The sequence below is a fragment of the Leguminivora glycinivorella genome, chromosome Z (assembly GCF_023078275.1).
Source record: "Leguminivora glycinivorella isolate SPB_JAAS2020 chromosome Z, LegGlyc_1.1, whole genome shotgun sequence".
Lineage (NCBI taxonomy): Eukaryota > Metazoa > Arthropoda > Insecta > Lepidoptera > Tortricidae > Leguminivora > Leguminivora glycinivorella.
Genome location: NC_062998.1, coordinates 23695176 through 23767264, shown reverse-complemented (window position 1 = coordinate 23767264; position 72089 = coordinate 23695176). Strand labels below are relative to the sequence as shown.

Genomic DNA, 72089 nt, shown 5'->3' with positions numbered 1-72089 from the left:
TGGAGACGTTAATTTGTTACATTCAAAAGAAGAGGTTAATTTGTTACATTCAAAAAATATGTGATCTAGATTACCCTCATCCAATCCACATTCACACACCGACGTATCCTTAATACGTAACACAATTTTTCGTAACACAAAATGGTAGACCAGGGTGAAAAAATACACAGATAGAAAAGATATTTTAATTTAAGACGGAAAACTCTCTCAAACACTGTTATTTAAAAGGAATAATATAATTCTTCATCTAATAACATGGTCTTAACCTAAAGGGATATTCCTTTTTCAAAGAAGAATCAAAATTGTTCAGTCGTAACTTTATATACATTTGGTACAAATAGGACAGATTTGAATCAAAGAAGTATTTATTTGCAACAAAATATTACACCGTTTTAGTATGAATATGCTAGTTCTTAAAAAACGTCTTTGGTTCAAGTAACCTTTATCAAAGCAAAAATAAAAACCTGTTAAAAGAAGATTCACCACAATTTAACTACAAGAATTCTGCGTTTTTAATAGGAAATCATAATTTCTTAATTTAACTTTTACGTTCTACAGTCAAGACATAAAAGTTTAAATAAAAAAAAACCGGCCAAGTGCGAGTCGGACTCGCGCACCGAGGGTTCCGTACAAACCTGCATTTGATATGAATTTCAACTTGATAGCTCTACGCGTTCATGAGGAAAAAAGTAATAAGTTTATATTTATTAAAAAATATATATTTTGTAATGTAACTAAAAATTTAAGGTTTTCGGAATTTTTCCTTTATGTGTGCTATAAAACGTTGCTTCATGCCAAATTTCAAGATTCTAGGTCGACTGGAAGTACCCTTTAGGTTTTGATTCCCTTGCGAGTACTTGCGAGTTTCAAAATATGCAGCTTAAATTGCTGTTTCTTTTGATTGCGTTGACATAGAAGTTTGATTTTGTTACAGCTTAAAGGTATTATAGACCTGAGTATTTGGTATGAATTTCAATTTAATACCTCTACGCGTTTATGAGGAAATGGGTAGTAAGGTTAAAATTATTAAAAAAATATATATTATGTGATGTAACTAAAAATTTATGGTTTTCGTAATTTTTCCTTTATCTATGCTATAAGACGTTGCTTCGTACCAAATTTCAAGATTCTGAGTTCACGGGAAGCATCCTGTAGGTTTTGATTCCCTTGCAAGTGTCGAAAATTTGCGGCATAAACGGCTGTATCTTTTGATTGCGTTGGCTTAGAAGTTTGATTTTTTCACAGCTTCAAGGGACAGTAGACCTGAGTAATTGATATAAATTTCAGCTTCATACCTCTACGCGTTCCTGAGAAAAAGGGTCTTGACAGACGGACGGACGGACGGACAGACGGACAACAAAGTGATCCTATAAGGGTTCCGTTTTTTCCTTTTGAGGTACGGAACCCTAAAAATACACGGTTTTACGTCAAGATTTAGTTCAATCTTGGCTTGATTTTAATAGTTCTTGATTTGATGCTTTGCAACTCCATTCAAAGTTCCAGAATAACTTAAAACAAAAATAAACACAGATTTATGTCAAGATTTATTAAGTTCTTGGCTTTGTGTCACAAATTCTTGATTTAATGTCTACAAGCTCCATTTGAGAATCAACAAGTTCAAATCAAAAAATATCAAGGTTTTACTTCAAGATTTAGAACAATCTTGGCTTGATTATAATAATTCTTGGTTTGATGCTTATAGACTTCATTCATAATTCGAGCAGGTTTTAAATAAAAAATCAACACGGACTTAGGTCAAGATTTATTACATTCTTGGCTTCATATCACAAATTCTTGATTTAATGCCTACAAGTTCCATTTGAGAATCAACACGTTTAGATCGAAAAATAATAAAGTTTTGCTTCAACATTTAGTTCGCGCGCCGAGCGGTGACACCGGTTTAGTTACCAAAAAACCCGCTAGATGGCGCTGACCCCAGCCCATAGAATTCGTACATCGCGGTGTTAAGATTTTTCCCGATTTGGTTAGGCTCGCCGGTTGGAACTTGATATGTATCGAATCATAGGAATACAAATTCCGACATAATAGCCCCCTGCTTCCCTCTGGGAACTACGCGCTATTATTGAGGACTATCCTAAACGTGCTTCCGCTCCAGTTCTCTCTCTCTCTCTAACTGGCTGGGGAACTCGAAATTATATATTTTAAATGAAATAAGATAAATTACATCCAAGAAGTAAGTATATTTGGTTTAAGATACTTACTGTTTCACCCCAAGAAACATTAAATCTAACTTCAAACATGTAAATCTTCATCTAATACCGTCAGAACTTTTAAAATGAAAAATGTATATATTTGGTGTAAGTAACTAATTGTTTCACCCCAAGAAACATTAACTTTTACTTTAATTATGCATAACTCTTAACCGAAAACCGTCATAACTCTTAATACAACAATTTTATTACTTAGAATAGAACCAAGAAATATTATACTTGTTTTTAAGAACTTGCTGATTTGCTTCTGAGTAATAATTATCACTGAACAAAACGTTTACGCTCTTGGAATAAATGATTAAGTTTTTAAAAAAGTTTTTGTTTTGCTAATCATGTTAAGATATAAAATGGTTAGTGCAAGTAATAAACATCGAGACATTTTATGTTTTATATCAAGTAATTAAAATCTTCCTGATATGGGAAACTGGATATCTCTTGGTTCAAATAGGTTTCTTTGGTTGAAGAGATATTTTCTATCTGTGTAGGTAGAAACTGGTAGAATTAGAAACGAAAAATAGGTAGATCTACCTGTTTTAATACCATCTAAGGTAAGTCCAGTTTTAATGATTAAAAATGCTTCTAAGCTATTAAAAATATATTTATTGGTTTACTTGGTGAGTTCTTTATGGTGTTTATACATGTTTTTGTTAAAATATTTTAAACACAAGCTAGCGTCTCCATTGTTCGCAATGAACCGCTTTGTATGCAGCAGCCCCTCTAACGTTTCCGTACATACATAATCTGTTCCTTTGACAAGTTTTCATCAGATTTATTGAAGAAAATAGCCTTTCTACATTGTCATATCGTCGCTGCGCGTGCAAAATTCGCTATGTGATTTTTAGCGATTTTTCGTTTTCAATGCCATTTTAAACCTTATTTCTAAATACATATGCTCCAAAAACAGCGTCGAGCTCATTTCAGTATTACAGGTTTTATCAAAAGTAGATATGTGATGCCCATACATTGAATGTTCTTCCTATAATCGCTAACTGCAATAAATCACATAACTACATTATCTTCTTATAACAGCAGTTTTGGAATTGCGCCTGCTATGTGAATTATGACACATAGCTATATTTTCGGAAATATTGTATAAAAAGATGTGTTAGATGTTTGTGCCCGATTTGTACAATCTCATACATAGCGATAATTTTGTACTATTTGTAGAAATCGTGAATGTTTCCAGATCGTGTGTTTTGCGTCACATAGCAGGGCTTTTCTTATAAAAAGCTAGCCTACTCTCTTAAAACTTGTTTAAATAGTGTATGGTAGGTGGGTTTGTCGTCAAGTATAACCTCTATAAATGAGGCAGAGAGTGTAGTTTCCCTTTTTATTGAGACTATGTCTGAAAGTACTCACTCTGACCGAATAGTTATTTTTTAATATTTGTTAAAAATAAATCATTTCAAATTGATTTTTAAGATTAACTGGTAGAAATTTATTAGTGTTTAGTATACTGACAAATTTCGTATAGGGTTCAGTGTGTGTCAACGTACTTATATTACAAAATATTGAAATAAGATAAATTTATGCTAAATAACTCAAAAAAACAGCAAGTGATTTAACATTGCCTTGAAGTGGTAAGACATCGTTTTGTATGAAATTTTGTGTGATAAGATCTATCTATCCTTTCTGGAAACATTTTAAAATAAATTAATGAAAATGAAATGTTTAATAAATGAAAAAACGCTGACTTGAGAAATCACATAAAGTTTTGCATGACAAAGATTTTTTATCTTTTTCGGATCAAAAGGGAAATATGGAACCCTTATAAACAATTGTGTACTTTGTTGTCAATCCGTTTATCTATTTGGCAATATTCTTTATTTCGGAAAAACCCTATACTCAAGTGTACTGTACTGTACCGTTCCTTGAAACTGTAAAAAAGCCTCATTTTTAAGTAGGTAAATACAAAATAGGTTAATTGAGTTGAAAAAAATACTACACTCTCTAGGAAGTCAAAATTAATAGGGTACTTCCGGTTGACCTAAACTATGAAATTTGGAAAATAAATCGTATTACACTATACATCAGTACATGATTATTAATATAGTTTTGAGAAAAAAATAGTAAAATGTACACGTAACCTTCGGTGTTCGAGCCAGACTAGCATTATCCGGTTTTTTCAAGTTAACACGTTCACTGCGTTACGGGGGGTTTTGAACCCCGTACGCTGTCATCACTCAGTGCGGGTGAGAAAAATCGTGTTCACTCCGCTGGTGCGGAAGCTGTATTTTGGTCATATTTACAACTACAAAAAATGACAAATATACATTTGGATTTCTGTTCAAAAGTATTATTTATTGATATATTAATTATATACGGGGTCTCAGGAACCCCGTACCGACCAGGGGATAAAAATTACCTTTTAGTGCGATACGGGTCTCCGTGAACCCCGTAAAAGAATTTGCTGGCCCGTACGGGGTTGCGGGCACAGTATCGCTAGTGCAGTGCTTACTGAAATACTTGTTATCGGCAAATTAAAAATGAAGCGCTCGAACCACACGTTAGAACAAAAACAAAGGTTATCCCACACAGTAAACGTCAAAGTCATCACAAATTGACATCTAATTGCAGGCAGGTAATTAAATATATGTTTTTAATACGTAAAAAACGGTGGTGGTTTATCTTATTTTATTTATCTTTGTTACTTAATTATATTAACTACTTTCACAAAAATACAAGAGTGCGAAGTATCATATTTTTGATGTGTAATGTTTTTATTAATACAGCACATACATCGATTTTTTTATTTCCCATCACTACTAATTTATCGACCTTAATACATGACATGCGTTACGGGATGTACTAAGCCCCGTATTTTTCAATTTTAGTGCGATACGGGGATAAAATAACCCCGTATTTTCTTTTCTATATAATTTTGTGAGTTTTTATCGTATCCACGTGCGGGGATAATGAGACGTAGGAAATTTCATACTCTTACAGGTAGTCGAAAAAAATATTGGAAAATCCAATATTTCAGGAACTTACAGCACTTTTAACAGACTTAGGTGTACGGGGCACTTTTATACCCGTAACGCACTACGATGTAAACTATTACGGGGCGGATTGGGCCTCGTAACGCACTACATTTTGGGTTAAGGTTTTGGCTTGCCGCAGCGAACGTGTTAAACATGCATAATGAAAACTTATTCAATACATAAATGTTTACATAATACCGCATTGAGCAACTTTGTAACTGAAATAACCACCATTCATAAAAAATAATGGAATAAATATATTATTATAGTTGTAATATATTGGTAGTAATATATTAATTTAATCGAGTTTTTTATTATGGTTAGTTAATACACAATTTAAGCGTATAGTTCTAATTCGTGGTTTTTCTGAAATAATTAATTCGAAAATGAATTGATAAATTACAAATAAACAACAACATAGTTGATTCAAATCATATGATTAAATAACTATGTGATGATAAAGTGCACAAATTGTATTTTGTTCCGTATGAATAAAATCTAGTTATGTGATTGTAAGACACATACCGGTTATTTACGACTCAAATTTTAATCGCTATGTAACATATTTATGAAAAAATATTTTTTTAACCTTATAATAACTAAAATATAATTTCAAGTAATTTCTTAATGTATGCAAAAGTGAAAATACTTATTCCATAAAAATATTGATTTGTTTATGTTCAATAATTGCCGAAATAAACAGTTTTTTGTGTCTCCTGTAAAGTAGGTTAAAAACACATAGCGAACTTTGCACGCGCAGCGACGATATGCACTGCTATGAGGAATGTCATTGTCAAATGACACTGTCACTGTCACTACCAGGCTGTCAGTGTCAAAACTGTCAAAAATCAAGACTTTCAAGCTGACTCACCCACAGATTATTCACTAAACACGTTCTGATTTAAGTAAAATGCTGTAATTATAAGACAGCTAAAACTTAATTTCGTAACACGCATGGAGAATTTTCTACAATAGTAATATTTTAGAAAATAGGTAGATTTAGGACCGAAATAGGTAGACAGGTAGACAGGAGGCAAAATAGGTAGATCTACCTATAAATAGGTAGATGTGACAACACTGTCTCCCACTGCGCCTCGTACCGCTGGTTGCCCAGTGGCCCGTCGTACTCCCGATTCGCAAAGCGGGAGTTCTGCGAAATGTACTCCGCCAAAACCCGAAGCTGTTTATTCGTTGAACGTCTAAAAATATATATATTCATTACACAATTGACGATCAAAAGAAAAAAAAACTACTCGTTTCCCATATAACCATAATCGGTCGCCGTTCCTACGCAAATCCTCCTATTTTGTGTACACACAGGTCTTCGGGTCTCAATGCTTAGTCGCAGTACGGTCGACGTTTAGTCGCGGCGACCCAAATGGGGACGATTGGTAACAGGCACAAATGGTCACAGAAGTGACAGAAGTGTGCACTACGCGTGCACACATTGTTACCGTTTGGCGACTACTTTCCTAAAATCATTCGTTCATTTAATTCTTTTCAAATGGCGACTGTCAGAGATGTCAAAGTAAAAAAGAAATAAAATCATTTGACATTAAAATGTAATGGCGTAAGAATTTGTTAAAGATAAATATTGTTTGCATTTGTAATATAATGTGAGCTAATTACCATGGCCAATTAAATTGCTCGAGTGATTTCATAAAATAAGTCTAAATTTATCAACGCGCCATCAATTTACCTCAGTTTAACCAGCAATAATATTATTGACTACTCGGTGTTTGCGTGTTATGTATATTGATTGATGAAGTTTTAGTGCTCCGGTGCATATACTATACTAAAATAATAAAAATAATGCCTAGAAAACCAATAAAGTTGTTAAAATATGGATTAAGACGGTAATATTCCATGTAAAAAACAGTCGCCAAACGGTTGACAAACGGTCGCAAAATGGTCGCAGCGTACACGCGTGACCGAAAGCAGTGAATATTTATTATATTTTCAAAATGGCTTCTTGTATTCATTTTTTCCAGGTATCCTCAAACTTTATAAACAATTAAATATGCCGTTGTACTCAGTTGCCCTCACTAAAGAAGATTTAAAAAAATTTTAACGTGCTTACCGAGCTGCTGGGTTGTAAAGGATCGGGGATCATATTATTATGGTCTTCTATAGAGCAACTAGTATTTTGCGGCATTTCGCAATTGACACTTGTTGAAGTAGTCGTCATTAATATTACTATCAACATTAATTTCAGCGATCTGTACTTCTTTTGTCAAGATTTTTGTATAGATAAGTGTCTACAAATTTGTAATGTTAAAGAGACATAAATAAAACGTAGTAGAGTAAATAATGTGTTTTTTTTGTAACCCAAACAAAATACTTGTAGATACGAGTGCGGAAAAGAGGAAAATCGATACGAGTATTGATAAATTAATACACGAACGAAGGGAGTGTTTTAAATCGACACGAGTTGTGAATGTCCTTTTCGCACGTGTATCGTACGACGATTTTCAGTACCTAAATCTAAGCTAAGAGTTTCGACCAGACAAGAAATGAATCATTGCTTGATTTGCTCGCACTACTGCGTTAAAAAAAGCAGCATCTATACTGAAAAAAACTATCATTGCGCAACAGAAATTCTATTAATATCACAGTAAATACTCTATTTCATTTGATTCCTACTTTTATTGTGTAAAGCAACACTACACTTCATTTTTATCAATAAGAATTAAAAACCGGCCTAGTGCGAGTCGGACTCGCGCACCGAGGGTTCCGTACAAACCTGCATTTGATATGAATTTCAACTTGATAGCTCTACGCGTTCATGAGGAAAAAAGTAATAAGTTTATATTTATTAAAAAATATATATTTTGTAATGTAACTAAAAATTTAAGGTTTTCGGAATTTTTCCTTTATGTGTGCTATAAAACGTTGCTTCATGCCAAATTTCAAGATTCTAGGTCGACTGGAAGTACCCTTTAGGTTTTGATTCCCTTGCGAGTACTTGCGAGTTTCAAAATATGCAGCTTAAATTGCTGTTTCTTTTGATTGCGTTGACATAGAAGTTTGATTTTGTTACAGCTTAAAGGTATTATAGACCTGAGTATTTGGTATGAATTTCAATTTAATACCTCTACGCGTTTATGAGGAAATGGGTAGTAAGGTTAAAATTATTAAAAAAAAATATATTATGTGATGTAACTAAAAATTTATGGTTTTCGTAATTTTTCCTTTATCTATGCTATAAGACGTTGCTTCGTACCAAATTTCAAGATTCTGAGTTCACGGGAAGCACCCTGTAGGTTTTGATTCCCTTGCAAGTGTCGAAAATTTGCGGCATAAACGGCTGTATCTTTTGATTGCGTTGGCTTAGAAGTTTGATTTTTTCACAGCTTCAAGGGACAGTAGACCTGAGTAATTGATATAAATTTCAGCTTCATACCTCCACGCGTTCCTGAGAAAAAGGGTCTTGACAGACGGACGGACGGACGGACAGACGGACAACAAAGTGATCCTATAAGGGTTCCGTTTTTTCCTTTTGAGGTACGGAACCCTAAAAATTATATATTTAATACATTAAGTAACTATAAAGTGCTTATCTATTTGTATTATCATTCTGCACTTTTCTTAACTTTCCCACATTTCTATAAAATGTCGAAGAGTGCTTAAATGGTCGTCGTCGTTTATTATTATTTAATTCGCTCATATTTAAATGATTCAAAGCAACCAGTCCACAACTTCACAAGACAGTTTGAGAAACCTTCGTATTTCAGATTGTCATTTGCGGATACAGTGGTTTAGGAGCAGTTCGGTAATCAGACCTACACATGTGTGTACAAATTCTGTCAATGTCACTGTCAGAAACCGTTCTGACAGTGACAATGACAGCCACAAATTCGTCCACATGTTGTTACCGTTATGTGTGCAAACGTCGACTAATAAAGTGTCGTTAAAAGTCATTCTGACAGTGACATTGACAGCCACAAATTCGTACACATTTTGTTACCGTAACGAGTGCACACGACGACTACATTTTGTTATTGTATCAATACGGTCGCATTGTTTGCACGACGTTACCACGCGTTATGTCACATTTGACAGTTAGTTACTGATTTGAAGATTTTGCGACTGAAATGGTTGTATGTGGGTTCTACATACAAATAAATTATTGTTTTGCTCAACTTACATTTTCGACATTTTCATCGGTTTTATCGGCATCGTTTCGATTATCTTTCAGTCAATATTATATTTTTTATATAATCAACCCTAAAGTCCTCGCTGGATTGTCAAGCTAATACGCTGATCGAGGAAGCTGCTAGCTCTTCGGTCTCCGGTGGCGTCTCTTAGTCTCTTCGACAGGTCCTTGAAGAGACTTAGAGCGCCAGGGCCCCACAGGCCAAGGGTCTCGACGCCGAATGGTATAAAAATATATTCGGCGACAAGACCGCTGTACTTTCCTACCTTCAGTTTCTCGGCCGCCTCTGCTGCTGACGCTGCCCTCACGGAGGTTCGGTGGAGATGAGACAGGGCCAGTGTGTCAACGCACGTTGCGTCCCAAACCAGCACCCGTCCCATACTCCACGGAATCAATGACATTCCATCCGGTCTCTTACCGTCCGTCCTTGATATGCCGGTCGGCTCTAAAAGGGCCGGCACTGACTGACGCAAGAGACCGGCGGATCACGTCGTTGAGGGCAGCAGTGTTGTCACATCTACCTATTTATAGGTAGATCTACCTATTTTGCCTCCCGTCTACCTGTCTACCTATTTCGGTCCTAAATCTACCTATTTTCTAAAATATTACTATTGTAGAAAATTCTCCATGCGTGTTACGAAATTAAGTTTTACCTGTCTTATAATTACAGCATTTTACTTAAATCGGAACGTGTTTAGTGAATAATCTGTGGGTGAGTCAGCTTGAAAGTCTTGATGTTTGACAGTTTTGACACTGACAGCCTGGTAGTGACAGTGACAGTGTCATTTGACAATGACATTCCTCATAGCAGTGCATATGACAATGTAGAAAGGCTATTTTCTTCAATAAATCTGATGAAAACTTGTCAAAGGAACAGATTATGTACGGAAACGTTAGAGGGGCTGCTTCATACAAAGCGGTTCATTGCGAACAATGGAGACGCTAGCTTGTGTTTAAAATATTTTAACAAAAACATATATAAACACCATAAAGAACTCACCAAGTAAACCAATAAATATATTTTTAATAGTTTAGAAGCATTTTTAGGGTTCCGTAGCCAAAATGGCAAAAACGGAACCCTTATAGTTTCGTCATGTCCGTCTGTCCGTCTGTCCGTCTGTCCGTCTGTCCGTCTGTCCGTCTGTCACAGCCGATTTACTCGGAAACTATAAGTACTACAGTGATGAAATTTGATGGGAATATGTGTTGTATGAACCGCTACAAAATTATGACACTAAATAGTAAAAAAAAAGAATTGGGGTGGGGCCCCCATACATGTAACTGAGGGATGAAAATTTTTTTTTCGATGTACATACCCGTGTGGGGTATCAATAGAAAGGTCTTTTAAAATGATATAAAGTTTTCTAAAAAACATTTTTCTTAAAGTGAACGGTTTTTGAGATATCAGCTCTCAAAGTCGTAAAAAGTATGTCCCCCCCCCCTCTATTTTTATAACTACGGGGTATAAAATTCTAAAAAAAATAGAGGTGATGCATGCTAATTAACTCTTTCAACGATTTTTGGTTTGATCAAAGTATCTCTTATAGTTTTTGAGATAGGTTGATTTAACTGTAATTTTGGCAGGTGTATAAATTGACATAATAAGTTTATTATATTTGCTGCTACGGAACCCTTTGTGCGCGAGCCCGACTCGCACTTGGCCGGTTTTTAATCATTAAAACTGGACTTACCTTAGATGGTATTAAAACAGGTAGATCTACCTATTTTTCGTTTCTAATTCTACCAGTTTCTACCTATTTTTTCACCCTGGTCTACCATTTTGTTCAAATTGTATGTGACAACACTGGAGGGCAGCATGCCTCGAGAAGCGGCCAGCGCATCGCTGGCAGGAAAGACCGTGGTGCCTAGTGGGTCAACTTCATGGCCACAGGGGCAGCGATGGGGGGCGCAGATCGGGACCCCGAGACGAAGACAAACTGAAATCCGGAGAGTATCGGGGGTTTAAAATGTGCCCAAATTTGGGGAAGGGTGTGCATGGAGCCAGTACCCGGCTACGCTGGTTCCTGCTGCCAGGAGTCTGGCTCGTCCCTCAGTGTCTGATTGCTCGAGGAGGAATGTAACGGTGTCACAGCTGTCAATTTGAATAATCCGTGCATATTATATTGTAAGGGAGTTTGTATAAATCGGTTACTTGTTCAAACACCACGAGTTGTGAATGTCCTTTTCGCACGTGTATCGTACGACGATTTTCAGTACCTAAATCTAAGCTAAGAGTTTCGACCAGACAAGAAATGAATCATTGCTTGATTTGCTCGCACTACTGCGTTAAAAAAAGCAGCATCTATACAGAAAAAAACTATCATTGCGCAACAGAAATTCTATTAATATCACAGTAAATACTCTATTTCATTTGATTCCTACTTTTATTGTGTAAAGCAACACTACACTTCATTTTTATCAATAAGAATTAAAAATTATATATTTAATACATTAAGTAACTATAAAGTGCTTATCTATTTGTATTATCATTCTGCACTTTTCTTAACTTTCCCACATTTCTATAAAATGTCGAAGAGTGCTTAAATGGTCGTCGTCGTTTATTATTATTTAATTCGCTCATATTTAAATGATTCAAAGCAACCAGTCCACAACTTCACAAGACAGTTTGAGAAACCTTCGTATTTCAGATTGTCATTTGCGGATACAGTGGTTTAGGAGCAGTTCGGTAATCAGACCTACACATGTGTGTACAAATTCTGTCAATGTCACTGTCAGAAACCGTTCTGACAGTGACAATGACAGCCACAAATTCGTCCACATGTTGTTACCGTTATGTGTGCAAACGTCGACTAATAAAGTGTCGTTAAAAGTCATTCTGACAGTGACATTGACAGCCACAAATTCGTACACATTTTGTTACCGTAACGAGTGCACACGACGACTACATTTTGTTATTGTATCAATACGGTCGCATTGTTTGCACGACGTTACCACGCGTTATGTCACATTTGACAGTTAGTTACTGATTTGAAGATTTTGCGACTGAAATGGTTGTATGGGTTCTACATACAAATAAATTATTGTTTTGCGCAACTTACATTTTCGACATTTTCGGTGGCATCGTTTTGTAAGGGAGTTTGTATAAATCAGTTACTTGTTCAAACACCATTCAATTTGGGCGTATAATCATTCAAACTTGATTCAAACAATCTATTCATGTGCAAGCTTCGTCCAATACACAATCCTGCAATTAAATAAAGGCAGTTATTGAATGGATTTTTATATAAGACAATAGTGGTCACTCACACACTATCATTAATCTATCGACGCGTTCATTTTATTAAACCCCGATTTATAACTTTAGTATGCTTTGAGCTACAATATAATTCCACTTTCGGTAGACGATAGAGATATATTTAATGACAGACCATAATTGGCCCGCAGGTCAGAAGTACTCGAATCGAAACCGACAATTATGTCTGAGGAACGCTATGGTGTGGCTTGGTATTGGCTTTCCAAACCTTATTGTGCATGCACATTGCACAATAAGGTTTGGGAAGCCTGGTCTCGTATTAACTATCTGGTCTCCTAGTAACTATCTTAAGGGCTTCACTCACTACCTGTGAGATTATCGGCATAGAAGATGCTAAAAATGCTGTTATAGATAATTGCATGCCTGGACTCAAAACTTCGTAGACAACCCAAAATCACAAAGGACTTGAATAAATGTTGGAGAATACCACTATTTAACATTTGGCTTTGAAGTTCTGTCCTGGACTCCCACGACGCACAAGTTTTTTGCATAAACGAAAAGCGTCTGGTTAACGTCTGGTTTCCGAAGAGCAGCTGGCGACTTCCGAGAACAACAAATTATCATGTTTATATTGTTGATACAGCGAGGAGGCATTCGTCACAATATACATGTATTAGTTTCATAGATATAACGAGAATGACCCACTTGACTATGATTAATTTACATTGTTAGCCAAGGCTTGAGTAAACTCAAGCAGTCAATTAAAATATCTATATTACTTACAAGCAATTAAGGAATCTCAGTTGTCTCTTATTTTCATACCGCCGATGAATGTTTTTATTTAAACTTTATTGCACAATAGAAACGTTGAGGTTGGAAGTGTAATTTTTATATGACATGTATAATAACATATAGTTTTATATTATGCCAAAAAAAAAAAAAGAGTAAATCTTGTCATTGACATTGTCAATAGAAACACTTTATGTACAAAAGTCCAACTTAAGTCGCAACTGGAGGAGTTTTAATCAATATTATTTTTAGCAAAACGTATAACTATATTATAACCCAAGGAGTCCTTATTCAGCACATTGTAGCAATTGTGGGCAGAAGGTATTAAGTAGCGATACCATGACCGGACTATGAACGTGTCAGGCACGGAATGTAACCCGACACGGTCTGCCATGCCCACAACGTGTCCACATCGTTTCGTATCCGTGCATAACGGGTTTAGTGACCGTAGCGTCCGCGAATCATCCCCGTAGCAATATGCTGCGAGGGACGTTAACGAGTAACAATTCAAGTCAATTCGCAGATTACTTTCAAACGTCAGACGGCCAATGTAAAAAAATTCGAGCGAGGTATATCTTCCCTCAATGTTTAGATTACCTTGACTACCTTATGATTACCTTGACTGCGTAGATATCTTTGAAAATTTGTTAGTCAGTCTCAATCAATCTTTTTTCATCCATTATAATAAGTAGGTATTTTGCTAACCAGCGCCTTCTAAACTGACGGTATCAGACTGGCTAGAGCGAGTACTGCGAGTAGAAATTTCTACACGGCAACGCGTTTATGACAGGCTTAGGACGGTCATCATACGCGGCTATAACCCGTTTCGCCCCCTGCACGCACCGTTCCAGCACCGTTGCGTGCCATGAACGGAGCGTTTCGTTCGACACCGGCAAAATATCCTCGCCGACAATTTTTGACGGTCCGTGCATGGCACGCTACGGGTATGGTCGGTGACGGAACGGGCTAGTAGGTATTGTCTCATACTTTTGAATACAAAGAATATTTTTTTGTTATTGAATATTTTTGGAATGTTCGATTAAAATTTTTGTCCAGACTTGGCACTGTGGAGTAGTGAATATAATAATAAATCGCCGATTTGAACACACAGATAATCTTTGGCCAAATTTACCGGGATTTTAACGGCTCTGCACGATTCAAAATTTGACTTGCCTGGGTCATCATGGCGTGCTCTCTATAAAGCATCTTTTTTTACTTGGAATGATGGTAATGTGTCCCTGGATTCTGGCGTCATTAAAGTTTTCATTTCTTCCGTGTAAATAAGTGGAATGGGGCTTACTGGGTAAGTATTTTCTTTTTCAAGATTTTGACTAGTTTTGCGGATCACACATGGATCACATCAATTAATTTCATTTAATTACAACATAGACTAAGGTAGACCGATTCTTTTAAGCAAGATCTAACTAACTTTATGCCATCCTGTACACTCTCGTGAAGTATGCCATATACTGAAAGAGACAAACATAGCTACTCTACTCGATCTTCAATCAGTACCGTGTCGCCATTTTAGCTACGAAATTTGACGCACAGATTACATAATGTCATTAGTTGGTACTAGTGACAACTAGTGTTGCGCAGTCTTCATCGGGAATAAAAGTTGACACAGGTTTATCTTCCCTCAATGTTTAGATTACCTTGACTGCCTTATGATTACCTTGACTGCGTAGATATATTTGAAAATTTGTTAGTCAGTCTCAATCAATCTTTTTTCATCCATTATAATAAGTAGGTATTTTGCTAACCAGCGCCTTCTAAACTGACGGTATCAGACTGGCTAGAGCGAGTACTGCGAGTAGAAATTTCTACACGGCAACGCGTTTATGACGGGCTAAGGACGGTCATCATACGCGGTTATAACCCGTTTCGCCCCCTGCACGCACCGTTCCAGCACCGTTGCGTGCCATGCACGGAGCGTTTCGTTCGACACCGGCAAAATATCCTCGCCGACAATTTTTGACGGTCCGTGCATGGCACGCTACGTCTATGGTCGGTGACGGAACGGGCTAGTAGGTATTGTCTCATACTTTTGAATACAAAGAATATTTTTTTGCCTGACACGCTCCTACTACGGTCATGGTATGATATGATACGGTGTAATGGGTAAACACCTTAACTTAAAAGTCACCAGATCCAATGTCACTATTGTATACTGTAGAGCTGGTCATATGGCTCTGGAACCATTTTAAATTTTCCATTTAAATTTTTGTCCAGATTTGGCACTGTGGAGTAGTGAATATAATAATTTCGCCGATTTGAACACACAGATAATCTTTGGCCAAATTTACCGGGATTTTAACGGCTCTGCACGATTCAAAACTTGACTTGCCTGGGCCATCATGGCGTGCTCTCTATAAAGCATCTTTCTTTACTTGGAATGATGGTAATGTGTCCCTGGACTCCCTCCCTGGATTCTGGCGTCATTAAAGTCTTCATTTCTTCCGTGTAAATAAGTGGAATGGGGCTAACTGGGTAAGTATTTTCTTTTTCATGATTTTGACTAGTTTTGCGGATCACATCAATTAATTTCATTTAATTACAACATAGACTAAGGTAGACCGATTCTTTTAAGCAAGATCTAACTAACTTTATGCCATCCTGTACACTCTCGTGAAGTATGCCAAATACTGAAAGAGACAAACATAGCTCCTCTACTCGATCTTCAATCAGTACCGTGTCGCCATTTTAGCTACGAAATTTGACGCACAGATTATACAATGTCATTATTACTAGTGACAACTAGGGTTGCGCAGTCTTCATCATGAATAAAAGTTGACACCCATTATTGATATTTTAATGAATAAGAGTAGGTAGAACTATAATTTACTCTCTAATTCATCATTCTCAAGTACATCAAATGTATGATTCAATGTGTTCTGTTCTTGTGTCCCTTCCGGTAGGAGCTTTCTTCGAAGGGTGCTGAAAATATCCTGGAGTATGCCGGCGGACTCCATTCTTGGGGCCTTTTAATCCTTTGTTTACGAAGTAATTCTAAATCTGGATGGCAACCTAGCTGTTTATAAATGAAATGAGTATGAGAAAATCAAATATGCACATATAACTGTTAGGTATCGGCACATGGATGTACCGTTTCCAACAATACACAAAAGAACTAACTTTGTTAAAGCAAATATTTCCCGTGAAGTATCTTAAATGTTCTGATTTACTTTTATATTCACTTTTTATTAGGGTTCCGTACCTCAAAGAGGAAAACCGGAACCCTTATAGGATCACTCACGTGTCTGTCTGTCCCTTTGTCACAGCCGATTTCTCCGAAACTACTGGACCGATTTACTTGAAATTTGGCACACGTATGTAAACCTGTGGCCCAAAGACGGACATGTAATTTAATTAAATGAAATTTAATCACAGGGATCACTTTTGGGGGGTAAAATTAAAAATTAAAAATCAAAGTTATTAAAACTATATTGTGTTACATATCAAATGAAAGAGCATTTTATCAGCATCTGAAATATATTTTTTATATTTTTATTTTGGTAATTTAGAAGTAATTTAAGAAAATAAGCAAAAAAATGACCATTCCCCCCTTATCTCCGAAACTACTTAGCGTAAAATTTTCAAAAAACCACACAAGATAGCCCTCTACCTGTAGATTACAGGAAAACCTATTAGAAATCTACAGTCAAGCGTAAGTCGGACTTAAGAGAAAAAAACTCAGATTACGAATTTCACTCACTGCTGCTGCAAGTAGTTACTAAACGTCTTAAAATTGTATAAGCTCGTTGGACAGGTATAAAGAAATTAATTTCTGTTTCGTTTTGCTTTAGAAATTGTTAAAAAAAAATCATTTTCCAAAATGACTTAAGTTCCTACTAAAAAGGAGGCGCTTAAGACCGTTTACAAACTGACTGTTCAAAAATTTTGTTCAAATCGGTCCAAAAAAGGTCTATATTTACGAAAACATAGAATTTGTGACACCGAAAGCCCAAATCTGAAGTCCATTTTGTTCTATCTCTTATCGTTTCCGAGATATACGTATAGTATTGAAAGTGCGAAATTTAATCAACTTTGCTATCACAGTCGTTCAGGCGCTCATGAGTTCTTTGTATGGAAATGTCGAAATCCGACTCGCACTTGACCAATGTTCATAGAACGTTGTGGTTTTTTTTATTAGCATAAATGACTTAAGCGCCTTCAGAAGTGCAGGTGCTTAAGACCGTTTGTAAGTTAGCTGTGATGGCTCAACGAAGAAAGAAGATTTCAGTATCCTACTTATACATATTTCATTAAGTTAATCGTACAGTTTTTATTACTCAAGCCAAGCGTTATGTTAGCTATTGCTATTGAAAGGAAAACTTGTGTATAAAGCTGGAACAAACATAACAAAACTAGCTAGCTGGCTAAAACATCCAGCGCGTCAGATTGCTGTAGGACACCGTCCGTCTTAAAGGCCACGTCCACGTTTTTACGAGTAGGTGATTATCGCCGCGCCGCCGCGGACGCGCTGAGCGTTCATTCACACGAAGGCGGTTTTAAACCGCGGCGCTTTATTATCGAGCACTGTTTGATTTTCGACGTTGGGCGTTGGACGTTAAATCGAATTGAGCATACGGACCTACGTGTTTATGTTCAGACGGGCGTTAAAAAAGCGCCGGCGCTACGATCAGTTGGCCGTGCGATGTCATAGCGTTTGCACGTGTCTGTAATCGTAGTGCACGCCATTTGCAATGACGACGTGGGTGCTCGATCCTGAATTGCTAATTTTGGAGGTTGAATCTCGACCTCTATTGCATGTAAAATCTTTACCCGAGTACGCAAATAAATTAGGCTTAGTTCGCACGAGCGCTTAAAAAGCATTACCAATAATTCATCGAATGTGCTTAGAGACATTCGGAAATAGTTAAAAAACTTTGTAGGATAACGTCTCAAATCTTCATAAAGCAACACAAATTGTCCTTTTAAATATCGTTGTTCATTAAGGGGATGTTTCCTTTTCCGTATTCTCGCAACACAAATGGCTATTGCCAATAATTTTGCTCTAGAATTCATAGTTTACTATACGTGCACACCGCAGCGGGTACGATTTCACAGTGATTTTTAAGCGTTCATATGAACACGAATATTGGGAACGGTAAAAAAAGCGCCAACGTCAGGTTATAACGCGACGCTTTTTAAGCGCTCGTGTGAACTAACCCTGAGGGGGGCGGTGCCTACAGCAGTTGTTCGTGTGTGTCGCCATCTAGTTTTTACCCGACTACGGCAACGCAAAAGGAGGGTTATGATTTTGACCGGTATGTATGTGGGTATGTATGTATGTATGTATGTATGTATGTATGTATGTATGTATGTATGTATGTTCATCTGTTCCCTCATAACTTCTAAAGTACTCATTAGAATTTGACAAACGATATGTCATTCGAATCGTCTTAATCGTCCGCTGGTTATAGGCTATATGACGTCACCGCAAACGAAACATAGCGCCCTCGAGAGGTCATAAAGTAACGAAGCAAAAAAATAAAATGAAGTTGGGATGACATGTTGTATATCATTTGAAAGGGCTTGATTAGCACATTTCAAATATGTATATATTATGTTAGCTTTTATTCCCAGCTTTACTTGATTACACCGGATAATTCATTGATTTCTCGGAAAAATTGACTATTTGCAAATCCGCAAGCGCTCTGACATAGTTCCACGCATTATCCGACTGCGGTTACACAAGAAGGCTTTTGCCAAAGAAACAAATTTGGCTGCTTTGTATATTAATTTTATTAAAAATTTTCAATATTTTATCGACCTAAGTTCAATTTCGTACAGAAAATTGTCATAATAAGAACTAGATGAAGTTTGACGCTGTTTTGACATTCTGACGTGTATCATATAGATTGCAGGAAACCCTAGATGAATGGTATGTTACGTCATCGTGCCAGAATGACTTTCTACTACGACAATATATTATTGAAAGCTAGTTAATCATTTATAGCTACGAAATTTTACATAAAACACCTACTTTCAAATAAAACAAAATGTTAAATTTGCTAAGCATTATAAAAGACTTACACAAGCCGTGCAAATTAGTTCGCGAATTCGTCGAGAGATGGCGCTAAACACAATTATGCTCATTAGAGAACCTGTACTTCTAGCCTAGCCCAGTCTTTAGAGTTTATTTTTTATTTTTTTTTGTTTTGAGTTATATGAGTAACGTAAAAGTAAAAGTTTTGTAGGTACGGAACCCTCTGTGGGCGAGTCCGACTCGCACTTGGCCGGTTTTTTACTTACTTTGTTTATCGATATGTCGATATGTCATTTTGTCAATCTCTAGTTTCTGTGAGAAATTATTCTAGGTCTAATAATTAAGTAAATACACAATATTGAGACATTATATTAAATATGTGTGTCGCAGATATAAATAATGAACAAGATTTTCAGTCTGTTATATCTAGAATGTTTTAAAATAAAACATTAATATCGCACATCGCTTACCGGTAAAACGACAAAATGATTGTTTTGTTCTTTGGGAATTTGATTTCGGTTTTTTACAACTCCGTACCACACAGGCCTTTCCTCTTGAAATTGATGTATATACAAATAATTATCTTTGTTGAGTATAAATCAACACAAGTAAATGAAAACATTATGCACCATTCGAGGAGAGAGAGTACCATAACAACAAATCGACGTCATGGCTCATGGCAATGCGGGGGCATAGACCTTCACCATAAACTATATCTAGTGAAATTCTATTTGCACGCAATAAAGCATCAGAAAATTATAAGAAAAACAGCAACAGAAGTTATTTTTAACTCCAATTTCATTTTTATAAATCAGATAGAAATATTTAAAGTAAATCAGTTGACCGTGACGTCACTTAATTCGATTTCATATTAATTCCATATTAGCAAGTCGTTCAAAGTCGTTTTGACAGTTCTTAAAAAGAAGCTGATTTGACTAGGAGTGACTGACTTGTGTCCAAAGAGTAGTATAATATATATGTGAAAGAGAGCCTTCTCGTGGATTTTTTTGGTCTCAATTTGAAGCGCCATCTGTAAATTCTAACCAAAATCATTAACGTCAAAATGGTGCATAGGACCTATAGGATCATATAAATTTTGCTACATCGATTTTGATATTTTTCTAGTAAACATATTAATATATAATAGGCCTTTGCATCTATAACAGATAATTCAAGCAGCATCCTTGCGACACTTATGTTCGTGGCTGCATGTATAGCCCAATTCGAGAGAGGATCCTTCGTCCGCACACATGGCAGGTGTATGCTCCCCCAGATGGGCGGGGGTTAGAGGCCTGCTCGTGACGCCTCATGCGTTTATCATTCAAGGAGGAGAAGCAGGCGTTGTCGTGCTTGGATTGACCGTCATGGACAACACGGCGCCACGTGGGTCGGTCTTCGGCCAGCCGCTGCCACTGGTTGCATGGAATATCAAATGTGACCATGTCACGCTTCACGCAATCTTTAAAGCGCAGCATTGGCCGTCCGACCGGTCTCTGCATCTGCAACCTCACATATTAATCAACAACTATATTATAATATTTCCTTGATATATTATTGGCAGGCAATTAGGTATTATATAATAATTACAAGTAAGTTGTACAATAGAAAGTTATACAAAACAAGATTTCAATGAGATAATTATAATAGAGTTGCTTTTTAATAGGTACCTACTGGATGGAATAATAAGGAAGGAAAATAGAATTAATACCTCATAATTTAAACTTAACAGTTTATTTACACACATTTATAATATTGAAAAGTACAAGGGAATATTTGAGTAAACATTAGGTATACATGTATAAGGTATATATCTACAAATTTTACAAATGTCCAAACCGTTTCTACACACTATTGATTTATTGGCAATCCGGCTGTTTATATTACGTAGGCAACTACTAAAAACAGGGTTTTTATTTAGATGAGCTGGAGGTTTGAAAATTGTGAACCTATGAAAAATATGAATTTAGTGTGATTTTTAAAGTATACTAGGTTTAGAATGCATGAAAATGCACCACGGTTATAGCCAATAGGTAAACTTGAGGGCTAGAAATGTATGGAAATCACAGAAATGGAAATAAAAAGTAGGTACCTAATTACCTCTGTCATTATTACTAAAGCATTATCAAGTAATTAATAAGTGTATTTGAGTATAAATTAAAACGAATATATTAAATCAGTTTGGCAATGTAATAAAAAAAACACGAATCGTTTTTTTAGATGAAAATAAAAATAAAAATGTTTCCCGGGTGTAGTACCAGGTATTTTAAGAATTCGTTTATATTATGTATACATTCTATAATCACAGTTGAAGTATTCCATAACAGAGTACATATTGCATATAAAATACATATGGACAATATCTGGACATACTTACATAACACTACACTAATGATATTATCACCTTATTTTGTACATAATGTTAAACAAATAAATGCATTTAATATCATTTCATATGATACAAGTGTGCTAGGTTGGTCATTTATTACACAACACGAGGCGATATGTCCACTAAACACTCATGACACAATTAAATTAAATATTTAAAAAATATACAAACATCATTCGTTTACAACATAATGTTTCTGCTGAGAGTAAACGTATTTTCAGAATAAACCAAAGTGTAAAAAATAACTTATACTAAAACTGACATCAAATGGATTAACATTATTAGTTATTTGTAATAAAAGTGCAAAAAACGGGAAATCTACACGAGTGACACAAAATGAATAATAAACGTTGAACGGAACGTTGTAATTGTAACTTGTAAGTCGACAACAGTTACGAATTATCTAATCGCACGTGTATTGTACATTACAGTAGATATATTGTCCTCTAAAGTTCGACATGGATTATTAGTAACCTAGGTAGGTACACAGACCACCCAACTAGAGCGAGCGACTCGCGGTCACCAAGCGTATGAAAAATCAGGCATATAATAGTTTGAACGCGCGCGACACCGATCAGTAGCGCCCAAGTATACGACATACGACCCGCTAACACTGTTTATGTTCTTCGGAAAAAATCTTAAATAATTAAATTTGTTAATTCCGCGGAGTTTATTTTATACTGGTCAATATGGTTGTACTGAGCAATATCGCTTGCATAACTTGCATTAGGCTTCTAGGTGGGTGTTCTATGGGTAGGTACTACTTTGCGCATTAGTAAATATATTACTTGAGTAAATGACACCATTTTTACAATAAATACACTTTAAAGTAAATCAAGGAAATGAAATTCGATTTGTTTCTTTCATAGGGAGGCAATTTATTGTAACAAAAACACGTAGTACGTAGGTACGTAGGTAGGTAGTAGGTAGGTAGGTCGTAGTGCATTATGTTTATGATAAAAGTGTGCCAATTTTGTCGTCACACACGTGACACACGAGGCGATGAAGTTAATGTGCGCACGAGCTGTGTATTATACTACGCTTTTCGAAGGAAAAAAGGATTTCGGGACAGGCTCTGCCTAGTGTGATCCACTAAATATGTAACTGTGAGCAAATGATTGTCTTTAAAATAGTTATTAAGTACCTACGAGTATATCGTATTTACATCACATTTACATAATATTTATTTTTCAAGGGGGCGAAGTTGTTGTACGCACGTGCCAATATTGATACCTGAGCAAGTGAGCAAGCGAAAGATTACGAAAAGTGGAATCTTGATCATTGCCAGGGGTTTAAAGCACACAAGAAACAAACATTTTCACCACACCAACACGAACAAAATACTAACTGTGAAACATCAAACTAAATCAAATCCATTAATTTTTTCAATAGTTATAATTCAAAAACCCTCTTTAAGGTAAATTCCAGCAGCCAGCTTAAGACATCAAGTTAAAATTTCTATTAAATTACTTTTCACTCTTGTGGATAAAATGCAATTTTGCTATCTGTTTTCGATGAATCATGGGTAGACCCTGTTATCTTGTCGCACTGACATTACTTTTCACTAGAGCGTGAATGCTTTTTTTATCGACTATCTAAATGTCGATAGTGTATGTCATTGATAATTTCAAAGAGGTGTCACTAGGTACTACTTATTACTTTTGTATAAAGACAATAAAGATATATAAAACGTGTTTTCTGACCCACTGAAAAGCCTAAACGGGGTGAATAAGTAGGCCATACTGAAGAACTTTTACTATGCGGCCAAACCCGAAATCTCAAAAGAAAATTTGGACTTTTCATACATTACGAATTTTCGACTATTTTCGACCGATCGATGACGACATCAAATTGTTTGAGATTTCAGGGTTGGCCCGAAAGTAAAAGTTGTTCAGTAGGTATGTTCAGTATAATCACCCCGTTCAAGCTTTTCAGTGGGTCAGAAAACACCCTATATATAATAATAAACGAAGCAATAAAAGTGTAGAGAGTACGTTAGTTAGAATTAATCATAATATATTCTCCACAATAATTACAATAAACTTTATACAACTGTACAATACATCGTCACCGTAACTATGGGCTATATAGGGATTTTCGTGATGTGTTCCACATTGGGCGGCAACTGTAAATCCTGCGGAATGTTCATCCGAAAAACGAACTGACCAGCCCCACAACACGTCAAAAAACAAATGCTTTTTAAAAGCTGTTGGTAATGGTAATAAAAAAAAACCGGCCAAGTGCGAGTCGGACTCGCCCACCGAGGGTCCCGTACAAACTTTCTTTCAAACTACCTAGTTAAAATAATCTCATGTTTTCATATAACTCTAATGACTTGACTAGAAGACAAAAGTATAGGTACTAATGAGCATTATTGTGTATAGCGCCATCTCTTGGTGAATTCGGAAACTAATTTGAGCGACCTGTATACTATGTTGGTTTTTCAGGGATAATTCTTTATAATGTTAACCGATTTAAACAGTTTTTACTTTATTGGAAATAAGACAATTTACGTAACATCTCGTATTAATTTGAAGGACGATATACATTCGCAAGGGTGGGTAACTTGAAAGTAAAAATATGAAAAGTTTTTTGTGAATTAAAAAAAAAGTTTCCAATACACAAACACGATTATATTTTTCCTGTAATATTTAGTATAAAACCAATGTTTCCTAAAATTTTCATAATTTTTAGTTGGTAAACTTCGGAGATAAGAGGGGGGAACGGTATTTTTTTTACATTTTCCTTAAAAATTCTTTTTTTTCCACAACAAAAAAATTATAAAAAATAGTTTATTTACGTTCAATTTGCGCTCTTTCTAACGATATCCCACTTGACCTAGTAACTTGAAATTTACAGTTTGCCCCCATTCATTTTGGCCATTTTCTACAATTAAAATTCATAAATTAAAAAAAAATATACTTTCTATTTGTAGAGGTTTACAATGTTCATAACTTTTCCAAATTTCAAGTTGATAGCATTAGTCATTCATTCTCGAGATATTTAGGAATGTGACAGACAGACAGAGTCGCACCATAAGGTTTCCTGTTTGTACCTTTTTGGTACGGAACCCTAAAAATGGCTGTTGTTGTATGTTTCACCTAAAAAATAACAAATAAGTACTTACAATCAACGTCAGCAAAAATAAAATTTAACAATACAATTACAAATAAATATCACTTACAGTATTTAAGTTCCCGATTTGGAGATAACGAGTTTGGAGATACTTTTTGTTGTAAATTTTTAACAATGCTACGCATAGTAAGGTTAAATAATGTTACATTTTTATTTACATGAATTCTATGGAATATTGACACAAACTTATCTGCCATTTTGAAAAGAAAGTACCTATCTTTGAAGTTTCTTGGAAATAGATTTGTGTGCAATAAAACATATTTTTAAAATTAAAATAAAAAGTAGCCAGTACGAAACAATTTCGAAAGTATGTATAGGTATACATATATGGACTCATTGCTGTTTTAGCTCTGCAAAGCAAATTAAGATTTGTTCTAAATTTTTTGAAGTCATACTGCGTCTCCTATTTGAAAAGATCCATTTTAAGAATGAAAAACTTCTTTCTACTGCGACAGATGTGACAGGAGCGTACTTAAATAAAGAGAAGTATTGGAGGCTGGGTTTGCATGGATCTTCGTCCATTACTTCTACTTCTAAGCCTCTGTTAAGCGTATCAATTTTTTGCAGTGTATTATATCCAACATTTTTTTTTTAATATTAAAGATAGCTTTTTATAAATATGCCGTCCCTTTTCATGCAAGACTAACTTCGACAACTGCTTCTTTACGTCGTTTACTACGGCATTGTGATAAAATTTACATGTTTTCCTTTATAAACAGCAATTCATTTTGGATGTTATCTTTCAACAAGTTTCTTTTTGCTTCTTTAACTATTCCGCTTTGATCTTGCAGTGCGTTGATAACATTTGCTACCTCATCAAAATTCTTCGAATAATAGAAACAGGCTTCTAACCATGTATTCCACCTAATTAGAATGAGTTCAGGGGGTAAAGCAAGATTTGGGAACATTTCTTTAAACTTTGCAATCCTAGATGGGGCTTTTAGGAAGACTTTTTTGACATTAGTAATCAATTCATTGACGTTTGGAAATTGCTTCTGCACAACATCAACTACCCTGTTCAGTCCGTGAGCAACGCATGTTGAATGAATCATGTTTGTATAATATACAAACATGATATGTTATGATAACATATTTCTGTACATACCGTCTCTTTATTTTTGTACATACCGCCTATTATAACATTTGCTATTTTTCTTTTCATAGCGTCTTGTGTCTCATCAACAGAAATATAGATGTATGCGTCACGCAGTTCATCTTGAATTGCTTTGTATGTATTTTGATATACTTTGGGTAAGTACTGCAATCGGTGTGTAGATTCAGAAGGAACTGATACAAATTCTGCATATTTACCTTTCATGCAATTTTGGATAAACAATCGAAATTCTGTGTTATCCAATTTACTCCAAGGGATATTGCAAGAAATCATAAACTTTGTCAGATCCATATTAAAATCTCCTTGGTTTGCTTTTCCACCTACTGTCTCATTGTGTTTCTTGGAATTTAGATGTTTTCTTATGGTGTCTCTTTTTGGAGTGATTTGTAAATTGCACCATGTGCAGAACAATTCGTTTCCTACTTTTATCAAGCAGGAAAAATCTTTAGTGTATTTTGTTTTTAATTCTTCCATTGTAGCATATTATTATGTACGTACACACCAAGCAAATAAATAAATTCCACTCCAATATTAAATTAACACTATTCCAAGGAACTGCAAGTTATAGTGTCTGTCAATGTGACATGCAATTGCAAGTAGGTAAAACATTTATCTAAGGTTATCGCTTCACGTAAGACCAATAAGGTTATGTACTTATTTATATGTAAACAAAAAGTTTTAATTTTAATTGAGTATACACTTAAAAGGCGAAAATTCAATTGCATTAAGTATAGGTATAAACATCGATATCAAGATGGTCGATAAAAAAATCATTCACGCTCTACTGAAAAACAATATTTATGCGACAAGATAACGGGATCTAATCATGGGGGCCTTTACCAGTCGGAGTAGTGAAAATAAATGGTTATTTTATTTTTAAACTACCTACCTATACATATATACCAGCCGGCTGCCCGCGTATCATGCTACCAATTTTACACTTATCCACGTGGATAAGACATCTGTCACGGTTTGGCAAGTATGTCAGTGTAAGAGTGACAGATGTCTTATCCACGTGGATAAGTGATAAAATTGAAAGCATAATACGCTGGCAGGTCGAACATTACGATATATCCCTGAAATGGATCTCTCATTTCAGGGATAGTATACCTACATCGTAATGTTCCACCCATTCTTGACACTTCTTGGCACTTTTGGAGCGATTATATTTCCGAAAATAATAACAATATCAAAAAATATTTTTCGTAACGCCCTATTCATTTTTAAATACCTATATTTGACAGTGTATGATCAGTACCAATAAACGTATCTCTATCTCTATCCAACAACCTATCACACGTTAGGGCTGAAAAAAAAAAACACTCATCAGACCCTAAATGATTTTTTCCACTTTTTATTTTTGTTCTTTGTCGGCGTGATTGATATGCATATTGGCACCAAATGTCAGCTTTCTTTCTAGTGCTAATGACTGAGATTATCCGCGGACGGACGGACAGAGAAATGGCGAAACTATATGGGTTCCTAGTTGACTATGGAACCCTAAAAATACTTTTTGTGGTCTACTTGCAGAATAAACATTTTTATTTTTTGTGTTTTACTCTGTGGCAAATTTTGTTTAACCGTTCGAGCTAATATTGATACTTGAGTACCTAACAGAAAAAAATTAATATTTAATCACGAGCGAAGCAAGCAATAATTAACCCCCTTGTAAAAGAAATAACTATTATACGGTTAGAGAAAATATCTACCCAAGTACCCACTTGTGTGAGTGCAGGCATACTAATCAACATCAACGATTCAAATAATGTTGATATTTTAATGATATAATTATAATAATGTTTATATGTTGATATTTTAATTTCATCATTGCCATCATAAATATCATAATTAATTTTACCGGCTAAAATTCGATTGACTAACCGGTACCAACTATAAATAATGACATTTAACATGATGTCAAGAAAATGTCTTTTCAATTCCTTTCTGTGCTTTTTACATTTGAATGGGAACGGGACCGTAGCTTCTACGACACTTTTCATACATTCTTTGACGTGGTTTTTTGGCAAATGTTGCCTTAAAAAGGACACAGGAATTATTTGTACCTCTTTAAAATATTTGTCTAACTCTTGGCTGGGATGGCAAAGCCATTTTTTATTTTTATATTCTTTCGCCTGTATGAACGCGTTGTTCTCATTTGGCGACTAGTCATCAAGTAATACGCACCTACACCGTGGACACCGTTTGACGACTTTTTGCAGACATTGTTTTAAAACCCAACCACAGACATAATTGCTTTGGCGGTATCATCATCTTTGGTCAAGTTTGAAGAAGATTCACAGTTCAGCTCGTACGTCATTTGTTCAGAAGTACGCTGCTCAGAATCGTTTTTTTTTTTGTTACGAAGAAGTCCAATGTTTGGAGGCATTGATTAGTATCCTCTTCGCAGTTGGCACCCTTTGAGTGAGGAGAGTTAAAATTGAAAACAGGAGTGCCTTGAATGCCCCTTCAAATGCAATCGTGTTTGGTGCAATATTTCTTGCCCCATAGCTCCGGATGTTACCAAAGAAATTTTCCAGCGAATCTTGGTTAAGGTTACGGATCAGCAACGCATCTAGCCTATATTTTGTGGACAGTAGCTTCCACAGCCGTTCCACATCTTCTAAAGTTTTGATACATTTCTGGATGGTTGGAACACTTGCTTCAACTAATTGAATTTCATTTCCCTGATTCACTTTTTTCATAAATTTTGTTGTCTTTAAAACATCTGTCGCTTTCTGCCACAGACCAATACAACAAGACGGCCCTTACAGGGCGACTCGCGGTCACCAAGCATACGACAAATCAGGTTTATAAAAGTTTGAACGCGTGCGACACCGATCAGTTGCGCCCAAGTATACGACCCGCTAACAGTGTCCGTGTCCGCTCGGGAAAAAATCTTAAATAATCAAATTTGGTTGCAAACAATGGTCTCTTACAGCATAAAGTGGTGTGGCAAGTCTTCTAACACTTCTACATATAAAAAAGATGGAATAACATTCCACAGTTAAGTCAAATTAATTATTTTGTTGAATATTGTTATTATCCGCGGAGTTCATTTATACTGGTCAATATGGTTGTGCTGAGCGGCGCCGAGGCGCGTCCATCCCTTTTGCCGAGTTAACAATGTGATATGCTATCCCTTTCACGTAAACGACTAGGCATGGGGCCATGTTAGTTTATGTCTGTTGCGGGAACTTCGTACTGCCGTTCGTACCATGTGCTACCATTTTATGAAATATAAAAGAAAGCAGATTTGTAATAGTGAATAATTATCTAGAATCTGTAGAGTCTGTAGTGGTATTTAGTTAATTGATTAGTTTAGAATATTTAGTTGGTAATTTAACTTAATAAACGTAAGTAAAAATGCACAGTTTAGTTATTAGTTACTAGAATGATTTTTATTGAGATGCTATCACAATCATCATCCTCCTTGCGTTATCCCGGCATCGGCATTCGCCACGGCTCATGGGAGCCTGGGGTCCGCTTTGGAAACTACTACCAAGATTTGGCGTAGGCACTAGTTTTATGAAAGCGACTGCCATCTGACCTTCCAACCCGAAGGGTAACTAGGCATAATTATAATTTAATTATAATATTATAATTTGTTGCAAAACAAATTCACCACAGTACTGGTACCGGTACCATCGCCTATAATAGACATGTCCCATTCCCATCCCTACTGCTAATCATAAAGGCGCGCCAGTATTTGAAACGACCAATGGCAGCACCGTGCGCGCCCGCCTCACCCCGCAAGGATTGGTGATTTGCGTCTCGAACAATATCGCTTGCATTTGGCTTCTAGTGGGGTGTTCTGTGCTTTCTGCCATAACTCATGGTGTTTTGAATTATTTTTCACAGGGCCTTTATATTCTTTACCGTTTGGTACGGAGAGACTGCTACCATTCAATGAGTCAAATAAGTTGTCCAACAAAAGTGTTATTTTAACAACATTTCTGCAACACTGTGGCAGGGACTCTCTCGCTGTCAAATGCTCAGCCACAACAGCAACACTATGGCTGAATAATTGTGTGGCAGATTTGACGCGCATTTTATTAATTTTAATATCGGGAGTCACATGTTCCTCCGTTATTTTATCTAACAGGCGCAGCTCTCCGTAGGATTTATCGGCGTTATATATCAATTGATAGTTCTCCCACTTTACGATATTTTTCTCACCATCAATGATGCAGGTCAAGTCTTTTGTTAAAAGGTTATTTCTGATACCTTTCATCAAATGGAGCACATCGTAAAGAGGGACTATATCGCGACCCATAAAATGAATCACCTCATTTGTTCCATGAGGACCATTTGTCTCTAAAATCAAGTCTTTTATTGCGGCAACGTTCACCGAGCTTTGGTCAAAAACGGTATTAATATTATAAGGCCGGATTTTAATGCATGCGCAATAACGGACTTGATCATTATTGTTAAATCTACCTTATTTAAGGCATGTGTGAAATAATATGCTATCGGCTGTTTGTAATTACTTTTCACTCCTTTCACCATAAACACAATTACATCGTCTGCAAATTTTGCCTTAGCATTACATGCAAAACCTTGTAATTGGTCTTTATGAGCGATGTAATTAACTTGAGGCGTAATAGACATTTCATCAAATATAAGACCACATAGCCGCTCAGCAGGTTCTTTAGCAGCCAATGTTTTCTTAATTTTTTCGAATATTAATATTAATTTGATTGCTCCTAATAATCTTTTTATTGCTTTTCCACATGGAAGTGAAAAGTAGTTTCACAATAGCCTATAGCACTTCAGACTTTTTTTGTAAAGCAATAATGCCAGTATTTTTTCATTTAGTGAATATCGTCGCCCTTTAGGTTTTTTTTAAATTGTTTTTGCATATTTACTAACAGCTGAGCAGGTTTCGTAATGTGCTGCACTACACTCTGGAACGCGTCATTGTTCGACATTTGGTGAGCTTTTCCCAACCGCTGCTTGTATGAAAGCTCCTTTTTGCGCAAACGTTTAACTTCCATTTGAAGTTTCTTCACTTTAAAAATCACCTCACATTTGGTAGAAACTGAAAAAAAAAAGGAAAATTATGGAAGTAGGTAATTACTTAGTATACAAATCTTTAGGTTAAATACAATAAATTTCCCTAAGAAACTTGTGTTTGAATTCTTACTGTTACTATGTTATCGAGTTATTCAAAACAGTACATTACGATACAAATGCGAAAGAAAGGAAGTTCAAAACGAGTGGCGATAAATTAAAACACGACCGGAGGGAGTGTTTTAAATCGACACGAGTTACGAATTCGCTTTTCGCACGTGTATTGTACGACGTTTTTAGGGTTCCGTAGTCAACTAGGAACCCTTATAGCTTCGCCATGTCTGTCTGTCCGTCCGTCCGTCCGTCCGTCCGCGGATAATCTCAGTAACCGTTAGCACTAGAAAGCTGAAATTTGGTACCAATATGTATATCAATCACGCCGACAAAGTGGTAAAATAAAAAGTGGAAAAAATGTTTTGTTAGGGTACCCCCCCCTACATGTAAAGTGGGGACTGATTTTTTTTTCATTCCAACCCCAACGTGTGATATATTGTTGGATAGGTATTTTAAAATGAATAAGGGTTTACTAAAATCGTTTTTTGATAATATTAATACCGAGTGGCTCTTGAAACTAACCTAGTGCTTTCTTCTTTTAATTACTATGCATGATCTCTGTAATGTTAGATTGTTACACTAATTAATTTTTAATTTTCAAATCAAAATGTTATTTTCTTGTTTACTTTTAATAACTTATGTTTGTTATCGTTAGTTAGCAACCCAGGGTGGCTAGCCGAATGGCACAATCGCTCACGAAATGCTCACGAAACGAAGCGCTAGTAGATATCTATCTCTATCGCGCTTGCGTATTGGCGCGACAGAGCCAGCGGCGTATCGCTTTCGTTTGGCGTCGGAGAAATGCCATTCGGCTACGGGGCCAGTAAGGAAGAGCGGTGTCTCTTGACACAGGTATCTTGTACCTATACTTAAAAAGAGACACCATCATGTATATTGTTAAGTTCTGAAGTTAATGAATAAACCATTTTTATTTATTTTATTATTTTTATTTATTATTAATATTTTCGGAAATAATCGCTCCTAAAGGAAAAAAAAGTGTGTCCCCCCCCCTCTAACTTTTGAACCATATGTTTAAAAAATATGAAAAAAAATTACAAAAGTTGAACTTTATAAAGACTTCCTAGGAAAATTGTTTTGAACTTGATAGGTTCAGAAGTTCTTGAGAAAAATACGGAAAACTACGGAACCCTACACTGAGCGTGGCCCGACACGCTCTTGGCCGGTTTTTCAATACAGATGGCACTCCGAAGTTTCAACCTGGCATATAATGAACCACTTCTTGCACTAGTGCGTAAAAAAAAACACCATATGTACTGAAACTGAAAAATATCGCCACTCGTTTCGAACTTTCCTTTTTTAAGCACTTGTATCGTAATGTACTATTTCTACTCTTATGTGTTGTTCCGGAGTTCTGTCTTGATCATCATCAGCAGTTCCACTTTATCAAATGTCACTGATTGTAATGTAAGTCCTTGATTTCCTGATCATAATACCAAAGTCACTATTATAAGCGTGCCGTTCAGATTTGAGGATTTCCGATCGATCAGATCACGAGTTCCATTTCCTCTGCACCAAATGTCACTGTTGTAAACGTAAATGCTTGTTCTTATAATAATTTTTAAGAAAAAAAAACCGTCGCCTTTCGGGTTCTGGTGAAAGCTACTTGCGAATGTTGGATTATGTAGAAATGTGTAAGTATTTCTTAAAACTGCTTTTAATGCTTTAATTATTAGATGGCAACACAAATGAATATACGTATAACGTTAGGGTTTGAGGAGTTTCCTCAATTCCTCATGAATCCGATTATATTATAAGAAATCGAAGCTTGACAAACTTTGACTAGAAAACTCAATATGCTTAACAAACATAACTAAATAAATGTCACTGTTCTGAACTAAATGCATGCTTTTCTTCCAAAAATACCAAAGTCACTATAAGCGTGCCGTTCAGATTTGAGGAGTTCGGTTCTGACCATCATCAGCAGTTCCACTGTACCAAATGTCACTGTTCTGGACGAAAGTGCATGCTGTTCTTATTAAAATACCAAAGTCATTATAAGCGTGCCGTTCAGATTTGAGGAGTTCGGTTCTGACCATCATCAGCAATTCCACTGCACCAAATGTCACTGTTCTGGGCGAAAGTGCATGCTGTTCTTATAAACATACCAAAGTCACTATAAGCGTGCCGTTCAGATTTGAAGAATTCCGTTCTGGCCATCATCAGCAGTTCCACTGCACCAAATGTCACTGTTCCGTACCTAAATGCATGCTGTTCCTTTAAAAACACAAAAATCACCATATGTATGCCTTTCAAATTCGAGGAGTTCCCTCGATTTCTCCAGGATCCCATCATCAGAACTGGGTTCTGAGAAAAATGGGACCAAACATTAAAAAAAAAACCATACAGACGACTTGATAACCGTCCTTCTTGAGAAATATGAGGCGACGGTTAAAAATACCAAGGTCACTAAGTGTGCCGTTTAGTGTGCTACTCTGCGGCGGCGCCACCATAATGAAATTCAACTAATTATATGTTAAAATGATGTTCGTAAAACGTACAGTATGTACGTATAATGTTATGACTGTACCTATAGCGGGAAACGAAATATTGGGCTTTTATTGTGGCGCCGCCAGGGAGCATACTCTGCAGCGGCGCCACTCAGTTCTCATAGATAGAAATGACATCATCTACTTTTTTCTCATGGAAATTGATGTACCAATGCTGTTTATTACGTACGTATTGAAAAAATCACTATAACTTAGTAAATGTATGTACTTTCAGTAATTCCGCATTCCGCCTGAACGGTATGAGCTAGTATGTAAGGAGGGGTACCTACGGGTAAGCGAGAGGGAGATATGTTCCTTCCCGCTCGCTCCCGCGCTTTGCGCGTTTCGTTCTAGGTTTCAATAATTATTATTAAATGTATGCCCCTGTTGTACACTTTGCTTTTCACTTCGATTGCGAGGAATTATTATTATATATTTTTCTCGGCAATTTACACCACGAAATTGTCGTAAAGCGAAAGAACATAATAGGTACATAAGATAACCAATTCCCGCCAACTTTTTTTTCAACATGTGATCAGAGTTTCAGACGCTTGGTTTTTGCCAAGTCAAACATTTTTTAAACGATAAGTAATCGAATCCTATTTTATTTTATTTACTTAATTTAATGACAGAAAATACGGAATTCTAATAAATTATAGCAAAACTAAAATAACCTATCACAGTTTTGTCACCTACACAATTTTATTGCTCAATAAAATTTTGCAATATGTTTTAACTGTTTGTCTCTTGAGACCGATTACCTTAGTCTTAGGCCGGCACGGCAACAGACAGTCTTAAAATTCATAATTCGATAAAGTCATAATCAGTACAAAAATCAGATCGAGTGCACGGAGTTACATATAATTTCGCGACTGTCCACACACACTCTTGTTTTTTAAGATTATGAATTTTAAGACTGTCTGTTGCCGGCCTTAGAAGAAAATTGTACCTACTTTATGCTCTAGAATGTAAAATGCGATTTTATGTCGTCTTCGCACTACATAAAGGTGCACTTTTCGAGCATGAGAAGTGAAAACGAATTTTTTTTGTTATACTTATACAGAAATGCCTGCCAACGATACTATATTTATATACTATGATTACTAAAATAATACTCTCTTTAAAAAAAATTACATTATGCAAACACTGTCAAACAATTTAAATCTGTCAGTAAATAAGAACAAAGAAAACTATTTGCATCCTTTTCTATAGCAATAGAAAAGGATGCACAATTTTATTGAGCAATAAAATTGTGTAGGTGACAAAACTTTGATAGGTTATTTTATTTTTGCTATAATTTATTAGAATTCCGTATTTTCTGTCATTAAATTAAGTAAATAAAATAAAATAGGATTCGATTACTTCCCGTTTAAAAAATGTTCGACTTGGCAAAAAACCAAGCGTCTGAAACTCTGATCACATGTTGAAAAAAAAGTTGGCGGGAATTGGTTATCTTATGTACCTATTATATTCTTTCGCTTCACGACAATTTCGTGGTGTAAATTGCCGAGAAAAATATAATTAATTCCTCGCAATCGAAGTGAAAAGCAAAGTGTACAACAGGGGCATAAATTTAATAATAATTATTAAAACCTAGAACGAAACGTGCCGAGCGCGGGAGCGAGCGGGAAGGAACATATCTCCCTCTCGCTTACCCGTAGGTACACCTCCTTACATACTAGCTCATACCGTTCAGGCGGAATGCGAAATTACTGAAAGTACATACATTTACTAAGTTATAGTGATTTTTTCAATACGTACATAATAAACAGCATTGGTACATCAATTCCCATGAGAAAAAAGTAGATGATGTCATTTCTATCTATGAGAACTGAGTGGCGCCGCTGCTGAGTATGCTTCCTGGCGGCGCCACAATAAAAGTCCATTATTTCGTTTCCCGCTATAGGTTCAGTCATAACATTATACGTACATACTGTACGTCTTACGAACATTATTTTAACATATAATTAGTTGAATTTCATTATGGTGGCGCCGCCGCAGAGTAGCACACGCCGTTTAGATTTGTGATCCGTTCTGAGTTCATCACCTGTTGATCAACATTTTAACTGTATTTTTTCACATTTTCCTTCATAATTATTTTTTTGTCCGCTACAAAAAAAATATAAAAAATAGTTTTGATATGTATAATTTGAGCTCTTTCTAATGATATCCCACTTGACCTAATAACTCGACATTTACAGTTTGCCCCTCTTTCATTTTGGCCATTTTCTATAATTAATATGAATTAATTAAAAAAAATACCTTCAATGTTTATAACTATTCTAAGTTTCATACCGATAGCATAAGTAGTTCTCGAGATATTTAGTACTGTGACAGACGGATAGACAGACAGACGGACAGAGCGGCGCGGTGCCATGAGCCTCCTTTTGTATCTTTTTGGTACGGAATCCTAAAAAAGCATACAGGCGACTTGATAACCTCCTCCCTTGAATTAGTAATTTATTATCTCGGGGTCACACACCTTACACACATACTTTTATCAGGTGAGTTCCAAGCTTTCATAGACTCAAGCTAGTTCGGGGCTTACCGGATACCTTTTGTGTTTGTCATAAACTTATAGTACTTATACTGGACTACAGATGACGGAGTAATCGCTAAACATTTTGAGTCACCTGGTTCACTTCATGTGGACTGTGGAATAAAAGAACTGTTTCCTGCGGTATTTGCGGACCGATACCACAGAATATATAATAGTACAAGTACAGAAAGCTCACTCCGTTAATGTTCACAAAATGCCGCCATTCTAAATTCTTACCTACATTAACAAACGGGCCGCACGCGAGCGGCCGACATTGAATTTTATTGCGCCGCGCGAAGGTCGTCACCACTGAATGGGCCGCGAACTCGCGGCCGCCGACATGTAGGTACTTATAGCGCGGCGATATAATCGCGGAGTGAGCCGCCCCTGCTTATATAACCTATAATGAAGGCTGCATGATAACGCACCTGAAACCCTTCTGATATCACTGGCGTCCATGGGCGGCGGTAATCGCTTACGATCAGGAAATCCGTCGGCTCATTTACATAAGGTACAGCCAGGCAAATCCCGACTGGGGGGCAATTGTTCAGACCATCAAGAAAAGAGCGTACGTGTTAAAGGCAGGAAACGCACTCCACAACATAATAACAGCTGGTGGATCTCCAAATAAGTAAATAAAATAAGTAAAACTTAAAAAAATATGAGTTTAAACTCATGTTAACTTACACGCAAATTTATGCATCATATCTGGATTATCGTCCATCCCCGCGCAGACAACTCTAGTTGTTGTTATCATATATTGCATGAATTGATCTATGTAAATACCTACCTACGTCAGATAATATTTAGATAGGTGAACTGAGTTACTTTTTTCGTTTACACAATACAAGCACAAATGAATCATCATCATCCTCCTTGCGTTATCCCGGCATTTGCCACGGGCTCATGAGCCTGGGGTCCGCTTTTGACAACCAATCCCAAGAGTTTGCATAGGCACTAGTTGTACGAAAATGACTGCCATCTGACCTTCCAAACCAAAAAGTAACAACTAGGCCCTATTAGGTTTAATCCGGTGTCCTCACGGTATTTTCCTTCACCGCAAAGCGACTGGTGAATATCAAGTGACATTTCACACATAAGTTTCGCAAAACTCATTGGTACGAGTCGGGGTTCGAAGCCACAACTTCCAGTCCAGATTGTCGCACGCTCTTTCCGCTAGGCCACCAGCGCTTTACCACAAGTACAAATGAATACCTGCACTTACTAGTATTAGGTGAATGAGAGGGTCGATATTTACCTGGGGCAGAAGTAGCGAAATCAAAGTGAGATCGGTTGTTATTTCTATGTTCAACGCCGGATGTGTCTGAAATTTAAAAATAAAATACATACATACATACATACAATCACGCCTGTATCCCGTTAAGGGGTGAACACATGAACTACTATGTTTCAGTGCCACTCTTGGCAAAAAGGGGTTGAAAGAAATCCAAATTGTGACATTGCAGTGACAGGTTGCCAGCCTCTCGCCTACGCCTCAATTTAACCCATATCCCACAGTCGACTTCTAGTGTAGATGCGACATGAGGTCGAGCGTTATCATGTAGTAAAATTACAGTGGCTCGTCTTCGTCGTCTTTTCCTGATAGCAGAAGATAGTTCGGTGAGCTGTGTTGAATATTTATTAGCGTTTACAGTTTCATTGTGTAATAGTTCATGAAACAGCATGCCTTGCGAGTCCCAGAAACAACAAAGCAAAACTTTTAAGCGGTTTTTTTGACTCAGCTTCGGTTGAGTTGGTGGCGTTTCTTCTCGAGGCAGCCAAAAAGCACGACATGTATCGTTCTCATAATAAATCCATGATTCATCTCCCGTCACCAGATCAGTCAAAAACTCTTTACGTCGGGGTCGCAGCAAAAGTGATTGACAGATGGCGACACGGACTGCACGACTGGCATCGGTAAGGATGTGCGGTACCCATCGAGCCAAAACTTTTCGATACCCAAGCTCATGCATATGGTATTCCACAGCGTGGTGACTGCAGTTAACTGCTTCCGCTAATTCACGAGTAGTAGCTTCAGGATTCGACTGTAGTTCGCGGCGTTAATCATCATCATTGAATGCAGGTGGTCGCCCTGAGCGTGACTGACTTTCAAGGGTCCTGTCTCCTGATTTAAACCGGTCAAACCATCTGGACACCGTGGTATGGCTTGTACTTCCAGCGCCCAATGCAGTGTTGATATTGTCAGCCGCAGCCCGCGCACTGTGGCCTAACAAATACTCGTATAAGTAAAGTGTTCGAACTTGTCGCTCGTCCATTTTATTTCAATCTAACTAAACCAATCACGAGGGCGGCTTTATATACCCTCACAATAGAAGTACCTAGAATGTTCTACAACATACTAGAATATTATCGAAAACAATTAACTTAAGAAAGGAAATGTATAGAGTTTTGTAGAGTGTGTCATTACTTTTGTGCCAACCCAATATTTATGGTGCTCCCACACTGGCTGTAAATGGCTATAAATGTTATATAGCCCAGTGTGGGAGCACCATTAGCAATGTGACAGATGAACAGAGTCGAGCATTAAGGGTTCCTGTGATAAACAATGTAATAAGTTTCTATATGTGTTTGTCTATGCATGTGAGATAGGTATTCTTGCTATCTCACTCTATCACTCTGGGTGTCATGGCGATGCGATGCGCCACGTATTGTTGTGTGTCCTAATACAATAAATTCTTTTACACTTTTACCTATATTTTTTACTTAACCTTTATCTGGTTATGGGCCCAGGCACCTAACTAAATAAAGAAAAGAAAATATAGGTTAAAAGGGGGAAAACTGTAGAGCCAAAACATTTTCAAAAATACCGGTTTGCGGGGCGGCGACCATCTTGAATTTTCGCACCGGGAAGGGAATACTTGGTCGAAGTATTCGACCAAGGAAGGAGGGCCTACAGGATGGAAGAAGAGAAGATCTCTTCACAGAGTGCAGGAGCAGTAGGTACTGCAATTAAACTGGAAGGTTCCAAAAATTGGAATGTGTGGAAATTCCAAACTTCGGTGTCACTGAAAGGGCAGGGTCTGTTTAAAGTAGTAGACGGGACGACCGTGAAGCCAGAAGATGAAAAGCTACGAGCACGTTGGGAGTCGCAAGATGCGAAAGCTCAGGCGCTCATGGTGACAAGAATGACGGCAGAAGTCATGTTACACATATTGGCTTGTGAAACGTCAGCAGAAATGTGGAAAAAACTGCAGAGTGTGTATGAACAGAAGTCTGAAACTTCTATACACATAATTCAACAGCGCTTCTTCCAGTACAAATTTGAAGAGGGTGTGCAAATGGCCGTCTTTTTATCAAAAATACAGGAGATGAAGAACCAGCTGAAACAGCTTGGCGAAACCATATCTGATAAATTCGTAATAACTAAGATACTCATGTCGTTGCCTGAAGCCTATAATCATTTTGTTTCGGCATGGGAGTCTGCTCCCGAGGAGAAGCAGACGTATGATAACTTAGCGGCCAGACTTCAGATTGAAGAAGAGAGAATAAAAGAAAAAGATAAGAATTTGCCGTCGACGTCAGCTTTTGTGGCAAAGAAAGTGGAAAATAAGTCAATTAAGTGCTTTTCTTGCAACCGCGTCGGACATTACCAAAGTGAATGCAGGTACAATAAGAATGAGAATATGCATCACAAGGATAGTCGACAAGTTTTGAAATGTTACTTTTGTAATAAGCCGGGACATTTAAAAAGCCAGTGTCATTATAGAAAAAGCAAAGAAAGAAATGCTTTTGTGGTCGATAGTATGGACAGTGAAGATTACCAAACCACCAAATTTCTCGTCGACCAAGGTGCGAGCGAGCATATGTGTCGTGACATTGAACTGTTTTCGTCGTATTCGCGCGTTAACAATAAATTCGTAGTTGTAGGAAACAACGCGAAAGTTCGTGTGCACGGTATAGGACAGATGGCAGTGCAAGTCTGGAACGGAACAGACTGGATCGAGACTGACATAGAGAACGTACTTCACGTTCCGGAATTGAAAACCAACCTGTTTTCTGTTTTCTGTGCTACGTCAAAAGGTTATGTTGTTGTTACCGGCGAAAATGAAAGCAAGTTTTATAAAGATAATAAATTGATGGCTATTGCCGAAAGAAGTGGACGCATGTATTATTTTAATTTTCGGTTTTTACATACATGTACAGCCAATGTACCTGGTTCTAAATACGCTGATTTACACGAGTGGCACGAAAAGTTAGCTCACCAAAATATGACGTATGTGAAAGATGTGCTCAAGAAATACAATATCGAAGTAAATAAAACCCAAATCGATACATGTGAGGGCTGCTTAAAGGGCAAAATTCACCGCTTGCCCTACCCAGCCAGCGAAAATGCGAGCACAAGAATATGTGAGATCATTCACGCGGACACTTGTGGGCCAATGGAAGAACCGTCAATTGGAGGATCCAGATATTACGTCCCAAGTAACATTTTAGTGCTACAATTTTGGTTTTCGACGCCAAAAGCTACTATAGATGTCGTATAAAGGTTTTCGGCGTGACCGCTTGTCGTATAAAAGCCTCCAGTAACACCTTTTAGCTCTATAAGCTTATACCGCTAAAAGGTGTTATTAGAAAGTGATGTAAACGTTTATATCACCATTTTATAGAGCCGCTATAGGCCTGGTCTATAACAGGATCAAATATGACTACTATAGATCTATATTATTGTATAATAGTGTTAGGAATCACTGCTATGCAATCAATTTGCGCTATAAAGGTTCCCGACAAGCCGCTATAGTTGTTGCGTTATACAGCTAAATGGTGTTATTAGGAAGTGATGTAAACGTTTATATCACCATTTGATAGAGCCGCTATAGGCCTGGTCTATAACAGGATCAAATATGACTACTATAGAACAATATTATTATATAATGGTGTTAGAAATCACTGTTATGCAATCAATTTGCGCTATTAAGGTTCCCGACAAGCCGCTATAGTTGTTGCGTTATACAGCTAAAAGGTGTTATTACGAAGTGATGTAAACGTTTATATCACCATTTTATAGAGCCGCTATAGGCCTGGTCTATAACAGGATCAAATATGACTACTATAGAACAATATTATTATATGTTGGTGTTAGAAATCACTGTTATGCAATCAATTTACGCTATTAAGGTTCCCGACAAGCCGCTGTAGTTGAGGTGTTATACAGCTAAAAGGTATTATTAGGAAGTGATGTAAACGTTTATATCACCATTTTATAGAGCCGCTATAGGCCTGGTCTATAACAGGATCAAATAACCTACTAAAGAACATTAATATTGTATAATAGTGTTAGGAGTCACTGTTATGCTATCAATTTGCGCTATTAAGGTTCCCAACAAGCCGCTTATAGTATTTTTAGTAGTCGTATTTTAACAGAAATTAAAACCTAACTATACCACTATTTTGGGATATAGTGGCTTTGGAAAACACTGCTACAGTATTTAACACTGTAGTAGTGATATGAATACCATTATAGAGCTATTTTGCTGTATAATGAAGTTTTCAGAATACGTTTATATAGCTTTGAAAAGCGTTAATAGTCGTTTTCTAATGCCTTTTATATCTCATCGCCGTATACGTCACAATTACTTTTTTATATCACAGAATTGTGGAATAATGGTTTAGGTATCTCTTTTAAAAGACAATAGCGTTATAGCTGAGTTTACTATATGTTTTATAAAAAAAAAAACTGTTTAGAAGATCTTTCTATAGTAAAACATTGAAAACAAGTATTGTTTTCTATATAAAGAACTTATAAGTTAAACTGGATCATAGTTAAAGTCTCATGCAACCCTAATTGAATCCACAATGGCGGGCTTATGGCAGTGAATGCGTATGATAAGTGACATAGTCGAACTATAAAAGCGTATGTTTTACTTCTTGGATCCATAGTAGAAACTATGGTGCCAATAATTTTATTGTATTAAATTATATTTATTTATTTTATTCAAAACAGGTATAAATCGAGGGCGCACTTAAAATACTCCATTAAACTAATATTCTTTTAACGGTAAAATTTCCATCGCATACCTTTTTGCAGTAATGATGGAATTATACGAAATCCAAATTATTTTGATTGACACTAAACTTCACAAGTTCACACGCTACTTTTCATAAAGTTCCTCGTATAGAACAGTTTTTGTTAAATATTACACACATTAAATTATTTTAGAAATTTCATTTTCTATTTCACTTTCAATTCGCATTAAAAGGAACGGCAACTGCTATTACAGAACAAAAAACCTGTATAACGGAATCTCAAATGCTACTATAGCGTAAATTGATACTATAATAGCGTTACTGTGTCCTCTATGTCAACAAATTAGCACAATAGTCATCATCACATCACCATTATAGACCTTAAACGTCACGGATGATACTGCTATAGCCCTATTATATCACTAAATGGCTGCATAATTGCGCCAAATCGGCTCTACAGTACCAATATAGACTATTTATAGGACCATTTAATGTGATTTAATTTGGTGCTCTCGACCACTATAGGACCAGAAATTGTTACTTGGGGTAGTATTTAAAGATGACTACTCTAAGTACAGGAAAGTGTATTTCATAAAAGGCAAGGATGAGATAAAGGCGTGCGTCAAAAACTTCATTAATCAAGCAGAAACTGAGACTGGTAACAGGGTGAAGATTTTCAGAAGTGACTGTGGAACAGAATTTCTAAATAGAGATGTGAAAGAGTTCCTTTCTGCAAAGGGAATAATACACCAGACTTCGATACCATATACAGCGGAACAGAATGGCAAAATTGAAATTGAATATCGCATTTTAGTGGAAGCTGGCAGGACAATGTTGCTATCGAAAGACTTACCAATTAGTCTGTGGGCGGAAGCTGTTAACACAGCTGCCTACGTGTTAAATAGAACCGGGAAAAGCTCAGTTCAAGAACAGTCTCCATACGAGTTATGGACAGGCAAAAGTTATGACATAAATCTCCTTAAAGTGTTCGGAACACCAGTGTATGCCCATATTCCGAAGGTCAAGAGACACAAATGGGACGCTAAGGGAGAAAAAGGCTTTTTAGTTGGATATGGAGAAACCACTAAAGGGTATAGGATTTATTTTCCCGAGAAGAATGATGTTGAAACAAAAAGAGATATTGTTTTTGTGACTGAAGGCAATGTAAAGAAAAGTTCACTTATCCCAAATAGTTTAATGATACCATGTGAAGTGCTTAGCCAAGATGATGAAGAGACTCAACTGCAGGGTCAAGATGGGACAAATGACTCCAGCTGTCAGGTACAAAATGCTGATGATACTCAAGATAGCTCAAAAAACCATTCAGACTCTATCTATGATGAGGCTGAGGACAGTTCTGTCCAGGTTGACAACTGTGATGACCACGTCCAGACAAGAGAAGTTGAGGAACCTTTAGGTCGGGGAAAGCGAGTCAAGAAGCCTTCTGTCTTGTGTAATTGTAATAATGTGATGAGTGATAGTGATGAACCTAAAACTTATAGTGAGGCAATTAATAGTGCAAATGTGTCAGAGTGGAAAAGTGCAATGTAAAGGGAGCTGCAAACCCTGAAAGACAATAACACTTGGACAGTCTGTGATCAAAAGGTTAGAGACAAAGTGATTAGTAGTAAGTGGGTTTTTAAAATAAAAACAAATAATGGATCATGTCAATATAAAGCTAGATTAGTAGCTCGCGGCTTCGAACAGAATGATGATATCGATTTGAATGACATTTATGCACCAGTTGCCAAGCTCGCAACTTTCAGACTGTTCGTGGCAGCAGCCGCTAAACTAGGTCTGCCGGTCCATCAAATGGATGTGACAGGGGCATTTTTGTATGGGGAAATTGAGGAAGATGTTTATATTAGATTGCCAGAGGGTGCATTTGAAGATAATAAAAATATTGTGAAATTAAACAAGTCATTGTATGGCTTAAAGAAATCACCCAAATATTGGAATAACAAATTCAATTCTGTCATGATTAAGGAAGGGTTTAAGAGATCTCAGGCTGATTGCTGTCTTTATTCCAAATGTGAAGGTCAGAAACAAATGTATTTACTGATATATGTTGATGATATTTTGATTTTTGGTACTGATGAGGAACAGGTCATGGGGTTAAAAACAGTTTTGAAAAAGGAGTTTGAAATGAAAGATTTGGACTTAGTGTCAGATTTTTTGGGAATAAATGTCAACCAAAATTTAGAGACTGGAGTTACTGAACTATGTCAAAAGAAATATCTTGAAAAAGTTTTAAAAAGGTTTAATATGTATGATTGCAAACCTGTTAGTACCCCCATGGACTATAATTTCAACACTCAAGTGCTTGAAGGTGAAAAATGTAACAGTAGTACTGTAAATATTTGCAGACAAATCATTGGGTGCTTGATGTATGCGGCTTTAGGTACTAGGCCTGATATTTGTGCTGCTATGTCTATACTAAGCAGGTACCAAGACTCGGCTAGTGAAATGTTGCTAACAGCTTTAAAAAGAGTATTGCGATACATCAAACACACATTGGATTATAAATTGGTGTTTAAATGCAATGATGAAATGCTTGTAGGGTTTTGCGATTCAGATTGGGGAGGAGATCTTCGAGATAGAAAGTCGACAACTGGGTTTTGCTTTAGCTTTTGTAATTGTTTAATATCTTGGTGCTCGAAAAAGCAAAGCACAGTAAGCATTTCATCTACGGAGAGTGAGTATGTATCACTGACGATGGCTGGTACTGAAGCCTGCTGGCTGATTAATATCTGTCATGATCTAAATTTCAGAAATGTGTCTCCAGTTGTGATTTATTGTGACAACCAGTCTTCGATTAAAGTGGCTCATACAAACAGTGTAAAAAGATTGAAACACATTGATATTAAACACCATTTTATTAGGGAAATAATAGAAAATAATAAGGTTGTTGTAAAATATGTAAAAACGGAGGATCAGGTTGCAGACATGTTCACGAAGTGCCTGAAAAATAACATGTTGTCAAAATTTGTGAAGATGTGTGGCCTGAATAACTAATTTTGTTTTTTTGTGCTCTTTATTTTGAGAATGTGTCAAGTTGTTAATTGCTTTTAAGTTAAAGGTATAATGGTATTGTTTTTTTGTTAGTTAGTAAACATTATTACATTGAAAGGGGGTGTGATAAACAATGTAATAAGTTTCTATATGTGTTTGTCTATGCATGTGAGATAGGTATTCTTGCTATCTCACTCTATCACTCTGGGTGTCATGGCGATGCGATGCGCCACGTATTGTTGTGTGTCCTAATACAATAAATTCTTTTACACTTTTACCTATATTTTTTACTTAACCTTTATCTGGTTATGGGCCCAGGCACCTAACTAAATAAAGAAAAGAAAATATAGGTTAAAAGGGGGAAAACTGTAGAGCCAAAACATTTTCAAAAATACCGCTGCTCAAAATACGCAGCCGGTACGGAAACGCAGTGACTTTCGTATGGGACACGTCGTGCGTTTCCGTACCGTCGCCGTTTTTTAAGCAGCGGTGTGGGGAGCATGCGGTAAAAACGGTACGGATACGATGCGTCACTGCGATTCCGTACCGTCTGCGTATTTTGAGCAGCGGTCTGTGGAGCATGCGGTAAAAACGGTACGAATACGATGCGTCACTGCGATTCCGTACCGTCACCGTTTTTTAAGCAGCGGTGTGGTCGCACCTTTACCTATATTTTTTACTTAACCTTTATCTGTTCCTTTTACCCTAAAACAGGACAAATGTAAGTCAGACTCACTCATAGAGGGTTCCATACAAATGTAACCGATTTTTTGGGTTGTCACGTGCCTGCCGCGCGTGAAGTCGATGTTATCGATCGCTTGGGTCTATAAAAAATCTAGCTTTTATGATAACATAACAAAGGATAATGGCGAAGGTTCGTGATTTACCTGGCACAGAAGCAGCAGAGTGGGAGATGGGCCGTGTGTCACTTTCAGGAGCAACATTTTCGACGCTGGGTGTTTCTGAAATTGTATCATATTTTTGTTTCTATTAAAATATGACTATTACTGGTACACAACTTATTTTTACAATTTAGGATTTTGCTAGATTAAATTACATACATACAATCACGCCTGTTTCCCAGAGGGATAAGCAGATATCACGGATTTACATTTACTACGATCCTGACAAACTTTCATAACGTTTCTCATACAAGCTCGTCGGTTTCGAGTACTTCTGACCTGGCCTTTTTGCAATATTTCCCCGATTCGATCAAGAAAAGTTCGCCTAGGTCTTCCACTTCTAACTGACCCTTCCACTCTTTTTTCATAATATACTTAAATTAAATTAATTTTAGGTTACCTATTATTACGTAGTAGGTAAATTAAACTTTCCTACGTTTCATGTAACATTATTATTTACTATGAAATAGTACATTTCGTTATAAGTGCGAGAAGTGTGTCATTAGTTCACGAGTCCCGAGACATTTTGCCACGAGCGGCACGCGAGTGGCAAAACTCGAGACGAGTGAAGAATGACATTCTCGCCCGTGTGACGAACGACGTTTTTTAATACAGTTGCGAAAAAACACTACTACAACCTTTGATTAAGGCGATATATTTCCGTAGACGCTGCGCGCACTCGTTTTTTGAAGTCGTTAAAATCATAGGAAAACGCAATGGAAAAATCTGAAAACGATATATGTTAAATTTCAGGATCTGGTGAGTATGTTATGGAGTTGAACAACATGAATGTTACAACTTCGCTCGATAGAAAATGACTCCAAAGTTACCTCTTCTCTTAACAATAAATCGTTCCCATGGCTATGATAAAAACTTTTTTGACTTGTTTTTTACTTCAATATATAGGTAATAAGATTATCTAGACGAATCTGATGAGTTTGTGCCGGTAGCGTCATTAAAATAATATAATATTTACCAAATACTACCAAATCCGCAAAGGAAAGATGGAACAACTATGAACCCAATTTTAAGACCTGTTACTAATCCTGTTTTGAAAAAAAAAAAAAAAAATTGTAAATTATTTTGAAATTGAAAACATTTTCGATGGCACTTATGGCCTCTTCAGTCGCGCGGCGGCGCTTTCAGAGGATGGACCTGTGTCAGTTTTCTCCGCGTGGTGACGTGTCATTGAAACAATGGGGAACAAAGCTTTGAGGAGGCAGAAAAAATAATTGCGTGCTAGAAAACAAATAAATAAAGAAAAATCTAATCAAAGCCCGTGAAAAGGTAAGAAAATGATAATTTATATATACACGTAAGTATTTCATTTTCATATGATGTTATCAAGTGACATTTACGATATCTAAACATCATAGATTTTAGAAACCCCTAGATGACGGGTCTGTGACGTCATTACAGCACAACTTTTCCACTTAGAAAATATATGACTGATGTCCAGCTAGTGAACAAACTTACGCAAAATTTTCATAAAAATTGTTCGAAAGAAAAGGCGGCGCGCGGCGTTAGGTACAGTACTGATTGAAGATCAGGTACGGTAGGTATTTCTGTCTTTCAAAATTTCGTATAAGTTTAATTAGATCGTGCTACCCTCCGTCTATATTTTTTCTGTGTCTATGCCAAACATGTGGCCAGCCTGACAGAAATTTTGTTTGACAACTATCGCCATTTTTCCACAATAGTTAAAAGATTTCAGTATTTTAACTTCTCAATAAATTTTGATGAAAGTCCATATAATCATACATTGATAAAGCTGGACAATTTTTTTTATTTTTATTTGGTGGGTATGATTACGGTACTTGATATTTAAAGATATTTGTCTAATTTGCAAGATTATATGAATCCTTCAACAAGCTGTCTGACTCCTTTGACAATAGTTGATACTTGATATGAATATTACTTGAGAATCCAAGGTAGGCATAGAATGGTATTGATAATTTATCCTGTGCTGGGTTGTATTCCATTTCGAGGTACGGTAGTGGCGGTAGTGCCCCCGCCAACACGAGTCAAGCGAAGAGAAAAGCTGTTTTCTTGAAGCATTTTGTCGTTCTTCTGAAACCTCGAATTTTGGGTCTGGTTTAAACCAGATAAATATAATTGTCAGGATATGATATCAATAGCATCAACTTTATTAAATAGACAAAGTTTCAATTGCATAGTTTTCATACTTTAGATTTTATTCATATCTTAATATAAATAGCACAGATTTCATCAGTGACTGGCTGAGTGACTTCATCAGGTTTGAAGTTGTAGGTTCATAAACAACAAGAATAAAATTCGAAACTTTGGCATATATACAGCTCAAAGGCTTTCAATATGAAAAAGAAAAAGCGTTATTTATTCACGACTGACAAATTTTATGTCTTTTTAAACAACAGTGACATGACATAATATCTTTTTACATAAAGTCTATGGTCAAAGAAGCTGATGGTTACTGTGTTTTGTTAATAGGTTTATAAGAAAAAACTTCTACATAAAGTAGAAAACATGCCGAGATGTAAATCTTTCCCCTCTTCCCGCCTCCCCATTTTTATGTCCCCATTTTCAGTTTTTTTATATATTCAGGAAAACCGTAAAAGCTACGGTTATGATGTTTAGGAGAAGTAGGTATATTTGCATAAAATTCTCTACACAGTATTATCTTTGCAGGTAAATAATTGTAACCCGTAATTTTCAAATTATGCTCCTATTTATTATGGGACTAATGATGAAAACGCAAAAAAATCTATTGTATACATTTGGACTGTTATGATACAGCTCATTTCTATGGAACATCCAATTTTTTTTTTCGTGGTTTCAGCATTGGACCCTTAATAAAAGTTGTTCACAATGACATCAAAAGTCGCTATGCAAAGTTTGAATGGTCCTTTTAAATCATTTCACCCTGACGATCTGTCGTGTGCATCAGAATGACTGACCAAAGTGGCAGATCGATGTTGGAGTACCATCAGCATTTACTACCTATTTGCTACTATTTACTACCTATATTGACATATTTGCTACCTAAGTTAGAAAAAAGATTTTCCAAAAATAATGTGGGCAGTCATTCTAACGTCAGGATGACTGCCCAAACTGAGTATGTCGGGGTTGGACCCCCTAATTTGCAACAATGTATCTACACATATATTTTTTTCAGATTTTTTAGGTAAAAAATAACGATTTTATGATCAAAGTATTATTTTTAGAGATTTCTTCCATAAAGTGGGCAGACATTCTGACGTCAGGATGACTGCCAAAACTGAGTATGTCGAGGTTGGACCCCCTAATTTGCAACAATGTATGTACTATGATTTACTACCTATTTGCTACCTGCACATATATTTTTTCGGATTTTTTTAGGCAAAGAATAACCATTTTATAAGCAAAATAGTTTTTTGTAGAAATATGTTTCATAAAGTGGGCAGTCGTTCATACTTCAAGTTGGACCCCCTTATTTGCAACATTCGACCTTTGCTACCTACATTATAATATCTATATATTTTCATTTAATTTTTTTATAAATAAACTCTAAAAACATACATAATATTATGTAGGTAGGCAAATGGGGCCTATATTTATTTAATTTTATTCAATTTTTCATATTTAAAAAAAAATCTGAAAATATACATATATTATGTAAGTAGGCAAATGGGTAGTAAATCATAGGATACAGAATGTTGCAAATTAAGGGGTCCAACTTGAAGTGTGAATGACTGCTCACTTTATGAAACACATTTCTATAAAAAAAACTATTTTTCTTATAAAATTGTTAATCTTGGCCTAAAAAATTCGAAAAAAATATATGTGCAGGTAGCAAATAGGTAGTAAATCATAGTAAATACATTGTTGCAAATTAGGGGGTCTAACCTCGACATACTCAGTTTGGGCAGTCATCCTGACGTCAGAATGACTGCCCACTTTTATGGAAGAAATCTCTAAAAATAATACCTACTTTGCTCATAAAATCTTTATTTTTTACCTAAGAAATCTGAAAAAAATATATGTATAGGTAGCAAATAGGTAGTAAATCATAGTATATACATTGTTGCAAATTAGGGGGTCCAACTCCGACATACTCAGTTTGGGCAGTCATCCTGACGTCAGAATGACTGCCCACATTATTTTTGGAAAATCTTTTTTTCTAACTTAGGTAGCAAATATGTCAATATAGGTAGTAAATAGTAGCAAATAGGTAGTAAATGCTGATGGTACTCCAACATCGATCTGCCACTTTGGTCAGTCATTCTGATGCACACGATCTGTCTGTAGCTAAGTGCGATTACTAAGAAGTTTCGACGATGGCAGTTGGAGAATCCAAAAATCGATAAAATTGATTGTAGCTTAGGGACGTCCTTAAAAGCAACGACAACGCTGACCAAACATACTGTAACTATAAATCATTCGTATTACTTACACAAATGATGAAACCTAATAAAAAAAATAAGGCGGTGATCGTTTACTATTAGGCGATACAGCTGCTCATTTGCCTCCTATTTCATGAAACAACTAAGAAAGCCCAGTTAAAATACGGCGATTATTATACTGCGATCCGTCTGTGTCATGCTGCCGCGCGAATTTGAGTTCCCGTGTGCGACAAGCGAACAGAGCCGCGCGGGCGGGGCGGCCCGTAACGCCGCGCACCTCACCCCCTTGGTTTGGTTAGTTTGACAGATCATCTCGCCTTAAAGTAAAATAGCGGAAGATACGGCACGTCTATACTAATTGTCAGTTAATAAATGGCACTACACACTACTACATAAAAGAAGACCCACACAGCTATGTAAATTTACGCTATTGAACGACAGAGACACACCGATTTATTACGACGGTAGTGCGAACGAGACAAACGCGCGCATCGAGTTGAGCCTCTTTCCAAGTGTCATGTCAAAGCTCTTTAATAAAGATTAAAAAAAAAAATGTCATTGCAAAGAATCAAGAAGCGTCAGCAGACAAATTGGAGTATAAGAATTATGAAACATATTTTTTATGAAAACAAAATAAATTACTTATTATTTATTACTTCACTATTTTGCACTGTGGAGAAATGTTTGGTTTGATGTAAGTAGGGTTACCAAAAAAAAAAACATAATTATTAGTATATTTTTTTATATTTATTACGTCTTATTTTTAAACTAAATTATGAACTTATTAACCAAAATTTAGATGAGGCACTTTTTGCCACAACTGTCAACAATATCTTATTTGATACAGACATTAGAAAAAAGCGCGTGAAGTTCCTACGCGCGAAAGAAGTGAAACTTCGTAAAATTGAAATGAAAATATAAGAGCTTGATGACATGTATCTCACTTAGGGTTGCTAAAAATACGATTTTTTCTGGCTTAAAAAAACATGAAAAAAAAACGTGAAAAAAATCAGTTTTTTTTTTCTGGAGTATGTTTTTTTCTAAAGTACGAAATGTCAAAATTTGCAAAGCAGTTTTAGACTTAATGTTAACTATTAAACGAATAACTTAAAGTTCTGGTCTTATAAAAGTAACATTTTACGAAATGTGTAGTTGGTAGTTATCACTATTTAATGTTGGCAACACGGCCGCCTCTCCACGCTGCACGTAGCATCGGGGATTCCCCAATAAACGTTTGTATACTGAATGTTAATCGTATTAAAATGTACGTTATTGTTATTGAAACACGTTACAATACAAGTCACGAAAAACCGTTATTGTCGAATTATTTGTTCATGTGAAAAAAAAAACATATTTAAAAAAAAAACATGGTTCTCGTTTTTTTTTCCATAATTCTGAAAAAAAAACATTTGTTTTTTTTTTCTATTTGCAACCCTAATCTCACTCACAACACACTATTACTTTTTGAAAATATGAAGTGGCTGAAATTGATGGAACTAAAATAGTGACCTCATATTTTTTCTTTAAGAAAAACCTTATTAAAATTGCTTACGATAGGGTACTTTCCTATACTTAGAATAATAGTTATTTACAAAACTTTTCCCCTCACTATAGCGAGAAAAGTCGAGGCGTCCAGTCTGGCTCTTGTTGTTTACGCACTACAATAAGCCTTTTGTGTCTGACAAGTTCATCTCCAGGAAGACTAGAAAACAAATAAACATATTTGGTGCGAGTGAATTAAAAAAAATCTTGTTGATAAGGCAAGCATTTTTGCAACAAACTTTAGTTGATCATTATTTTATTATTTGTAAATAAAAATAACAAAATAATGTACTACTAAAGTTTGTTGCAAAAATGAGGTCAAATATCATTATATAATATATCTAAAAATTATATAATCAATCAACAATCAATACCAGGTAAAAGTTTTATTATATAAATTATTTATTATGATCAACATTTTATGCTGACGCTACCGCGAATGCAAATCTCAAAAGGCAATCTTTGAGCGTCATTAATGTATCATGCGTATTTGGTCGCACGTCAATGAAACTTATATTTCTATCCCGCTCTGCAAAATGGCCGTCAAAACAAAGACTGAATTTATAAATTATCTTAGAAAATAAAAATTTTCATGTACTTACGAGTGAATAGTGATTCCATGCGATTTGTTTTTCCTTTTATAATGGTTTGTACAACGCATAAAAGCACACGAAAGCATTTTGGATACGTTTTACCCATCACTACATAGTATAAAACAAAGTCGCTTTCTCTGTCCCTATGTCCCTATGTCCCTATAGTAGAGGAGTGGAATGAGAATTTGTATGGGGGGGGGTCATAATAATTCCCACAGAACCGAAGTTTGGTTTTTTTAGTTCTTTGTGTGTGTCTTTTTGACATACTAAAAATATAGTAAAATATATTTATGCAAAATGCGTTTTTTCGACCGCCAAAAGTTGTATGAAAAATTACTATGGAAAAAAAATCCTAAAATTTAAAAATCGTCTCTGGTATCAACTTATGGGGAATTAGGCGGCAAATTTTTTTATAGCGTTGATGTTTAGCATAAATATAAATATTTTTCACTATTTTGGTAAAATAAAAAATGATAAAAATCATAAATTTGATGAAAGGAAGTAATTAAAACATAAATTTCAGCAATGTAATTTTTTTCATATGTCCCACACCATGGTAAATACGGGTACGATCCGCCTGGTGATTAACAGTTACGGTAGCCTATGACGCCTGCCAATCTAGAGCCTCCACATGCGCGTTGCTGGCCCTTTAGGGTACCTTTCCACTAGAGATGCGCAACGTGATAGTGTTTGATATCCACCAATCATGTTCACTGTTCACAAAGCGTAGCGCTAGTAGGAACGGGTTCGACTAAGCTGATTGTGGATATCAGAAGCATCCATAACATATCTCTGGTGGAAAGGCACCCTTAACAGTCCTCAGCTAGCTCGCAGGATAACGCGCGTCCGCGGGAGAAAAATCCTCCTAAGCCTACATCGAAAACAGATGCCTTAATCTCGCTGTCCAAGGCTCTAAGTCACGCGGCCCCGGTAGCCCAAAGAAGCGCTGGCTGGACGTCGTGGGAGCGGACATACAAGAGAACAATCTCACGTCTAAGTATGCTGAAGACCGGGCAAAGTGGAGAAGACTGAGTAGGAAAGCGGACCCTGGCGCTAGGCCGGGAAAACGCTAGGTTGAAGAAGAAGAAGCCGCAGTGTGCGACCATATACGGGTCCAGGGTGTGTGGATGCGCAGATTTATGACTAGAAAAACCGATGATTATTAGGTTTTGGTTTTCTCTCGTGTTCGATATAATGCTTTATCGACAGTTTTTTTATGGGATGCGACAATTTATATACTTATATTGAACCCCACTAAAATACAAGTTCATGGTAAATACGGTTACCCAATAGGAGGATTTTCTCCCGCGGACGCGCGTTATCCTGCGAGCTAGCTGAGGACTGTTAAGGGTGCCTTTCCACCAGAGATGTGTCATGGATGCTTCTGATATCCACAATCAGCTTAGTCGAACCCGTTCCTACTAGCGCTACGCTTTGTGAACAGTGAACATGATTGGTGGATATCAAACACTATCACGTTGCGCATCTCTAGTGGAAAGGTACCCTAAAGGGCCAGCAACGCGCATGTGGAGGCTCTAGATTGGCAGGCGTCATAGGCTACCATAACTGCTAATCACCAGGCGGATCGTACCCGTATTTACCATGGTGTGGCACATATGAAAACAATTACATTGCTGAAATTTATGTTTTAATTATTTCCTTTCATCAAATTTATGATTTTTATCATTTTTTATTTTACCAAAATAGTGATAAATATTTATATTTTTGCTAAACATCAACGCTATAAAAAAATTTGCCGCCTAATTCCCCATAAGTTGATACCAGAGACGATTTTTAAATTTTAGGATTTTTTTTCCATAGTAATTTTTCATACAACTTTTGGCGGTCGAAAAAACGCATTGTGCATAAATATATTTTACTATATTTTTAGTATGTCAAAAAGACACACACAAAGAACTAAAAAAACCAAACTTCGGTTCTGTGGTAATTATTATGACCCCCAAGGCTATATCTCCTCTACTACTATGTATGCTTAAATCTTTAAAACTACGCAACGGATTTTGATGCGGTTTTTTTTAATAGAGTGATTGTAGAGGAAGGTTTACATGTAGGTATAGTACCCGTGCAAAGCCGGGGCGGGTCGCTAGTAAGAAATAATTTATAATTTCCTCACGTCACACGTCTCACGACATCCGATGCGCACGCAGTGCCCATTGCAACTGAAGGCAATCAGGCGACGGTCGCTTGATTTTTGAGGGCCACATTTGAGTGGCGCGTCACCTATCTTCCGCTATTTTACTTTAATCAAAGACTACAACGAAATAAAACGATAAACAATCCGAACTCCCAATTTTCGCATTGACATTGACGTACCTATCTTTGAAGCTTTTAAACTTGCGTTCATATTTTCGATTTTGCTATCCATCCAACACCATTTATTTATTTCATTGTGTGCCATAAAAACATAAACATTTACGATTTGGGACGATTGTTTAATATATACCTACATTTTAATTCAATCGACCATTTATGCCTCGAAGTATTGCATCATCATCAATCATTTAAGAGTTGGACTCTTGTCGGTGGAGCAACTTCCATGCGTGCCGGTCTTCTGCCTTCCTTTTGACTTCCTGATACGACACAACGTTGATTTTTTCCTTTATTTGGGTCATATACGCTCTCCTGGGTCTCCCCCTTTGCCTTCTTGCCTCAATTCTCCCTTCTATTATGTTTTTAATGAATTCGTCGTGTCGTATCAGGTGCCCAAGCATTTTCCCTCTTCTGTTATCTATAGTTCTCAGCAAACTTCTTTTTTCTCCTATTATATTTAAAACCTCTTCGTTAGTTTTCATTTGAGTCCAACTGATCCTTGCCATTCGACGCCAGCACCACATTTCAAAAGCCTCCAGCCTCTTCCTATCACGCTGTGTCATTGTCCACGTTTCGCTACCGTATAGTGCTATGCTCCAGATGTACACTTTTATTAGCCTTTTGCGGATATTGTTAGATATTTTGGCTTTGAATAGGCACTTCTTTGCGTTAAAGGCTTTTTTAGCCATTGCTATTCTAGCTATAATGTCTTGTGTACATCTAGAGTCACTAGTGACTATGCTTCCTAAATATTTAAATGTTTTTACCTGTTCTATAATACTACCATTTAATATGATTGGTCTTTGTCTTTCAAGTTTTTTAATATGTTTTGAAGTTACAAGTACCTTAGTTTTTTTAATGTTTATTTTCAGTTCAAACTCATGAAACACTGTATTCATTTCATTCAGTAATTCTTCTAACTGCTCAGATGTGTGTGCCATTGCAGCAATATCATCAGCAAAACGGACAAACTGTATATTCGAAGTATTGCAAATAACATAAAATAATTATGACAAATCGCGTAACATATTAAGGTTTTTGAACGTGCTTGCATTAAGTTGGTAACATTGGTAAGACGCCACTACTTTAAATGACAGACGACGCATTTCGTTCCATTTCACGTTCTGTTTACACGACTCATTATGAGCCACTTTTTCAAAGTATAAACCATTTTATAAATTATGTTTAGCATGACTAAAAATAAACAATTACATATGAAATATCAATGTTTTAAACATTAAAATAGTATGTTTATAGTTTTATTCCGTTTTAGTAAAATATACTAATATTAAAACAGCTCGGTAAGTATTTGTAAAATGGAACGCATACTTTTTACGCGCGAGTGCGTAAAAACCAACTTCTCGCACGCTAAACAGCCAAAAAACGGGCACTTTTTGAGCAACTGTATTAAAAAGATTTTATTGCAAAATAGTAAAATAATAATGTCACTCTCATTTAGCATAGGTATAATTATGGTGCTTTGGGCTAGAAAAATAGTGGCGGTTATAATATATTGTAATGTAATTACATATTTGCATAAGAGAGACTTACCAAGTAATCGAAGTGTCGGTAGAGCTAATTGCGCTTAATCGTTTATAACGATTTTTATGGCTTTCCATGAAATGAATAAAATGATTATCACAATTTTTTTTCTTCTTGTAGTATTCATAATCATTTGGGGTCTTCAGCTTGCCCCCAACAAGCTTAACCCAAAATTTAAGGGTGCTTTCAAGAAAAACGTCAATACTACACTTTCCGTTATCTAATAGATATATTTAATTAAAGTTTAATTAGTCGGTCTTATTTGTTAAATTTGGACAATTTTGAATACTGAAACTAGTAGCTATATATTGGGAGTTCTGGCCCACTCCTAATGCTCCAGCTTCGCTTCGCTCGCTGTCGCAGTCGTGGTCCAGACACTCCCAATATATAGCTACGTGCGTGGTTCAGAAACTCTCAGTATATAACCATCATTTGCAACGTTGGGATAAAATATATACTCTAAAGCTTATTAAAATATACTACTGGCATATTGTCTTTCAAGTTAGTTGCACGTGTCTATTGATAATATGAAGTTTGTAAAACAGTCTCAGAAATTGCAGTTGGATGCTGTTTGTTCTTTGTCCAAGAAACGCTATTTTCGACATGGCTCACTTTTACCTGACACCATACGCTGTATAATATGCGGCCCATCCAACTGTGGAAAAACAAATTTAATTGTTGGTTTGCTGCTACATGAACAAGGTCTACGCTTTGAAAATGTTTATGTATACTCTAAAACCTTATTTCAACCAATGTACCAATTTCTTGAGCAAGTTTTAAAACTAGTTCCATCAGTTTCATTTAAAAAATATAGTGTAAATGATGAAATCTTAAGTCCTCATATAGCAAACATGAATTCCATTATAATATTTGATGATGTTGCGTGTGAAAATCAAAATAATATACGAGATTACTTCGCAATGGGAAGACATAAAAATATAGATAGCTTTTATCTGAATCAAACGTATAGTAAAATACCTAAACAATTAATAAGAGATAATGCTAACTTAATCATTCTTTTTAAACAGGATGATATTAATTTAAAGCATGTTTATGATGAACATGTAGGAAGTGATATGTCATGGTCTCAATTTCGTGAAATGTGTGCACAAGTATGGAAGATACCGTTTGATTACTTAGTCATAAATAAAGATTGTAATAGAAATTCAGGATGTTATAGAAAAGGATTTGATACATTTATAATTCTAGATTAACTTGATATATAAAGGATAGTATTACATTAAAAACTTATTGTTGAAAATGAAACCATCCAGTTCAGACATGGAACATAAAATTAATGAAGAAAAAATATTTAAACATAAAGTACTCAAATCTGCTGAAGCAGTAAGAAAAAAAGTTAAACGCATTCGTGATGTTAAAACAAGCGATAATATGATGTTGGAAGCAATGTTAAAACCAATCACAGACCCACTTGGTGAAATGGTAAAAAAACATAGTAGTAATGATAACAATCTTAATATTAGTGCCTCAGATTTCGATAACGATAGGTTTAAATGGAATAAGTCGGTAAAAACTTTGAAATATAGTCCTTCAGAAGATGGGATGAAAGAAAGTTTGGATAATAAAACAATGCTGAGAAAGTCATTTGAATCTGAACCAAATTATAGTGAAAATGAATTAAATGATAGTGAATATAGTGATTCTTCATCTCAAAGAAGTGGGAACCAAAGTGATTCTGATACAACAAATAATGTATCATTTAGAACGTCAGACTCGTTTTATTCTCCTCGCGATGATCCTGCTTGGCAAAAACAATATTTTATCATGAATATTCCATTCGGTGTACGAAATGAGCGCGGAAAGCTAATGCTTGGATCTTACCCAATTTCTGTTAATGATGACAAACTCGTAATAGGTGGAGAAAGCTATTTTTTAACACGAGGCTTAAATGATTTGTTGTTTAAGAAAGTACCTGACTTAAAACTAGTAACTGAAGATGATAAACGATTGTATAAAACATTGTTATTGAAAACGAATGCACATAGACGTGACTTTGATCCAAATAAACCCATAAAAAGCAACAAGGGTATGAAATATTTAAACGTTATAAAACCCCTTTTCAAATTATCCAAACAACGCACAGTAAGTGAAGAATTATGTGTATCCGGTGAAGGTTTACCATCAATGAAAAAAGTAAAAAGAGATATTTCATATGTATATTGGGATGATCCAAACGAATTAGTAGACAGATTAAAACTGCTTATGGCATCGCGAGACGCTGGTAATACTGGGTTAGATAACGAAATCATATCCATAATTGAAGAATTACGTGAAGCAGGCTTGATAAATAATATATAAGTGAATACTCTTACCTTTCTAATCAGTCGAAGTTTGACTTTCAAGTAAAAAATGAATATAGACAAATTCGGACACCATGTTCATAAACGTTTGCGTACTGATGAAATCTCTGAGCTCAAGTACAAAGCTTTGCTTCGAACAGAAGCAGGAAATTTTGATCTAAAAACTGTTAGATTAAAAGGAGTTGTTAAACCATTATCTTCCGATGATGCAGTTAACAAACAGTACGTTGATGAATACATTCAAAACATGTACGAAAAGAAGTATATAGACTCTTTGTTTAACACAATAAATAATCAAATTCACCAACTCGTAACTCAGTTAAAACTGAACTTTTACACGAAGAAGGAGGTAGATGATATTTTAAAAAAAATAAATAATGGCAAAACAACAAATAGTGAACGAGATCCACCGGTCAGCGCGAAGAAATTTTAAGCGACGATCGGTTGTACTAAAAGAAATTGATGATTTATGGCAAGCTGATTTGATAGATTTACAAAAGCTTCATACTGTTAACAGAGGATATAAATATATTTTAGTCGTTATTGACGCATTTTCAAAGTATGCATGGTGTACACCTATTAAGTCTAAAACTAAAACAGAAGTCAAAGATGCATTCGAACTAATAATCAAAACATCTAAACGGAGACCTAATAACTTACAAACTGATCTAGGAAAAGAATTCTACAATCATGAATTTGATTTCTATTTAAAATCATTAAACGTAAATCATTACTCAACTTATTCAATTAAAAAGGCATCTATCGTTGAAAGGCTGATAAAGACCATTAAGTTTAAACTCTACAAACATTTCAGTTTAGTTGGTAACTATAAATGGGTTGGTAAGCCATTAGACGATGTAGTAAAATCGTATAATCAGACCGTACATCGCACAACAAAAATGAAACCTATTGATGTAAATGTTGATAATGAAATGCAAGTATTAAAAAATATTAAAAGATCACAAGCCACTTTGTCTTATAAATTGAACAAATTTCATAAAGGAGATTGTGTACGCATTAGTAAGTATAAAAATGCCTTTCACAAAGGTTACACACCTAATTGGTCAACAGAACTTTTCACTATTACTCATGTGAATCGCACTCAACCTGTTACGTATCACGTTCAAGACCAGCATAAAAACACTATACTCGGTACATTTTACGAAGAAGAACTTCTGAAAACCAACCATCCAAACGTTTACCTTGTAGAAAAGGTTATTAAAAAAAGGGTAGAAAGTTGTATGTTAAATGGTTAGGCCTTGATGATAGCGAAAACAGTTGGATTGATAAAAGTGCCATTGTTTAATGTTATTTATATAATATCCTTTTAATGATAGTGTTATTATCTTACGGGATATGAAAGGGAGAGGACTCTTAAACAGCGCTATTAATAATTTGCCCTTCGAATTACACTTACCTGGTTATAACTATTGTGGTCCGGGAACGAAATTGCGCAAAAGGTTACAAAGAGGTGATAAAGGAATTAATGCGCTAGATAATGCGTGTATGAAACACGACATAGCATATGATAATTATTCTGATTTAGCTGGTAGACATCGTGCTGATTTAGAACTATACGAAATGGCGAAACAAAGAAGAAAGTCGAAAGATGCAGGGAGAGGAGAAAAAATTGCTTCATGGTTAGTTAGCAAAGTGATGAAATCGAAAATAAAGGCCGGTGCGGGTATAAAACCTTTTAAACGTTTTGTGTCCAAGACAAAAATTTTCAATACCAATTCCAAGGTACGGGTACCTCGTATTATACCAATTCCAAAAACTGGAGGCTTCTTACCGCTGATACCTATTTTTGCCGGTCTGTCTGCGCTGGGATCATTAGCAGGAGGAGCTGCCGGAATTGCTAAAGCTGTAGGTGATTACAAAGCCGCCAGAAAAAATTTAGCGGAATCAGAGCGACATAACAAGATGATGGAATCTATTGCATTAGGAAAAGGCTTACACATTAAACCATATAAAAATGGCAAAGGATTATGTTTGAAAATTTCAAAAAACTAAATGAGAGGTTACCCAGGCGCGCTCTTTCAAATATTGATATTTTAAAACACTCATCTGATATTCCATATTTTCGAGGAGTTTATATGAGAGACAGTTTACCAAAGAGTCCTAAAAAAGTAGAATGTGGAATTGTTAATTTGGACAGTTCTAAAAACAATGGTACACACTGGGTAGCCTATGTAAAAGATAATAATTATTGTGAATATTTTAATAGTTATGGAGACCTTCCACCTCCGCTAGAATTAAAGAGGTATTTAAAAAAATATGATATTTACTATAATTATGACACGTACCAAAAGTTTAACACTGTCAATTGTGGTCATTTATGTCTAAAATACTTAAAACAATATTGGTATAACCGTTTAAATATCATCGCACAATAAACAGTTTATCATTCTCACAATGTCTTTCACTTTGTCTATAACTGGAACATCTTCCACTCTGTTAACAAACTATTCACCAGCTCTTCAACTGGATGGTGAATATGAGTGTGGGCTATTGTATATGTCAACTTTTAATTCTATACCCAACATAGACAACAGAAATAATAAGTTATATTATGGTAAAAACAAAGTAATTAAAATTCCTGAAGGATCATATGAACTTCAAGATATTGACGATTACCTTAAAGAACATATTGAAGGATGCTCTTTTGCATTAACATGCAATAATAATACCTTAAAAACATCTATTTTATGCTCTGAAAATATTCATTTTAACAAAGAAGGCTCTATCGGTAATTTACTTGGCTTCGGTTCAGAATCCATTCAAGCTAATATATTAACCGAATCCCCTTATCCTGTTTCCATTCTGTCGACAACTATAGTACGCATTGAATGTGACATAGTGAGCGGTTCATTTGTTAACGGAAAACCTAGTCATATAATTCACGAGTTTGTACCAAATGTGGCACCTGGTTATCGGATTATAGAAACACCAAAAAACGTTATTTATTTCCCTGTAACCCAAAACAGCTTAAATACAATTACGATAAGAATTTTAGACGTTAAAAATAATCTAGTTAATTTACGAGGTGAAGAAATTCAGATATACTTACATCTAAGGAAAAAATGATAGACTTCAATAAAACTTCAATCTCTCTTAAAAAAACTATCAGTACTCATCCTGCAATCATAAAAAGAAGACCTAAAGTGAAACTTACGAAACAAAATAAGCAATTCCTCCAAAGCTTACGGCTATTAAAATGAGTATATTAAACTTAACAGAACCTTTTGTCTTTGATAATTCTATCGAGAGCTTTGAATATCATTCATATAAGCCGTACGTAACAAGTTTTAATTTCAACGATGAAATACGTATACCTATAAACCAACAAGATCTTTATGTACTACCATCAGCAAGTTCTTTATACATAGAAGGTACTATAACCGCATTCAATAGAGAAACAAAAGCCGAGGTAAAAAGTGTTCTTTTTACAAACAACCCCATACTTCATCTATTTCAAGATATTCGATATGAATTAAATGGAATCGAAATTGACAAAATTAAAAACGCAGGAGTTACAACAACTATGAAATCTCTTGTATCTATGAATGAACTGGAAGCATCTATGTCTAAGTTATGGGGATTTGATGTCAAAGGCATAAAAAACACGCAAGGTTCATTTTCCGTGTCTGTACCCTTAAACAAGATTCTCGGGTTTGCTGAGGATTACAACAAAATCATAATTAATTGCAAGCATGAACTCATTATTTTAAGATCCAATACTAATTTGAATAGCGTTAAACTAAATGCGAATGAATATATAGACAATATTACTATATCTAAAATAGTATGGCGCATGCCTCATGTTAAAGTGTCTGATCGAGAAAGATTAAACTTACTCAAATGTTTGGAAAGTGATCGTGCCATTCAGATAGCATTTAGGACTTGGGATTTATATGAATATCCGCTCTTGCCTGAGACGTCAAAACATTCTTGGTCTATCAAAACTTCATCTCAAATTGAAAAGCCGCGTTATATTATAATTGGTTTGAAAACGGGACGAAAAAATGACGCTAATAAAGACATAACACATTTTGATCACTGTAATTTGAGAGATGTTAAAGTTTTTTTGAATTCAGTCTACTTTCCGTACGAAAGTTTTGATGTTAGTTTTTCGGGTGGAAAGTTTGCTATATTATACGAGCAGTATGCGAAATTTCAGCAGTCTTATTATAACCGTCTACAAGCGCCGTTGTTAAGTCCTCAAGACTTTAAAGATATAGCTCCTTTATTTGTTATCAACTGTTCTCGTCAAAACGAAACCTTAAAAACCGGATCGGTAGATGTGAGAGTTGAATTGGATTGTGAATCTGATATACCAAAGAACACTGCAGCTTACTGTCTGATTTTAAATGATAGTATATTTGAATATAAGCCCTTAAGTAATATTACGAAAAAAGTATCGTAATGCAGCATATATTTGTAGACCTTCAAGGATTTAAAACAAAAGAAAATGAATTTATTGTCAAAGAATTTGCATACAGCACGCTAGAATACACTCAAGTTTTCTTAATAAAACCCCCTTTTCGTTTTTCTAAATTGGCGGAAAGTGAAAAGAGGCAGACAAGATGGATTGAAAAACATTTAGGTATTTTATGGCACGAAGGTTATGTTGATTATAGAGAATTTAGAAGACTTATTGATAACCATATAAAAGATAAGACAATCTACGTTAAAGGTTTGGAAAAAGTTCAATGGATTAAAGATTTATATCCAAAATGCACTATTTTAGATTTGGGTGAAAAAGATGTGCCTAATTTAAAAGAACTGTATAAAAAATATTGTACTAATGAATGTATTTTTAACTGTGTGTATCATAAAAAATCTTGTGCATTAAAAAATGTTTTATGTATAAAAAAATGGTATTTAGACAATCGACAAATCTAATTTTAATTTGTATTCAAAATGTGTTTCTTAAAATAAATGTTTGTTATTAATTATATTAGTTTTTTTTATACCATTCTATATAACTACTGATAACTACCTAATAAGTTTTTTATAGTAAATGTTATATTTTTAATTTTTAGCTTAGATTTTACATAATTTGCATAAGAAAAACTTATTAGTTAGTATGGATATAAATAAAACGACAACTTACTCATATAATATTTATTACTTATATAATATTTAAAATACAACTTTAATAACTAGTACTGTATCCACAAATTTTTTTTGAAATTTTATTTATTAAAGCCTCTGTGCTGTCAATAATTTCATCAAAATTATCGCCTGCAACATACTGCGCGCTCAGTAATACATTTTCGTTCTGTTCATCGTTTTGATCCCTTACATCCTCTGTTATGTTGATTATTTGAATTTTGATCAGTTTATTGCCTTTGATCTCATGATTATTTATCACAAAAGATGGTGGGTGTCCTTGAGTCCTTTTCACTACTTTATTATGAATGTTAACTTTATTACGTTTCTTGGCTTTAGGGTTTTCGATGTTCTTTTTAATTTTTTTATATAAGTCGCTATCGTCAAATTCTTGTGGTAGCTCAAACTCTTGTGCATATTGCGAAAATGGAATTGGGATGTCTTCGCTGTCTGCCATTTTTTGAAAACCTAAGACAAAACGAAAAATTATATAATATTGATAAATCAGATTACACAACGAACAAAAATGTATATAACCACAAATAAATTAATTTTAATGTTTATTTGATTTGTAAAATATAATATATAATTTTAATATATATATAATATATATATATATAATTTTAATAAGTAGTTAGTTAAAAAACAACTTACCAGGTCTATGTCTGCGAGTGGATAATAAAGACGCGTTGATGCTATTCGAATGTAACCAATTAAAAATTACTTTGCGCTTATAAAGGTTAGCTATTGTTTGTTCAGCAAAATATAAATGCGCAATCCTGTTATATGATAGCTTTAACTTTACACGTGTGTATGTCTTTACCTAAACAAGTCACAACTTGTTTTATGAACACGTTTATGAATAAACTATCTATAGAAATGTTTAAGGTAAATTAAAATGAAAACAAGAAAATAATAAGATAATATATTTATTTATCATAAGACATCACTGAATAATATTGTTAAAATAAAAACACAATAAGTATAATAAGTAGAAGAAAGATTTATTTTTAGGACATATAATTGAATTAGTTATTATCTTCAACTTATATTTATAGTTTTTAATAGATTTATAAAATTAATATCAAAATGTTGTTTCAATTATATGTGCTATTCAATTTACTAATGACCTCTGACTGCATATAGTACAATTTATTTTATACAAAACATGACAATTGATTACAAATTAAACATTAAGTATTGAGGTATGCCCCCAAGCTTTCGTCACTATTTGGTTGTCAGATATCATACGCTTATCATCATTAGCTGAAAGGGCGACTTTATTTACACTTTGGGTAAATATATTGTGCTTAATCGACTTAAATAATATGTTTCTTCTTTTTATTTCATCTCCTTGAAATAATGATTTCACGTAATGAGAAAACTCAAATTTGCATACTACAGGTTCTCTCACACCCTTAGCTTTTTTAATAATTTTATCAACTGTTTTGATAGAATACACTTTAGAACGAAGTCCAACATACTCTTTAATCATTTTTCCTTTCATTTCATCCTTAAAAAGTCCTGGCACTTTTTTATTTTGAACAGGTAATAAAAATTTATTATCAATATCGTAACAACTAGTATCGAAATATGTTAAAAAATGCATTCTTAAATCTTTAAAAAAGTCTTTTGTTTGTATATAATAAACAAAACTATCTGTATCCGTGTAACACATTTGTAGACGAGTATCATAAAAACGTTTAAATACTGAATAATGAAAATCATACATATGACTTTTAGATAACTCTAGTACAGCGAAACCAATGTAGATCGGTTTATCTAAAATTATTAGATCTGGTTTCAATTGAACTGCCACCAAATTTTCAGTAAAAACTGATACACTGTGAAAATTTGGCCTTGCAATTAATCTGTCAGCGGTGATTTTCTTTTTTGTTGTGTTATCATTGTCTGTCCACTGATTAACTAAGCGCACATCAACCCTTTTCTCAGTATTTTCTAAAGTTTTACCAAATATACTGTTATTCATCAATTTACAAAAATCTTGTTCAAAGACAGACGTTGCCTCTTGACGTAGCCTTGTATTCATATCAATATATTGTTTTAAGTAAGGGGACTGTTTGAACGTAATTACTCTATGTACTTTTTTTAATTTTAAACCATGTTTAAGACACGTTTTCAAATGTACATAATGAATCACATACAAATATTTGTCATATAGATTAGGTACCAGTTTATAATGCGTCCCACCTGGTGGAACACATTTTTCGGGACAAAATGGTAAATCATTATGTTTATCATGTAAATCATTGGGGTAAATAATATCAACTTCTAGAATGAAACCATAATCCGAGTCATCAGGGATTTGAGTGATATTTAAAGCACTTATTTCATTGGTTTCTAGAAACCTAAAGTCTGATAGGGGCATATACTGACACATGCTGTAACCATATAAATTATTACAGTCGATATAAATTAGGTATGAGTCTATCTGGGATGAGTCATAGTGAGGTAAGTATATGTTATTAGCCTTTGCATATCGTAGAGAGGTCATACAGACTCCCCTCTTATTCCAGATTGGATCATCTTAAGCATGTTAAAGTCATCTATAAGCTCTAATTCAATACCAGTTTTCAGAAGCATGGCATCAAATGATAAGCTAGGTGTAGTTAAATAAAAAGCAGGATCCAAGTCATAGTGTTGTTTGCAAGTAGCGCGAAACTTTTCAAAAATATCGGTTAGCAGAAGAACATCCGTTTGCAAATATAGGTCTGTATATTCACCTAAATTTTGAATTTTAAACTGTTGCCATACTTTTTGCGCATGATTATAATCTTTTACAGAAATGTTCTCATCAGTGAGCGAATTATGAAAACAGTCAATACTTGGCAGGTATTTTTCTTCAAAACATTGCCATTTATTCATATACTCATAGGGAAACACACCTTTTCGTGTAAGTAATTCAAACTCCTCATCATTACAAAAATATTTATGTAAATGAACAAAGTCAGATTTCTGCATAGTTGTAGTTAGTTTTTCTAAACTTGTATCTAAAAATTTGAAAGAATCTACAAAACGAAGCTGAAAATACTCATTCTCGATAGGGATAAATTTAGTAAAAGAAATATAGTTTTCTTTGGTTTTAGGTATAACTTTGACGTTTCCAGGTGCCTCCCCCAATTTTTTGATAAATAGATGGCAATCATAACCAGACAGATTGTGAAAAAAAATAGGTACGAAACAAGGACGTTTATATTGTAAGTTACATATATTATGTGCCGCTCCCCGATATCTTCCTGTAATGTGACAGTGATCTCGAACCCGATCAGAAAATAGAAAATGGTTACAAATATGACAACGTTTAGCGTTCAAAAAGTTTTGGTCGTCATTCTCATTACATATTATTGGGGTATTTTTGTTCACAATTTTATAAATTTTAGCAACATCTTTGTAGATTGCCTCAATAAATTTATCGACGCAATCAGTACCGCGATAAGAGAAATAACGATTATGACTCGGATCTGCGTTACAAACAATATGATACCCAAAGGCAGCTGGTATATGATGATGCAAAGTTGTAGTGTTAGGGGTAAGACTATCACTAGTATCAGTATCAGAGTCACTAGTTTCAGTTGGTTGTAGTAACGATTCAAAATCTGCATATATAACGAATGGAACATTCTGTTTACGATCGAAATGTTTAAATTTAATTACTGTCCCCTTTTCTGGTAAAACGGTAACTATTCCAGTACACAAGTGATTTGCGAGTTCTTCCTGCGTGAGAAAAAATAACAGACAGGTTTCGCAAAAGTATATCTTACTATTATGCTTTGTTACTTGTCTGCGCACAAGACGACTCAAGTCTTTAATTAGAACATAATGTGGTGGGTGACTACCATCGTCTATTAAAAGTAGGTTTATATTTTTTCTACATTTCTGATTACTAGATACTTTAGACTTGTAAAGGGGGCCCACAACAATTTTATTATTTTTCAAACCAAAAATCGTCAATGAAATCATAGGGTTATTTTTTTCGAATATTCTTATGTCATCAAATGTGACTGGAAAAGAAATTTGAGAAATATTCAAAACGTCTCGAAAATTAGGATAAGATGATACTCTTTCAGGGTGTTTTGTAGAAGGATGCAAAGCCGCTGTTACACACCATAAAAAACAGCATTGATCGTTGTTTTGTATATTTATACATGCTTTTTTGTTTTTTATGAACTTTGGCAGGTCAACATAGCTTGAACCTCGTAATGGTTGATACTTGTTAATGTTGATCTCTAAATGAGAGTTACTAACAAAAGCCCATCCACTATCACGGTCTTGAAATTCCTCAAATTTTTCTTTAGACAGTTAACAACTTCGCAAAACAGTGACTCAAAATCATAACTTAAGTATAAAATTTTATTTTTAGTTCCAAATGATTTTATTGATTGACTATTATCTTTGAACATTAAAAACAATCCAAAGAGCTCGAAATTTACTTTTACGCACGTATGTTTCGTAAGTGAATTATCTAAAAGCCGTTTTATTTTGTTTCGAATAGAGTTCATAAACGCATCGACAGACGCCAGACTTTGGTCGTTGGTTGCTGATATACGATAAGTGGCAATGCGCATCCGAAATGCAGACTCTACTACTTCAACACCATCATTAAGTAATTTGTTAGAACATACAGTTGTTTTATGTGCAGTGCTTCGAAGATGACCTGTCCATTTATTTTTGTCTACAGATGAACTACACGGTACACAGAAAGGCATAATGAATTATGTTAATGCAAAAGATGTAGCTAAACTCACTAGGCTATTTTGAAACCGTAATTTGTCAAACACTAATTTAATACATCTATTTACTATTAGCATACGTTGTATTAATCAAAACAGTTGACTCGACTGACTTCTCATTAAGAATGCAATGAATTGTTAACACTATGCAAAGTATGGTAGTATAAGTCTATAAATATAAATCAAATAAAGTCGCAGTATTAAATTATCGCATTCGAAAATATTCTTTAAATTTAACAGAAAGTAACCTTTTATCTTACAAAAATTAATTTCTGTATTTATTCATTAAAACTTTTTCGCACATAAAATATTGAAAACCTATAATATTTAAGTATCTATTTTTGTACACAAACTATTTATATAAGCGTACGATAATATCGTACGCTATACGAATATATTATATTCTTAATGCAAAAACCATATTCGAGATTTAGTTATAGACGTAGGTATCTACCTTTGCTATTAACTATAACTTGATTTTGTCAACAACTTTGAATAAAAAATAACAAAATTTTGTTTAAATAGAATTCTCTTACTGTGGGAGATTTGAAAATATTCAACTAATTTTTTTTATAATTATTATAATAAACAGGTTCACATTCTCCAAAAATATTAAAGGCTTGACCTAAGAACGTTTGTATTTGATTCCACTCGGAGGAATTCTCTTGACATTGCAATTTAACCGACGCTAATGCTTTTTTATAACGTTCTTCAGGCTCAGATTTTTGGTAATCATTAATGTTATACACTTTTAAATCAATGAAAAAATTACCGTCTGTTATCGTAGTGCGTCGACTAGAACCTGTCGATACGCGGCTGGTAAACGATGATGTTGTCTTGACGGTTTTCGAACTGCCCTCGCTGGTGATCTTCTCTTCTTCTCTTATGATTTTGAAGATATCGGTTTCAGGCGATTTTTTGGAAGAACTGAAAAAATAAAACAGAATTACAATATTTCAAGCAAATACATTATGTTATAGTTGCACAATCACAATAAAGTAATTTAATTTTAAAAACAACTAAAAATAAGTAGTACCTAGAGCCAACATTCTTATTTTCACTGGTTGACGTTCGTGCTTTTTTGGTTGTTTTTTTCTTTTGCGCGCAAGGTGTTGGTGAGGATGAATGTAGTACCCGTCGATTTTCTGTTTCAACTTCGGACCTTAAATAAGAAAAACAATATTAAATATATGTCAATTAATAATAATTATGTTGACACAAAACTAAACCAAGTTCATAGTTATGACTGACAACGTTATAAATAGATGAGAATAAGATAACTGAGAAATAAATTAACGTGATAAACACACAGATATGCCTTACCAGGATTAAATCCTGTAACCTCAAGCTTAGAAAACAGAGTCACTAACGACTAGACTAGCAGGAACTGTTAAATATAACTCTAAGGATTATTTTAATTAATATAAAATAAATGAATTACCTTGCGGCTGAGGATGATTTCCTTTTCTTGATATTCTTTGTAGCAATCTTCTTCGGTTCAGGTGAGGGCGTGCGCGTGTATACTGAACATTCGGAGTCAGACCTTCAAAAAAGAATAAAAATATACCAACAATACTTAAATCAAAGTTTTAAAGAGATTCGATATATAGGGTTATAAATACTTACTAACATTTTAAATGAAGTTGAAAGTTGCAGATTCCTCACTTAACAAAAATAACGAGCAGCTTCACGTCGCAATACAGAATAGTAAAGAAATTGTTGCATAAAAACGCATTATTTTATAGTGAAATATTTGATGAGTTGATATTAAATCGAAACATAAATATATGACTAAAGAACCAAGTTCTGACATTCAACTTTAGATCTAAATATTATAAATTTAAATAAATATTATCGTTTTTATAAATTGAAGCACATAATTTATATTCAAAGTATATTACCACTTGTATTTCACAAAGCGCCGACAAAGTATCGAATTAACAAATAATACCGCAAGTCTTGCAACACGTGTAAATATGACCGCTACCACGAGTACTTACCGATTAAGTTCAAAATGTTTTTTATTTTTTATTTCAGTATATATATATATGACAAATACCATCAACACTATCGTTTTTCGTTAGTTCGGGTGCTACCTACGTAAGTATTAAACATTTTTGAAAGAAGAAAGAAAGTAAGAAAATAAAGACATTAATTGCAGCCAAATAAAATATACAATATGAGGCTTACATACTAAACAGTACAAAATCAGTTACATTGGGTTTGGTTTGTGGTTGCAAAAGGACACCACTCGACATATGCTCTGACACTGATGGTGGCACAGCGCTGGTCTTCCGTGGAGCCTTGGGTCGGGCGATAGTGCAATACAATAATTATTATACAATTAAAGGCACAGAGTAATTAAGAAAGTCAGTGACACACTATACAAGGACAAGACTACTTATAATATTTTTGAACATTTATGGAAACAACTTAAAAACAAACCTTCTTCAATGCATATAATATGTATTAACATATTATATGCATTAATTATTTACACTAAATTATTATAAAATCATTAAAGAACAACAATGTTTCATACAATAAAACACAACTCACCTTTATAGAATGTTGGTTAAATAATATCATGGTATAGGACAATAAACACAGCGTCATCATTTTCAGTAAGTAACATGCAATTCTCATATCAGCGACATTGTTGATTGAAATAAAATACCTCGACACATTGTGATTAACACAACAGAAGCGTCATTTCGAATAATAGTTGTTGATATGCAGAAAAAAATTATTACTATTATATATATATATATATAAATGTAATTAACTTAAATTCAATGCACTATTCTTTTCAATAGACTTATTTGTCAAAATAATTTGAATTTGCGATAGTGAAAAGCAAAAAGGTTCGCGTCTTTCCTGTAGATCATTTCAAAAATAAGGGTTTAAATCCTATCTTTTATTTAATCAGTCTGTATTACCATTACTTTTCATTCATTAAGCTTATCAGTATTATGTTCATAAACTTAGATGCGTATATGACTTAGGTAGAAACAGTAACCAATCTCTTATTTTATTCTTTAATCGGATTATTACATATCAACATATCGGACTCGACTACCTGTTATCGCATGTTCCGTCACTTGTTTATTTATATATTATATCCAAAGTATGACAAAGACAAAGCATAGCAGGTTCGACTATTTACGTTTCATAAACAATTTAGAGTATTAATACATACGTACTTTGTTAGTCTTACGATCATATGTATGTATGTAACTATAGACTTAAATAAAAATTATGCTTTATTTTCAGTGGATAACATTGTTTTTTGATTTAACCTTACTTTAAGTTTTGTTGGTTTTACATTATGAACTAAGTTTACATGAAGATAAAATTACATAAATGTATTTTGAACTTGAATACGATCGGACTATGGTTGAAATCGGTACTAGTAAAGGCAAATTACGTTAAATCTCGTAACACCAACGTCACATTTAACAACCAA

At 35.1% G+C, this 72089-nt stretch overlaps 1 protein-coding gene across 1 annotated transcript; it reads right to left on the bottom strand.

The window, feature by feature from the left end:
- Positions 1 to 63875: 63875 nt before the first annotated feature.
- Positions 63876 to 70536, bottom strand: LOC125241215. The gene is made up of 5 exons (XM_048149581.1): positions 70525 to 70536; positions 70065 to 70166; positions 69660 to 69785; positions 69396 to 69550; positions 63876 to 64340 (listed from the first exon to the last, which is right to left on the bottom strand). Exon 5 carries the CDS (start codon positions 64327 to 64329, stop codon positions 63916 to 63918), a length of 414 nt encoding a protein of 137 aa, XP_048005538.1. The 5' UTR covers positions 64330 to 64340; positions 69396 to 69550; positions 69660 to 69785; positions 70065 to 70166; positions 70525 to 70536; the 3' UTR covers positions 63876 to 63915.
- Positions 70537 to 72089: the final 1553 nt, after the last annotated feature.

Bases quoted from the DNA above. Each gene is read 5' to 3' on its own strand.
- LOC125241215 (XM_048149581.1), bottom strand. From the start codon at position 64,329: ATGGCAGACAGCGAAGACATCCCAATTCCATTTTCGCAATATGCACAA.